The sequence below is a fragment of the Cyprinus carpio genome, chromosome B22, assembly GCF_018340385.1.
Source record: "Cyprinus carpio isolate SPL01 chromosome B22, ASM1834038v1, whole genome shotgun sequence".
In the NCBI taxonomy this organism is placed as follows: Eukaryota; Metazoa; Chordata; class Actinopteri; order Cypriniformes; family Cyprinidae; genus Cyprinus; species Cyprinus carpio.
Window position 1 is genome coordinate 35,955,245 of NC_056618.1, and position 58,289 is coordinate 36,013,533.

Genomic DNA, 58,289 nt, shown 5'->3' on the forward strand with positions numbered 1-58,289 from the left:
ATGACAAATGAACGACTAGTAACTAGAAAAATCTTACGTGGGAGGCAGACCTATTAAATACCCTCTAGACATCTCTGTTAAAGTTTTTAAAGCATTTTATAAGCGTTTGCATAAATTCTTCTTTCAGAACGGCCTGTAACGAGATGCCTTAACACTGATTTTTCCTCTGAAACACAAAAACGAAAGTTGAAATAAAATAAATATTTTAAGTTTTGAGAATGATTGGGCTCAAGCCTCCCCCGCGCGATTGATACACGCTGCCGAGCAGAGTATGAGCGGAGCGGTGTTATTCTGACTGGAGCGAGGAGCGGATTTTTTAAAAGTCGGAGCGTCGTGGTTTTCCAGCACCGCTCCTTCACGAAAACAATTCATGCCAACAGCCCGTACTATAACTGCATATTTAGCAAGAATTCACATGATAAACATATTTAGCTATATCTTGATGCACATAATCTCTCCGATCAGAAGATTATAATGACGGCAATAGTCGGGCGGGATGTTACAGGCTAGTTCTCAAGGAGTTTGTCTTCCTTTTACTGATTATTTTCAGGTTAAAGCATGATTTAAACAGATACAGCACATTCACACGTAATCGCTGTCGCAATAATGCTTCATCTGTATCTGATTTTGAATGAGCAGAAATCTGTAACAAATGCATCGATCTGTAGATAAAATAACTGACGTAAATGTAAACTGTTATTTTCATCACAAACAAAATTTGCCACAGCAGAAAGCAGCAATTATACCTTTTAATGCTGACAATTTTATTAATTTGTCGTTTGGTAGGACAAAAAGTTTGCACACAATAGCCTAATCCCCTTTGAAACTCTCCTGTAATTTAATTAATTAATTTATTTTTATTTGTATAAGCTATTATGAACATAACATTTCAACTTTAGCCACGGAGTTAAGGCGGAGCAGTGTTTCTGGTATCAAAGAACGCGGAGCGGAGTGATTATTATTATTAGCGCGGAGGGAAATTGTTGCTGCTCCACTCTCACATACTCTGCTGCCGAGTGAGAGATGTTTCGCCCTATATGAACAAGGCCGTCAGGTGTAGACACGGTTAGACAGTGTCTGCTATATTTTACAAATAATTGATATAAGAAATAAAAATAAATACACAACCTAAACCAGCGGCATAACGAGATGAAAATATAGACTAGAAAACTGATTTTGGCCTACACTTGGTCTGTCCTCCATCCATGACACTGACTCACTGCGGAGCTGCCAGTTTTAATCTGAACAGCTCTTAACGCCGAGTGGATGGCATGATGGGCTAGTATTAAAAAATAATATATTTTTATATTAAAACTTGTTTTGAACATTTTCTTTGTCATTTGAATATTGATTTTAAGTAGGGAGGCAAAAAAAAATTGATTTAAATTGTAAATCGGATTTTTTTTTGTGTGAAAAAAATCAGGGATTTTTTTTAGGCCATAGGCCTGTCGTCCAGCCCTAATGCAACAGTTTTTTTTTTTTTTTTTTTTTTAAGTTAAAGGCAACTTCCTCTGAAATTAAGTTATAATAACTAATAAACTTTATTGCGCTATACAGTAGTCAACATTTGAAGTGGATCAAACCTTTCTTTAAAGTTGTCCTAAAACCTGTTCTGCAAGTTTGAAACCCTCATAAGACTGTCCATATGAAAGAGCAAGAAATTCACACCTTTATCTCGACCCCCACAAGCTATACAGAACTACCCCCAGCCCCCTCCAGCTGAACTGAACTCGGTCTGTTTTTTGTCTGTGAGGAACGCTGTGTTGTCATGTTACTGGGTTGAAACATTCCTGCACTCACAGCAGCCCTACTCTTTTTATTCATTATTTTCCCGCAGCCCATATTATTATTTCCACTAGACCAAAATAATAACAAATTATCAATTGATAATTAATCATTATTTTTGCCAAAATCATTGTTATTTGTGAACGTAGGCATTTGAGGAAGGTTTTAAGAACAACCCAAGTCCCCCATAAGCCCCTCCAGCCTCCCGCATATTGATAGCGGCTCCCTGATCAGACATCCCAAGTCTCCCGGAAGTCCCGGGAGTCTCCCGCATATTGATAGCGGCTCCCTGATGCCCGCAAATTAGTTAGAATCTCCCGGAATCTAGAGCGAGCGAGCAAGAGCACGCAAAGAAGAGACTGTGTTTCAAATCGTGTAGCGCGCGCACGGCAGAGAGGGAGAGGGAGCGAGAGACCTTGCGTGTGTGTGCTAGTGTGCGTGTGTGCGAAGCGCACGTAAGACAGAGAGCATCCTGATTGGCCTGTTTCGGCAAATCAACCAATCAATTGTCAGTGTGGGCGGGGCTTTTATCTCTTCTCCCGAACCAAATTAATCAGTTATGTCTATCTAGAAACAGGAGCACAATGGCAGAGGGAGAGTGCAATGAAAAATAAATAAAAGCAGTTTACATAAATAGTATAAGCAGCTTATATAAATAGTAAAAGTAATCGACATATTAAACATAATTAACGAATAATTGCACAGGCAGGCCTATAGCTTATAGAAAAATATTTTATGCTTTTATATTTTTTAGTAAAGTCATGTTCTGTGGTGAAATGTCATATCCTTGTCCTCCTTCCCCCCTGGGGGGGGGGGGGGGGTTTGGGGGGGGGGGGGGGGGTTGGCTTCGGGAAACCAACCAGAAAAAACTTTACACATTATGTGAAAACTAGTACCTGACCCAACATTTAGCAAAACAGGAAAACATTCAGTCTGCCTGAAGGAAGACGTATTTCATTGTAAGTTAATGCTGTTAAGTAGAGAGTAAAAACTTAGTGTAGGCTATTCTTAAACTTGGATCTCATTATATTGAAGTACAAATCCAAACACCAGACGCAACCTACACTCTCAGTGTTCTTTCACTGAAAAGTATGCATTTTATTTATTTATTCACAGGCTATATGGTTGAAATAGTAATATTTTAGCTGAAAACTTTAAGTGCCATTGTTTAAAAAAAAATGCATCAAATGTTTCATAGACCTTCAGTTGTCATGCTTTGAAATCCCCATGCCATTTGTAATTTCACTGTATTTTAACCTCCTAAATTACTACCTTAGTTCTATAATGGTAAAATTTATTCAGGCCGATGGCATTTTTTATGACATTATTTATTTTTATTTTTATTTTTAGGATAGGCTAATTGTATCCTACATAAATGGATGAATTAAAACAAATATAACTTTTTAAACTGCAGGCAGATATAGGCCTTTATTATTGTACATTACAAATATTTGGATCGTCCCTTATTTTATTAAAGAATAAATACTTATTTTCTTCAAGAATAAACATTATAAATAAATAATTAAAGAAAGAATCTATATTAGCCCTTATTTGTAGGAGATATGCGAGCGATTCATAGATTTAAAAAAGAAAAAAAAAGGATGCTTGGTTTCAGAAAACAAATACACCTCGTAAAAAATGCTATGATGAAAAAGTCATGCTAACATATTAATTCATATAAATAATTTAAGCAATTAAAACATTTTTTATACTAGATTCTACTTGAATTTCAATACTATTAAACTGACTTTAAAATCTCAAGGAGTTTATAAGTTGAAACGGTAAAATGTCACAGTGCATGTTAAATAGCCTAAATGAATTTGTGTCTGATATAGTATCCGAAGACTTGAGTGCATGTTAGCATAAAACTAACAATATATATATATTTTTTTTTAAATGAACAATTCCTGTATAAAATGTGACAGCAACCTTTATATCAAACATTTTGAAATCGTCCACAGCTGAGCAACGCGAGAGGCAGATCTGAAGTTATATTTGTTTGTTCACGAAGTGAATGTGATGCACAAATTCATTTTTAGATGCAATGGAAAAAAATAAAGCTGGATAAAAACATACACGAAAACACGCTAAAAAATAAATTACATTTGTGAGAGTTGCATTTTATTACATTCAGAAATAATAACGACAGGCCTAATAATACTGTAGGCTAATGTAACAACAGGACATTTTTAGTTCCCTTCACTTTACAACAAATCCTTTAAATTCAACAAATTTATCAGAACAGAACAAGAATTACAAATATATAATTCTAATGGATAAATATAATTGCAGAAGGCTATATAATAATATAGGCTTATAAACAACAACAAAAAATAATAATAATTAAAAATAATTTAAAGCCATACATAAGGTTGGGCATACCTCTCTCATTCCGGACAAATCCAAACATGTTGCCCATTTGAAGCTAAACTCTTATTTATTAGGTAAAATAGGCTTTGGATTTCACACGTGCTTCAGTGTCGACGGGAAAAAAAATAATAATTAGCAAAATTATGCCAAAGTGGCCCGCTGCTCGCGCCGCATTGCTCGGTGAACGACTGCTGTTTCCAGATGTGCGCGTGAGGGTCGGCGGCGATCAAAGTCACAATTCACAATTATTGGTCACACAGTAAAGGCATAATGCAAAAATGCAAAGTGTTAGCAGTTTGAAAAATCAAGAATTATAACAGAGTTAATAAGAACTATTTGTAAATGCTGGACCGTTCTCATTTTCGCTCTGCAAATGGAACCTAAAGATTATTATTATTATTTTTTTAACCAAGAATGAACCGAAATGAAAACATTTTAATCCGTGTATATATATATATATATATATATATCGATATATATATATATATATATATATATATATATATATATATATATAGGACGCGCGCGGTATTACCCATTTTGGATGTCTACTTACTGTATGTATGTATGTATATGTGTGTGTGTGTGTGTGTGTGTGTGTGTTAACATGTGGTGTGTGTTGTAAAACAGTATATCAGTCTGGCGAGTAAACTAAAGAATATACTAGACAGTGGCGATTTTATTGCCAAGGTGCGCATAGAGGGTTGCTATGATTATCTGTAAACATTCGATACTTAAAGCCCTTCCAGATATTGAAAATGCTTTTTGTTTATCAATTTAATTATTTTTTTAAAAAAAATATTAATATTTAACTTTTAATTCTTTACAATAATTAATTATATACATTAATTTATATATTAATTAAGTAATTAACATAATTATTTTTAAAACTAGCCTGATTATATAATTTAATAAAAATGCACAAAATAAATTTGATATAAATGTGATGCATCATGATATCGAATTGAATCGAATCATTGACATGATAATCGTAATCAATTTGAACCGTAAAACCATTGCCGATTCACACCCCTAATAATTAGACAGTATTTTGCTGAGTGTACTTTTGTTCTGGTACCTTGGCTGGTTTAGACCTATAATGGACAACTGACTCATATTCTTCATATTTTGTGTGATAGTCAGTTCACAGTAGTGACAGAAATTAACTTTTAATTTAAGGTTAATATTTACCCCATCATGCTTCATTTGTCAAATTATTAATAAACTCACAAGACATATTTCATTTATATTATTACAAAACATATTTACATACTCCACACAGTAACACCATCAATAAATTAATAAATACCTATCATGACAACAACAACAAAAACAAAATAAAATAAACATAAAATGAATTTAGGTTGTCGTTATGGTTCTGTTCTGGGTAAAAACTCCTCATGCAGCCTGTCATGAATGAGCAGCAATAATAACCCCCCTAGGCTAAACAGAACAGAACAAGGCAGATATCATTAATATTCTAGTGTATTTTATAAAATATATAAAATTCACTAGATTGAGTTGTAGATGATGGGTTTTCATGCTGAAATGTCTGTCAGGCAGTCAGAGATTTGTGTAGTTACTGTGGGATCAGCTGCTTGATGTTAAAAGTAGAGCTGTGTGTCATTAGCATAGCAATGCATAGCCTATCACACACCGCTATCATAAAGCAGTTCAGTCCTAGTATGTCTCAGTATAGCAATGCTATTTATCCTTTGTGATGTTTGTTTGCTTCAAACATTAAAACCACATGAATCCACACTGTAATTTATAAACATGTATATTCGTCATTTCTTAATGGAAGTCTTCTGACTTGTAGCAGATGCTTTGTATGTTTTTCTTATTTTAAACTGTTCAAGTTTCCTTTTTTAAAATAAAGAAACAGTGCCTTTTAAAATATTCTGGAGATGATGCTTTGCTAAAACATTCTTTCAGTGTCACATTAAAAACAAATGAACCATGATCTCTTACTGCAGACAATCAGGTTTTCCATGTCAATTATGAAGTATTTTGCACTTTGGAACAAAGTGCTACTGTAATCTACAAAAATTATTACAATTAATATTTGACTTTTTTATATATTTATTTTGTATCCACAGGCAAAGAATTCACATGTGATTATTTTTACACATCCTGTGGTTCTGACCGGAGTGCCCTTTCAGTCGGTCACTCTCGACGCCACGTCGGTGACCGACGAATTTGGTGACATTGCATTTGTGAATGTTATAGAACATGAACATGATGTTAAATGCTGAATAGATTTGTGAAACACAAAAATAGTGTTTGTATTTGTATGCATTTCGTTTTACTAAGATTTCTCATTCTGCAAGAAGCACTAACAAAACAAGATCTGATATCCACTGATATGAACTTCTCTTCACAATGCATGTGCTTTATTTGGCATCACGGCACCATTAATGGGGGCAGCTGTGGCCTAATGGTTAGAGAATTGGACTTGTAACCCGAAGGTCGCAGGTTTGAGTCTCAGTGCTGGTAGGAGTTGTAGGTGGGTGGGGAGTGAATGAACAGCGCTCTCTTCCACCCTCAATACCCATGACTGAAGAGCCTTGAGCAAGGCATTGAACCAACACCCACTCCCCCCCCACGCGCTGGATATATAGCTGCCCACTGCTCCGGGTGTGTGTTCACGGTGTGTTCACTTCTCACTGCTGTGTGTGTGCACTTGGATGGGTTAAATGCAGAGCACCAATTCCGAGTATGGGTTACCATACTTGGCAAAAATGTCACGACTTTTTTTAACTAGAAATTCTTAGTAATGCGTAAAGTTATGCAAGTTGTTTATTCTTTCTCCTGTACTTCCTCTTTCACATCATTCTCTCAGTACAGTGATACATACAGTGATCAGTGAAGACTGCATTTCTTTCTTTTCAAATTAAGAAGGTGCATTTATTAAGATAAACTGGAATTATAATCATTAAATCTGTTTCAATTCACAGGTACAAATATATCCGTGTCAGACTGAGCACCAACAGTGTGAGAGGCCTGATAGAATAGAAATATATAGATGTAAGATCAAAGTTGTGGTTTCATAGCAGCTGTTCACTTTATTTTCATGTAAATACATAATTATAACTACAGCTAATACCACCATTACAATAAAGAGCCATCAAAATATTACTTCACACCCCTCTTCCACATAAAACACAACAAAACAAAACTTCACAAAATAAAAAAAAAATCCTTTCAAATTAAAAACTAAACGAACAAAAAAACAATTTCTGTAGAAAACTTGCATGTTAGTCAGTGTGACATTTTCTGAAAACATGTTACAAGATTATCAACATTATCAAAAAATCTTCAGTAATACGTGAGGTACATTTGTATGTCTTTAATCTGTTGTGATGTTTCTAAAGATCTGACCGCAGGTTTCAGGAAGTCTTGAGTCTTTAACACCGTCTTTGTCTTTAACTGTCTGTCATCATTCAGTCACTATGGAGCTCAGTCAACTTCCTCTTGTGCTCTGTGAGTATTATTTTCTCTAAATGTATTTCAGTTGAATTGCTATTATATTATGTAAATAATCAAGTGTTTTAGTGTTCTAGATTTATGTCTTTTCTTGCTGCTCTCAGAGTTTCAGATCCAGCTCTAGTCCATGATATATGAGTGAAGGATGAGTTTGAGAGAGGAAGTGTGCAGTTAGTGCTGTTTGTGAAAGAGAAATGCACTCTGTTGTGTTGTAGATCAGTGTTTGTTCACTCATTCAGTTTTGTGATGTAATGCTGTTGAATCAGTTCTGTTGGTTTGTTTTGCAGTTACTGTCACTGTTGTTGTAATATTCACTAGTACACAGTTAGTAAGAGTTTGTCGTTATTCTTATGCTTGTGATCAGACTGTTGTCTTGAAGTTCCCGAAACAGTTCTCTGCTGTGACCAAATCTATAAAATACCAGTCAGATGTTTTCATGTTTATCTAGACACATATACAGTCCCCACACAATATCTTAATATTTGTTCATCTTTATAATTATCAGCTCTATGTTCAGATTATAATGAGTTTTTCTCTTTGTGTTTAAGTGCTGATTTCAAACATCTACTCTCAACATGATGGTGAGTCAATTTGATTCATATATTTTCATCATAAATTTTCATGAGTGGTTCTGCATTAACTGTTATAAACCAACTGAGAGTTGAGAAATTAAATTTTATGAAGATTATAAATGCACCATTTTAATAAGTTGAATTATTCATGTGACAGTTCTGAGGTGTGACAAGAAACATCAGTTTATCAAAAACAGCAGATATATTTTTTCATTCTATGTGAAATCAAAATCGAAACTGAGGGACAAGATCTTGTTATAAAACTTACTGAAAAATTTTCACATCTCATGTCTTCCAAATTCTCAATGATTGTGTATTGACAGATCTTTTATGAATGACTATAACAGCTATAGAACAACACTGCAGTCTCATCTGATTTAGCATCTGTGTTTACAGTCAAGTAACCGTGTTCATACAGTAAAAACAGCACATTATTTTAATTGTGAATTGTTGCTGTTCTTCAGAAACACCAAAACCCACAGTGAGCATCAAACCTGCTCAACATGTATTCAGAGGAGAGAGAGTCACTCTCAGATGTGACATAAATGCTGAAGGAGTCACTAGCTGGCAGTACGGCTGGTATAAAGACGGTTCAGTCAATGCTTTCAGTGATAAACAGGAATACACATTCAGTTCTGTAACTGAGTCTGACGCAGTTAAATACTCCTGTGATGGAGGAGAGAGAGGAGGATCTCACAGCTCACACCGCAGTGATAAAGTTACACTGACAGTATCAGGTGAGTTTGATCATCTCTTCACACACACACACAAGTTTAACATGTTATTAATGAGTGATTTCTCACCTTCAGTTCCCAGAGCAGTTTTAAGTGTTTCTCCACAGACGTGGTTGACTGAAGGAGATCCAGTGACTCTGATCTGTGAGGTTAAAGGCTCCTCTACAGGCTGGACATTCAGCTGGTTCACTGAAACTGTCTCATCAGGTAAGATATTCATTTTGCTTCATGTAGCAACATCTGAATAAACTGTTTTCATTAAAAAAAAAATATATATATATATATATAGAGTATATATATAGAGAGAGATTAAAGATATTTAATCAGTCTGAATACTCTGATTATACCAACAAAATTAATTTATAAGACTCATGTAAAAATGTCTGCTCATTTCTTGAGGTAACTGCACTTTTTCACTTTATACAGACTATGATCTGCTCTCAGACAGCAGCAGAGGAGCTGGAGGAAACTACACTGTCACTTCTGCTGCTCTAAAACACACAGGAGTTTATGTGTGCACAGCAGAGAGAGGAGAACCAGTCGATTACACACAGTACAGCAACACACAGTTAATATGGGTCACTGGTGAGTTCAAACTGAACCACAGAATGAGTGACACTCTGGACATTTTCCTTGATGTTTTTAGAGCTTGATGCGTCTTGAAATATTGTACTGTTATATTATGTACGGCTAAATGGAGAAAATGCTTCTGCTGTCAGTTTGTAACAATGAAGTCCACTGAAAACGAACGTTGGAGAGAGACTTTAGGACTGTTAGGTTCTGATCAGGTAATGGATGAGTAAACCCCCCCTGGGTGCCGGTCAGAGCACCAATAATGAGGAGGCAGGTGAATTAGCTTTCAATGTTGTATTAGTAGAAAAAAGGAAGGCCCACAGATGTACAATCAAAGGCGTAGATAGTCTGCAAAAAATAAATACAATAAAGAAATGAATAAACTAAGGATATATATAAACAATAGTAACATTTACTGTTACATAATGAAAACCGACGCATTCATAATATTCACATAATTGGCATTTCTCTACTGAAAACACAGTTAAATGAAGGGAAACCAGATATTTCACATAAAACTATAAGTCATGAGTGATCATTTGTCCCTATGAACATAAACCTCCCATATATGGATAGAATCATGGTGCATATGAATAACATTTACATAAACAGAACGCTAATCACTTGCTTGGTCTTGTAGCAGATTAACAGAACAACATCACGTTGTTAAGACATCATAACACTGATCTACATCTTTATAAAGAATAATCACACATTAAATAATATTCCCGATTGGAAAACACTAAAGAACAATCGTTACCGAACATGTCTAGGCATGTTTATATGGAAAAAAAACGCATATAACACTATAGCGATCTCTGCTAACACAAATATAAATAAAATAGGCTTACTTTGTGGTCAGTGACTAACACCCTGATATTAAATCTGCAACAATCTCCACAAATAAACTGGAAGCATCATCCTTGCAGCTGATGGCTTGGACAGATCACACGAACACACCAAACAGCGGCAGCTCATCAAACTACACTGCCCCCTAACGTCGTACTATAACAATTCCGGTTTCATAATAAAAGTCCCTCTTACAGGAGCCTTTAATACAGCCGCCCCCAAAGAGGCGGAGCTTCTTTGCTTCCATGAAAGGCGACTTAACTAGTCAGTGTTGGGGCATTAAGTCCATCCTTTGGTAAGGCCGGCAAGATGACCAGGCGAGCTACCAGTCGGGTATAAACTTGACCCTTTATCAACACATCAGCTGATCTGATATGACCATCTGGGCTTTGGTGAGTCTTGATCACTTGTCCTACAGGCCATGAGCTTCGCGGTAGTTGGGGGTCTACAATCACAACAAATGTCTGTTCCTTTAGGCTGGGAGGAGAGGTTTGCCATTTCTGCTGCCGGTTTGGAGGCTAGGGAGGTAGTCCCGTATGAACCTGGACCAGAATCGGTCCGCTAGGACCTGAGAATGTCTCCAGTGCCGGCGACTTAATATCTCTGATTCTGGATAAATGACTTGCGGCAGAGATCCATCAGGCCGCCCCCATGAGGAGACTATTTGGAGTTACTGGGTCAGCATCTGCCACGTCTGACGACACGTATCCTAAGGGTTTTGAATTAAGGATGGCCTCCACTTCCAGCAAGACCGTCATTAAGACTTCCTCTGGTACTGACTGTGCACCCAAAACTGTGTATAAGGCAGATTTTAAAACCGATCTCACTTCCCTCTCCCAAACTCCACCAAAATGAGGGGCCGCTGGAGGATTAAAGCGGAAGTGGATCCTCTGGCGGGCAAGATGACCCTGTACGTCAGGAACCAAAGCAGCATAAGCTTCCCGTAACTCCCTTTCACCCCCGCGGAAGTTTCGTACCTCGATCTGACCATAATTCTGCTGGCGTTCCTCTCCTTGCAACAAACCTTCTTAAAGCCATGAGGAATGAGTCGGTACTCAGGCTAGGGAGTAGGTCTAAATGGACAGCTCTAGTGGTCAGACATTTAAAGAGAATGCCCCAGCGCTTCTCTATACGTCTTCCAATTTTGACTAACAGGGGGCCAAAGCAGTCCATTCCGCAAGAACAGAAGGCCCCTCCAAAAATCACAATCCGCGCAACCACGTTGAAACCGGCGGAGGGATTGTCGGTTGGGCCCTCCAACATTGACATTCTGGGCATTCACGTTGAAACCGGCGGACAGCTTCGCGACCTCGGAGAATCCAATAGTATCTCCGTATTTCCCCGAACAACCGTTCCGATCCAGGATGATGCAACTGGTCATCATAATGTTGAATAATCAAACGAGTGACAGGGTGGTTAGGATCCAGAACCAGAGGATGTAAAATGGAGTCCTCAATGCCTGCAGTTCTCCGCAAACGACCTCCCACCCTTATCAGATCACTGGACGGATCCATTTCAGGGGCTAGGGTAACTAATCGACTCCCCGGACTTAACTGTCTTCCCAGTCTCTAACAGTTTATAATCCTCAGGGAAAGATTCCTGCTGAACCTGTTTGAGGATATGGAACTCAGCCTGGCGGTAATCTTCAGCCTCTGGAGAAGTCCCTGGAGCCAAATTGACCCGAAGTTCTTGAACAGTGACATCCAATAGTTCTTGCCAGGTGTTGTAATTCCATCCATTAATCTTACCAGATGAGAGCGGAACGGTACTGATCCCACAGAAGGTAGATTTCCGTAATTCAACCTGGTCTTCCCTGGTTTCAGTCTTAGGGATTACTGGCCATTCCTTGGGATCTTGGAGGAGGAAAGGGGGTCCTTGAGACCATCGGTTTGGCACAGCAAGGTATCGGAGAGGTCTTCCCTTCGTGAGGTCATCAGCGGGGTTGTCTGCAGAACTTACATGATGCCAGGAACACTTCTCCGTCAGCTCCTGGATCTCAGCGATTCTGTTCCCCACAAAGACTCTATAACGGCAGGAGTCAGAATTCAACCACTGGAGGACCGTAGTAGAGTCTGTCCACAGGGAAATAGATTTGATTGGTAGGGTTAACTCTGTCTCCAGTAGTTTTAGCCAGCTGTGCCGCAACTAGACTACCACAGAGTTCCAGTCTTGGAATGGAGTGAGCTCGTTTAGGAGTGACACGAGAGCGTGCTATAATGAAGGACAGGTAGGTCCGACCATCCTGGTCAGTAGACCGGAGGTAGGCCACCGCTCCATATGCCTGCTCAGAGGCATCCGAGAAGATATGTACCTCATGGGTGACTCCGTCCCTCACAACTTCAGGAGGAACATAAGACCGGGGAAAGGAGATGCAAGGAAGGTATTGGAGTTCGTCCTCCCATGCATTCCAGGACTGGAGGAGCTCAGGTGGTAGGTTGGGTCATCCCATCCTCTCGGCTTGTTCCACAGCTGCTTAATAATGACTTTTTGCCCGAGTGGAATAAGGTAGAAGCCATCCCAGGGGGTCGTACTGGGTAGCTAGGACCTTGTAGAGGTTCCTCAAAGTTGGAGTCTCATAGATCACAGGTCGGTGTTTGTAGGACAAAGTGTCCGTCTGCCAGTTCCAGCTAAGACCCAGTGTCGATTCAGGGATGTCAGACTTCTCCTGCGTCAACCACAACTCCACACTTGCAGCTTGTGCATGGGAAGGTAGGTGACTCAGCACAGTAGGATCATTGCAGGCCCATTGGCGAATTTCGAATCCAGCTCCGGAAAGGATATTCCGTAGTCGATCAATCAAGTCCCGAGCTTCATCTGCAGTAGGCAGGCTCTGCAGGCAGTTATCGACATAGAAACACCTCTCCACTGAGAATCTAATTGCCTCATCCGTCAGGGGGTGTTGCCGCACTTGACGCTGTAGTGCATAGGTAGCACAACAAGGACTGGATGTTGTGCCGAAGGGTAATACCTGCCACTCAAGAATTGTGGGTGCCTCATCCATCTTTAGGTCCCGCCAAAGGAAACGGAGTAGAGGACGGTCCTCAGGTATAAGGCGAACCTGATGGAACATCGCCTTAAATATCCCCACTCACTGCCACAGGATGTTCTCTGAAACGGATAAGGACGCCCAACAGTGAGGCCCCAAGGGTGGGGCCTGGCAGCAGGTACTGATTAAGGCTTTGTCCTTGATACTGATAGGAGCAGTTAAAGACAAGGCGGAACTTCCCATTGTGACTAACGAGATGGTTGGGGATGTACCAGCATTCATCTGAATCAGGTATATTGTCAGTCACCTTCCTAACAGCTCCTGTCTCAATAAGTTTCCTCATCTCCTCTTTATAGACCTCAGCTTTGACAGGCTCCTTCAGCAGACGCCTCTCCACACTGCGAAGGGTAGGTAGGACTGATTCTTTAGGTGCATTCAACAAAGGCATGTCCTTTCGCCGCAGTAGGGGTGTAGCCAACCTGTTGATTCCCTCCATTTCCAGGGTGAGAGTCTTATGGTCAAGCATCTGAAGAGCCTCCTGATCCTGCTTGGATCTGGTTACCTCTTTGCCCTCCCACTGTGGAATCGTATCCAACTGCCACAGTCGTTGAACATTCTGAAGGAGTTCATCCTGAATTGGAGCTACAGAGGTTAGCAGACACTGCTGTGGGGTAGGAGGACAGCCCATGGAAGGTATTGGACCCTGAAGTGTCCAACCTAAGCGTGTGTGAACTGCAGCTGGTGCACCCGGGCCGCCCCATCGAACAGGCTCTGTTGGGGTTATGAGATGGGGCTGATCTGAACCGATGAGAAGTAAAGGTTGGACATCAGTGAGTGGACGGAGGGGAATACCACGCAGATGTCTGTACTTCTGTTTTAGCTGTTCTACTGGGTAAGACTGGCGTGACAGGTTAAGACGATCAGCCGTGAAGGCATGATTGATCCTATAACTGATCTGAGGTTTAAAGAGGGAGAGACTTGAAAGGAAATAGAGCAACCATGAATGACCTGAATATCATCTCTCACTGTCCGCAATGGAAGATTTTCTGGGTTACCCTGAATCCCTAAGGCCTTAACTGCAGTGGAGAGTAGAATGGTTCTCTCTGACCCCATCGTCAAGAAGAGCGAAGGTGTCCAAGGATCGATCTTCATAATGCAGATTCACTGGAACCACTTTGAGCATAACTCGTCCTTTGACAGAGGGTTTATCCAGAAAGAACCTATCTGGGGAGGAATTTGTTAGGCAGCTCTTCTCCATGTTAGCTGGATCCTCCTTTGGGGATGGACTAACATTCACCTCATGGAGAGGGCGGAGATGGGTGCCCTGGCAGATGTTGCAGGGCTTTTTAAGGTCACACTGAGCAGCATGGTGTGCCCTGGCACAGCGCCAACAACGGTTTGTTACTGCGGATCCAAGTCCTGACCTGGTCTGAGGTAAGCTTAGCGAAGGAGGCACACTGGCTCAGGTAATGCTCAGTCTTATCACAGAAAGGACAATAACGTTTCACTTTGGCAGGCTTGGTCTGTGAAACAGGACCTTTATGATGGACGGGAGACTCAACCAGGGATTCTCCAACTCCATGTAGGATGGTCACAGTTCTCTTCCCTGAATCTGATTTTGCATGTGAACCCTTTGGGCATCGGCTCAGTATCATAACTGTGGCACCAAGTTTCGTAACGAAGCCAGTTTGAAAGATCAGTCAGATTAGGGGTTGTGCCAGGTTGGCGGAACATATGTCGACGAAACTCAGCTCTCTGCTCAGGGGGTAGCTTACTCAGGAGGCGTGCGACGTGGGACCCACAACTCAACTCCAGCTTACCATCACGTCCCAGAGTTCTCAATAGGCCCACTAATGACTGCACTTGGAGAGCAAACCTTTGGAAGGCTGATATATCGCCTCTCTTTATGTCAGGACTCTCAAGGACACTAGCAATCTTCCTTAAAGCTAGCTGATGTGGTTGACCAAATTTATCATGAAGTGCTGCCATCGTATCAGTGAATGGAGTTGGTGAGTTAAGATAAGCATCTGCTATCATTCTAGCCTCCTCCAGCTTAAGGTGATCCACTAAGATCTGATATTTGAAAAGTTCAGTCCCATCTGGGGGAAGCAGGTTCTCCAGAGCTATCCGGAGCCGAGCAAACTCGCCAGGATCAGACCGGCTGAACTTAGGAATCGTGGGAAAAGGTCCCCGGTATAAATATTCAGACCTAGAATGAGGTGCTACAGAACATAGGCCGGGCTCTGCCTTTGGTGCAAAGGATGGAGGATTCAAATGAGCAGGTACTGAACTGAATCGTGAAGAAACAGGCACGGTTGTGCGGTTAGCAGGTAAGGGCATGGCCGCAGATGTGAGTAACTCTCGAAGCTCTTTAGGGGTTGGAGGTGGGGGGAACCCGCCAGTGTCAGGAGCATAAGGCTTAGGAGGGCGTGTTTCAGTAGCCGGGAACACAAAGGAATACTTTCTATTCTCTGGCATCACTGGGTGGTAAACAGTGGCGCCCGTGTCGGAGAGTGTAAGGTCACCCCACCTGGTTCATCCAGTCAACGTCAGGCTCAGGCCAGGGGTGGTGGGGGAAGATCCGCAAAATTTTCCCTCATCCGCGAAAGGTGTGGATTCATACCGCCTCACAGGAGGACTGGATAGCTGCAATGCTGGTGGCTGTGCTGATGAGAGATTCTGGCCTCTGGTTAGACTAAGGTCAGCTCGAAGTGACTGAGCAACTTGAACTAATTCTCTGACTTCCGCACGGACTTCTCTCAGCTCCCTCAGGTCTGCTTGGAAAGCCTGATGAGTCTGAATAAGTTTGTGCAATGCTCATGACGCAGGTGCTCTAATTCACTGCCGTGTGCAGAGGAAATCAAACCAGCTGCTTGAGGCGAGGAGAAGGATGACTGATGGAATTCAGCATGCTGTGGAGGCTGATAATTTGAGGCTATGATCTGTGAGCCATCAGAACAGACCAGGTCACCACCAGGGGGAGTTGCCGTAAGTCTGGAAGGATAGGGGGGTAGTCCGGGCGGACAGTTGCCTCCAAAGGATGCGGAACATCATACTCAGCGACAGGTCCTGACTCGGGTATACTGTAACTTCATACTGCTGAAGGTGAGCTGGTGGACGAGTATGACGTTTAGGACGAGCACCACTAAAAACAATCTCCTCATCAGGATTTAGAAATAACTTTAAACTAAACAGACCAAATATTTCCCCGCTTCTGAAGTGTAAATACGATATTTTGCGTACCTGACATTTTATATTCAATTAGAATGTAATTCAATTTAATTTCGATTGTTTTTAAATTATGTCATATGTAATGTAGAATAGTTAATAGGCAAATTACACATTTAGCTTCTATCAGTGGTCAACATGACAACAACAATTTTTTCCTGTGGGCTTTAATTTCATAAGGATGCATTACTTTTATTACAGGAACTGCTCCCTATTTAGGACTCTGCTGATGGATGCAACAAAATAATAAAGACATAAAGCACAGGTAAACGTAATGATGTTACAGAAAGTAATTGTCCCATGTTGATCATTTAATAAAGGTAGTTTTTTTGTTTTCTAAATAACCAAAACCATCTTTGGTCCTTACATTTCACTGATATTTGAAGAGAAAATTCAGTTTAAACACACTTCTTATTCTTTTCTCTGTTATTGATTTGTAGACATTGTAAGTGGAACCAACCTGAAGTCACCTATGGCTGAGATTGAACTCAAACCTACAGAGAAAGAAAGAAGAAAAAAGAAAGAAAACAAAGGTAAAACTCAACAAAAGTTGATGATCGTATGGTTTTATGATCATGACAATAGTGTACAGCAGAGCTAAAGACCTTTGGTGTAAAAAGCCTATTGTTTTAAAATAAATTATTTCTAGAAGCTGTAGAGGTTTTATGAATATAATATGAATATTGGACACACAGTAAGCACTAGTGGTATTAACTTTTGGCATCTTTTAGGGAAAACCAGTGAAAGTTCTGACACTGTTTACTCACTCTAAACTGAAAACCTGGAAAACACCATCAAGGTGAGCGTCAAAGTAAAAAACATCAATCACACATTCACAAGGAGCCACTTAAACTGCATCTACAAGCATTGTTGAGAATCTAAAGAATAAACATGAAACATGCAAAGATTAAAAATGTGGCATGTTTTGTAGCATTTTTAAAATTCATTTACCTCATTTTCAGCTGCTGGATCTAGTGATGTGATGAATGCTCAGATTAAATAAATGGTGGAGGAAGGAGAAACTTTCAGTCCCAGGACGCTGATGAGTTTAGGCTGAGAAGGGCTGGAGGATGACCAGGAAATCATAAGGCCATTATCATCTTTGTGATGCTCTGAACACTTGATGGCAACAGATTTAGCAGTATTTAACATCAGTGATTATCTGACCCTAACCTAACCACTTGGGTGCTGAAGTGTAATTAGCATGTAATTTACGTTCATTGACTGGGAAAGAAAAAAGTTTTGGTGTGTGTGTGTGTTGTGTGTGTGTGTGATTGGAGAAGAGAGAGAGAGAGAGAGAGAGTGGAGGTGAAATTTCAGTTTCTCTTCTGTTCTTCTTGATCTTAAAAAGTATTTTAGCAGAGTTTTCATGGTCATGGAAAAACAATCAGAAATTTTTAAATTGTGATTTCCAAGTGTGGAAAAATCATGGAAATTTTCTAAAATTATGTTATAAATTTATATAGCTGTTTTTTCAACGGTAAAATATTTTAATTTAAGTGCTATAAATACGAGTCTAATCTTTAGATTTTAAAATTGCTTAAAACTGGTCCAAAAATGTGTTTTTTGACTCGTCTTCTTGTTCTTAGTCAGAGATTAGAATAATTGTTCACAATAATAAGTAAAAAAAACTGAATTTTATGTACATGTAAACACATAAATGTTTTCAGTGCCTCCAATAATTAGATTTTTCCTAAGATAATTAACTATTACCCAGGGATCCTCACTCGCTTAATCATTCTTAATTACTTTTAGCTTCATTTTTAAATTTTGCTGCAAGAGAAACAAATCACAACAACGTTTCGGCGGTAAATCATTTCTTCAGTGAATCATACAGTGACATTCTCTACAAAAGGACTGTTCTTAAAAAAACAACAGAACCACCTGGGTGAAAAGTCATCATAACAGGGATGCGTTCAGCCCCCGACAAACAATGGTGGTGCGTTGAAAAGAAAAAAAAAAAAAAAAAACTGTTTCTGATGACTGCAAGAGTTGCAACTATGGCAGCTGAGAAGGCCATTCTTTGTGTTTTCTTTTTGAAGAATTTTTTCGGCACCTGAATTGAAATCGGTATAAATATTTGTTTTTTTAATGCTGCAAAATAATTTTGCTGATTTTACAATTACTGCCCTGCTGTCCAGAATAAAAAGAGAACATCTGAATCCAGTGAAGGGATTTTTGTGGAAACTGTGGTTCCTAATTATTGTTATCCAAAAAATTTTGCCACCCCACTTTCCAGATGAAAAGACAAACATTTCAAGTGAAGGACAATCAACTTCTTACCACCGAGACTGTGTTATGGAAAAAATCTATATGACCTTATTATTTTTTATTGTATTAGGCTTTCACATTATTTTTGCTGATCACTGTAGTTGTGCTATGATATTGTAATATTTACCATTATATAATCGGAGGAGTATAGAAAATGTTTTTGAAAAGTGTCACTCCACAATACAAAAATATGTACAGTATTTTTGTTACATTAATCAGTTCTGTCTAGCACACCTTCCTAAGGATAGGATTTATGGACCAGAAGACATTGCAATTACTAAATGATATTTAGACAGACTTAAAGAAGTTCAGATCTATACTTGTGCTCTTTATTAATTTCAGTTATTTTGCCTTTAATGTAAATAAACATGTGCAAGCAATATACTTGCTCTTCAAAAAGTCTATTTAAAACTTAATTACATTGTGCAAGCTGTCTCTTTAATACCGCGCGTGGGTTTATATACATGTTGCTGCTGATTGGACTGACATGTTTGACATACCCACCAAACAAGAGAAAACGCATCTCAAACTCCCTGGCAAACCGTTTCCAGGAAACATGTCGTTCAAACTGAAAACCGTAGCAAAACGTTGTGCACCGCTTTTGAGCTTGAAACTTGCCCCTGGTGAAAAGTCACATAACAGATGTTACTGATCATATACAGGTGTACAGGTGCTTCTCAATAAATTAGAATGTCACGGAAAAGTTTTTAATTTATTTCAGTAATTCAACTCAAATTGTGAAACTCGTGTATTAAATAAATTTCAGTGCACACAGACTGAAGTAGTTTAAGTCTTTGGTTCTTTTTTTTTATTGTGAAGAGATTTTGGCTCACATTTAACAAAAACCCAACAATTCACCATCTCAACAAATTAGAATATGGTGACATGCCAATCAGCTACTCAACTCAAAACACCTGCAAAGGTTTCCTGAGCCTTCAAAAAGGTCTCTCAGTTTGGTTCACTAGGCTACACAATCATGGGGAAGACTGCTGATCTAACAGTTATCCAGAAGACAATCATTGACACCCTTCACAAGGAGGGTAAGCCACAAACATTCATTGCCAAAGAAGTTGGCTGTTCACAGAGTGCTGTATCCAAGCATGTTTAACAGAAAGTTGAGTGGAAGGAAAAAGTGTGGAAGAAAAAGATGCACCAACCAACCAAGAGAAAAACCACAGCCTCATGAGGATTGTCAAGCAAAATCGATTCAAGAATTTGAGTGAACTTAACAAGGAATGGACTGAGACTGAGGTCAAGGCACCAAGAGGCACCACACACAGACGTGTCAAGGAATTTGGCTACAGTTGTCGTAATCCTCTTGTTAAACTACTCCTGAACCACAGACAGCATCAGATGCATCTTACCTGGGCTAAGGAGAAGAAGAACTGAACTGTTGCCCAGTGATCCAAAGTCCTCTTTTCAGATGAGAGCAAGTTTTGTATTTCATTTGGAAACCAAGGTCATAGAGTCTGGAGGAAGGGTGGAGAAGCTCATAGCCCAAGTTGCTTGAAGTCCAGTGTTAAGTTTCCCACAGTCTGTGATGATTTGGGGTGCAATGTCATCTGCTGGTGTGGGTCCACTGTGTTTTTTGAAAAACCAACGTCACTGCACCCATTTACCAAGAAATTTTTGGAGCAACTTCATGCTTCCTTCTGCTGACCAGCTTTTTGAAGATGCTGATTTCATTTTCCAGCAGGATTTGGCACCTGCCCGCACTGCCAAAAGCACCAAAAGTTGGTTAAATGACTATGGTGTTGGTGTGCTTGATTGGCCAGCAAACTCACCATACCTGAACCCCATACAGAATCTATGGGGTATTATCAAGAGGAAAATGAGAAACAAGAGACCAAAAAAAAAATGCAGATGAGCTGAAGGCCACTGTCAGAGAAAACCTGGGCTTCCATACCACCTCAGCAGTGCCACAAAACTGATCCCCGTCTAATATGGTTTTATTTAAGCAATTAACTAAAACAAAAAGACCACCCAACAAGAACCAACCAAATATACAATAAAATAACAATTTACATAAATCAAAAAAATCACTAAAATTATTATTTATTTTTATTATTATTATTATTTTTATTATTGTGGTCTTATGAAGTTTTTTTTTTCTAATTTTTTTGAGATAGTGAATTAGTGGGTTTTTGTTAAATGTGAGCCAAAATCATCACAATTAAAAGAACCAAAGACTTAAACTTCTTCAGTCTGTGTGCACTGAATTTATTTAATACTTGAGTTTCACAATTTGAGTAAAATTACTGAAATGAACTTTTCCACGACATTCTAATTTATTATTGAGAAGCACCTGTATATAAATGCATGGGACATTTCAACATATAAATCACATAAGATGTAGAACAAGTAATTAAAGATTTAATGAAAAACATCACTGAATTGATTGGTTTTAGTTATATATTATATAGTCTTTGGTGTTATATATTAATTTTACACAACAGTTCAATAAACAATTATTTAACATTTAGTTACTTATGTTTCAAACAAATATATGTGTATTTGTATGTTTCCCTTTGTGTCAATGATATTTGTTTCAAAAAGAAGTAATACTTACTAACAACAACAATAAATAATTTTCTAATGGATAATAAAAATTATGGTTGATAAAAATCGTTTTGTTTGCTTTGAACCTTTACTTTGAACCGAAACAGAGAGCATTTCCTTATCCTTCTTTTTCCAAAATAAAAGTCCCAGCGAGCGCTCTCTCTTACAGGCGTCTCTTCCCGCAGACTCTACAGCCGGGACTCTTATTTTGAAATGCGTTATATGTCTCACAGCTCAGAGGATCTTTGGACGCACTGTTAAACGCAAGTAGTTTATATTTTCTTTCATCAATAATTAGTTCCCTTTCAAGGGAACTTTGAACTACGTCCTCTAGGGATCGCTATGGGGAACACCTCGTCGTGACCCCGTGTCCTGAAGCATACATTGAAAAAAAAACACAACGTGTTGGCCGGCGACAGCCTCTGACGTCACTACCGGCCCGACCATAAACAGGCACTGGGAGAACACGTCATCCTCTTCTTCATCTTCACTGACTGTTTTGTTTGAAGCGTGCATCTTAAAGAACCGGTAAAGAGCGCTCTTTCTCTGTCTATCATGGCGACTACTAGCAAGCGTTTAGACAATGTGTGCATCCGTGTTGGCGTTATTTGACACCCGATGACACACTTGATCTTTGCGTCATTTGTTTGGGTGAAGAGCACGCACCGTCGGTCTTTGAGGAGGCAATCTGCATGCATTGTGAGCATTTTTCAATGAAAAAGCTCCGCTCTCGTTCGTCTCTCTTTCCGAGGAAAAGAAAAAGAAAAAAGGCAACCATCTGCTTCCCGCGGTTCAGGACCTGCCGCTGCTGAGGCACGGAGGAGAATGAGCTCATGAGAATTTCAGGTGGATCTGTCTGAATGATTTAGAGAGGGACTTTCCCTTTCGTGCTCATCGGCGGCGGACGAGAGAGAGCCTCAGGAGGATGATGTTATATCTTTAACACTTTCTGATACTGAGGTTAGGGCTCTGCTGGGTTTTTTACCCAGGAAAAGCAGGAGATATTTGAGGATGGTGAAGAAGCTGAGGCTGAGCCTTCTCAATTCTCCTGCCCTGCGTATGTAGAGCTGTTGGAGGTTATGGATCGCGGCGCGGCAAGGTTGGACTTGCCATGAAAGTACACTAACAAGGTGATGCCGTGAGGCCGCCTCAATGAGCGTTATCTTTCCGACCATAGCCCTCCAGCTCAGGTGAGCCTTTCATTTCTGCCTGATCTCCATACGGAGATCGAAAAGAAATGAAAGAGGCCGTTTTCTTCTCGCATCCATCGGTTTCAGCATAAGAGTTTTTGCCGACATCGAGGTGGTGTGCGCGAAAACGGCTATGAGAGGGTGCCCCCTGTAGAAAGAGCTTTCTTTCTGCGGGGGAGACATCCTCTCTTAATCTCCCTCCTTGCCATCTAAGCCCCTTCAAGAAATAAATCTCGCTTAAATGGCAAGGCATATGCAGCAGCAGGTCAGGCTGTGGCTTTATTACACACGATGGTGGTGCTTTAAGCATATCAGACTGATCTGCTAAGAGACCTGGATAGAGGCGAAGGCCTTTTTCCTGATCAGGTAGCCGAGCTGCGCCGCACCACAGGCCTCTCTCCAGGCTACCAAGCAGGCCGCCTCTGCCAGGGGCAGGACTATGGCGGCCATGGTGGTAGTGGAGAGACTTCTGTGGATGAACCTGGCAGCCTTCGTTCCACGAATGTCCAGGTCTGAGCCCGAACAACATAGGGGTCCTGGCCTGTCTCGATCTGAGGATCAAAGACAGGCACCGAAGTGTCGTGACTCACGCTCCTCCCCCACCTGCTGGCAGGGGTAAGAGGAATCGTGGGTCACAAGGAGGTAAGCAGAACCTAAGGGATGTGATCCAGACGAGCGTAAGCGTTCTCATCTGAATCAGAGCGATACCGAGGTATCTACTCGTTCCCTTTAGGGATTTTTAACTTCTGCTTTTATCCTCCCCTTCCTAATTCCCCTGTAACCACCAGCTCTCCACCTGATCGAGGTTAGGTGGAAACCTTCTCGCATAACAGTCTCCTATGCTGGACCTATAATGTTTTTTGGCTGGTTCTATGTTCATAGCAACCACCTTACTGATGGTCCGGGAACTAAAGGAGGCACCCATTGAGCGGGGCTCCAGCGCAGGAGGGTGGGAGTATGATAACCCTTTCTGTATATACTTATGTGTATTAAATTGCTGGTGGTTATGTGATCTACTAATAAACTCTGTGAGTTTCCTTTTGCAGTGCTCAGTTACAGTGTTTACTAAAACACTCGTCAGCACCAGCCATCCGGCTTCAAGTTCCGGTTTTAGGCGGCTGAGGTCACAGGTTTCTGCGGAGCCTTCTTGATCATCAGGCCTGGCACAGCACTGCAGGGAATTTCATGGATGTCTGGCCAGGTCACCCTGAGGGTTCTCCTGGCCGCTTAGTTGTGCTGTTGCATCCAGCGGGAAGTGAAGGTGGCAGTTACAGAAGTCTTCTTGTATATGCTGCCTCAGGTGATGTTCCCCTCGCTAGAGGTTTGTAAAATTTGAGCTTGCCTCTCCCCCGTGCGGTTCAGCGCCCCTCTGCGATGCTTAGGAACCTTTAGGTACACACACTAAGCTATGTGTACTTTCTGAAAACCACAAGGTGGTCAGTGTGCACGTGAACACTTTGCGCACTTTCTAAATCCACGTAAGTGGTAAGTGTGCATGCAAGACTCTGCACACTTTCTAAAAATCCTGTACGGTAAGGGTTACGCGCTCCGCCTCGTTCCCTTTCTTGAGATGATTAGACCTTGGTTCCTTGGGCTCCATTCAGCCAGTATGTATTTGTTTATACACTTCAAGCATCGCGCTTCCCTCAACATGAGGGGCTATTTGGGCAATTCTCGTGGTAGTTTAGCAGTGCTCCCCTTTTCCAAGAAGGGTCGCCTATGAGCGTGCTACTCTGAATTCGGAGTTCTCCTCTCATATGAGACCGAGTTCGCTGTTTTTCCCCAGAGCGCTCCAGCATTATTTCCACAGATCGAGTTGATGATGACTCTTAAACATACTTTTTTGAGATGCATTATTCCATCTATGAGCTGCTCTATCAGAGTGCCACGAGAGCCCTTCCTAAGAACAGTATTTGAAAATCCATGCTATGGTAAGTGTGCACCTGAAGTCTTTGCACACTTTCTGAAATCCACACTGTGGTAAGTTCGCACGCTAGTACTCTGCATTCTTTCTAAAATCCTATATGGTGAGGGCTTCCCGCGGTTGCTTCGTGCCCTTTCCTCTTGAGTTGGTTAAAAGCCCCGTTCATCTTGGGCGCCACTCCACCTATGTATCCTCAGATACCTATCTAAACAGGGTGTTGCTACTGGAGATCTGTTGAGACAGCTCCTTCAGCAAGCTTATGCGAAAGCAACCAGTAGCCCCTGTGTGACAGGCAAGACTTAGTATAAAATGCTAGGTTCTTAGCCGTATCCCTTTAAAGGAATCTTTCCTGATTCCAAGCCTTCAGCTCTTCCCCCGGGCCGAGGCCCTTACAGTCAAGTTGGGTATGTAGCTTAGGCCTTTGGCCATAAGGGGTACTGTCACAGACAGCCATCCAAACGTCCCAGGGGCAACTCCCATGGAAATGGTAGAGTTGGTACTTAGTGTTCGCCATGATTCTGGCCTGCACTCCCCTCAGCATGGCGGCATGGGTATACTGTTCCCCTTAGCGACCCCTTGAAAGGGAACGTCTCAGGTTGCGAATGTAACCATGGTTCCCTGAGTAGGGAATGAGACACTGCGTCCTCTAGCTCCCTGCCATGCTTCGGACGCAAGCTTCAGACAAAGAAGTGAATGACATGTTCTCCCGGTGCCTGTTTATAGTCGCGCCAGTAGTGACGTCAGAGGCTGTCGCCGGCCAACTCGTTGGTGTTTTTTCAATGTATGCTAAAGACACGGGTCACGACGAGGTGTTCCCCATTGTAGGAGCCATACATTTGAGTTTGATTAGTTTTTATGATATTTCCTCCTTTTCTTTCTACACTGCTGTTTATGTGCACGCGCATAGTGACGTCATTGGTTACTGTGGGTGTCACCGGGGGTGTGGTGTCTGTATTAATGCATGTGTGCTCACCTGTGTGGGGCGGGTGTTTGGATTATGGCTGCAGGGTGAGTGTGTGGAGAAACTTTCTGTCGACCGTCGCCATCATCATCTTCTGTTTCTGCACTGTCTGAGGTATCTTTGCACAGCTTATGAAATGCATCAATTCAAGTAAGTGTTGGTTCTTGCTAAGCTTGTGAAATGGAACAATAAAGACGTCCCATCATGTGCAATGGTTCAGCGTGACGCGTCTTCAGTGTAAACCCACGTCTTAGCCTGCTGCGGCTTTTGATTAGTTTTAAATTTTATATGCCGCAATACCCATAGTAGATTCGCAAGGGCAAATAAAACTGAGAACACCAAGTTATGGTTATAGTTATTACATTTTACTTCATTCAAAATTAATGTGTTTACCCACATGAAAAAAATACTGTAGTAATTTATAGTACTGTTAAATACTATAGTGTTTTTGAACCATACTATAGTAAAGTACTTTAATTCATTTTTTGTGGTAATATAACAATTATTTTAATATAAACAAATTACTTTACCCAATACTGAACCACATTTTCTAACTATAGGCATATTATACTTCAACACATTACAGTTTACTGTAATAAAAAATAAAGTAAACTACAGTATTTATTACAGTTTATCAGTTCACTGTAGTTAATACTACAGTATGCTGTAGCATTCATTAACAAAGTGTTGTAAATACCAGAACATACAGTATAATACACTTTACTATAGTATGGCTCAAAACACTAATATTTACTATAAATTACTATAGTATTTTTCACGTTTTTAAATAAGTGTAATGTCGGATAGTAAAGACAACGAGCAAATGAATTATGTAATAATTTAGTAATGTTAGAATAAGCGGTTTGCAAAGATCTATCTATCTATCTATCTATCTATCTATCTATCTATCTATCTATCTATCCGTGATCCATCAACATGTCAACCAGTAATCTTCACAATACCATATAGTCCTAATTTTGAATTGTGCATCTATTGTTTTATCATTTCAAACCAAACTAACGTCTTTTTAAAGCTTTGATATGACATCAGCTTTCTTATTTACCCCCCAGATAACCTTCACCATGTCAAAGAAGGGAAAGGAGGAGGTCTCTGACATTTCTCCTGTCTTATTCCTGGACAAAATTGGACAATCAATGCGCTTCTATGGGAGACCAGGCCCAACTAAAACACAACTTTATCCACTGGTAAATAATGGAGGAGGCACTTTGTGTCGCAGTCAAGAGCCCGGAGCCATTTTGCAGATGAGGTTATGCATAATAAAACAAGGCGTTGTAAGCTCCATATATGGTTATTTCAGGGAGGAGACGAGGTGGAGATGCACGTACGCAAAATCTTCCCCTGACTGGGATTTATAAAGGGATTTTTGCGCAGGTTCTGGCATACACATGGTTTTATAAATCTGAAAACTTTTGTGCATAATCAAAATCTAGCATTTTTTTAGCCTGCATACTCTTTTAGGATGAAATCTACGGAGGGTTTTATAAATGAGACCCCTGGTGACTTAGAATGTGACAAGGTGTAAAAAGTACTCAAAAATTTTACTCAAGTGAAAGTACAAGTATCTGGCCAAAAACATACTTGAGTAAAAGTAAAAAAAAGTAAAACTTTAAATTGTACTCAAGTATTAAAAAAGTACTTTTTTTCCCTAATAGATATGTTTTGTTGAAGAAAAAAAAATGCACAGGCCAAACACATACACATACTAGTGCAACAACATTTAAAATGCAGATACAGGGAAAGGGATTAAAAGGAAAATAAAACACACACACACACACACACACACACACACACACACACACAAATACAGGGAAAGGGATTAAAAGGAAAATATATCCTTTCCACCTTCATGCCATCCAATAAATACATGACTTTCATTTATCAGATGAACACAAACTAAGGGTTTAAGAAAAACATCATCTCTCATTAGTTTAATGTAAAGATTTAAGTGAATGGGACGTCCAAAAATGAATACGACAGACAGTAACTCACACAACCGCTGTTAATAAATCAGTGTATTCTTAAGTGAAAGGATAAATACAAAAAATACAAATACCAATATTTTTAACTTGACTGTTGTGTTCATTTTGTGTGGTTTCTGAAGTGGTCCTGTCCCCTTGCATTATTCAGACTAAAAACCTTTTCCTCTGTTCATCTGAAGAAAGAAAGTCATAAACATCTGGGACGACACGAGGGTGAGTAAATGATGAGAGAATTTTCATTTTTGGGTGAACTATTCCTTTGAAGAGCAAGATGTGATGCAGAGCATAAAACATATTCCAGACAGAACACAAGAATGTGTTGCATTCATGAGGAGAGTCATAGAATTAAAACACACTGTACAACATTAACAGTTTGAAAGGCCACTTTTTTGTGTTGTCTATTCAACATCTCTGTCTAAGGATAATTCAACTTTTAATTGTTTGAGGTATTTAGAGTTTTTTTCTCCGCAAATATTGAGAAATAATTATTTGTAACTAATTAGATTAATAAGTAAATCATATAATTATGAAGATAAAATAAAAAAAAAAAAAAACTTACAAGTCTTAATTGTTACTCAATAATATCCACTACCTGGTAAGAACATCACTAAACATAAATGACAATCTATTTAACATAAAATTTTCATTCAAGCACTTTTTTTTTTTTTTTTAGATTTGTAACATTTAATATATATATATATATATTATATATTATATAATATAACCCTCTGCGTCTGTGTGCTCCCCCAAATGTCTCTGCGTTGTGTTTGGGTGATGGTTGAATGAGGAGGACACAAAGATCGTTTTCGTCACAGCAGTGAAGCTTATTTATTGGGCTCTTTATCTGCATCATCCACTTTTCACAAGGAAAATAGAACTGTTAGTTACTAATATAAAAAATAAAAATGCATATAAAATCATAAAATGAAACAATATAGTTTTAGCTGCCGTTATATTCAACCTTAAATCAGGGGGGTTCTCAAAGACTGGAAAAATAACTTTCCACGTATGACAATTAATGTTAAATGCCACATGCATCCCAAATACAAAGAATAAAACCCAAAATACTCAGATAAACGTTAAACACAAAAATAAAAAATATACCCCACCACATGGAAGGTACAACCCATATCAGAAATACAAAACCATCCTTCGCAAATAACTGCACATATATGTTAGTTAACATCTTTAACAGCAGTATATTTCTTCAAATAACATGGATGGCCAATATAATTAAAGAAATGCAATAGATGTAACAGAGAACAGTGAAAACCATCCTTACCTTTTCACAAGGAAAATAGAACTGAATTAAACAACAGCTCCACCCATGTGAAGAAGGGCTCACTCATAGATACTATATAGATACTAAATACTCATAGAACACAGCTCCCCCCTTACATTTTCCCTACACACACACACACACATATATATATATATATAATATATATATATATATATATATATATATATATATATATATATATATATATATATATATATATATATAGTATATAAAAAACATTCCCACAAAAATATAAATTGTATGTAAATTCTCATCACTGATTTATTTTCACTCAATCTTGTGCATTCAGCTAATATATTACAGAGCTAAAGGCTCTATCAAAACAGAAAGAATAATGAATAAACTGTTTTGGGGGGTGTGACGACCTCTGCTGTTGGTCTTTGATATTGCCTTGGTACCTGTTTCCACAAATTAGCAGTCTATTGGATACACCTGTGACCAGTGCTTCAGGTGCTCCTTTAAAAAGAGATCTCCAGTTGAGCCAAGGAGGAACTTTGGACTTTGTTTGGTTTGATTTGTTTTTTGCACTGATTTGTTTTTTGCACTTATGCCTCAACATTCGATTACATTTCCAACCATGCACTCTTCCTTACACACCCTTTAATTGTTTTCATTTTATTACTTAATGTTATTGTAATGATCCAGAACTCGACATGGGATCCATATGCAGGCTCTATTGCAGAAACTCGTAGTTGTACACGCAATGGTCAATACCAGCAATATCAGCAACGTAGGGAGAACAGAGAATCAAAATCCAGTAAACAAGCAAGGGTCGGTAGGTAGACAGCAAAGGTACGTAAAGGAGATCAAACAGGGTCGGTAACAGGAAAACAAACACGGGTAGTAACGCTCAGAAATGACAGACACAGCAAATCAAGACTTTACGTTGAACTCCTGTGATAGTCCAGCTTTTATACCCAAGTCCTGATGAAGAGCACCTGTGACGGTGATTAGAGTCCAAGGACGGGGCTTGTGGGAAATGTAGTGTAGTCAGTGTAAATGAATGGATGGATGCGTGTGTGTCAGTATTCTGCTGGCCAGCAGAGGGAATCACGGGGTTCGTCTCCGTGACAGAGCACCCCCCCCCCCCCCCCCCCGCGAGCGACTCCTGGCGCGAGAAGGCAAACGACGTCGGGGTCTACCACGGGGTTGAGGAGCCGGTCTTTCTGGATGTAAACGATGAAATTCATTGATGAGATTGGGGTCTAGAATATCCTCAGAATTTACCCAAGAGTGTTCCTCTGGACCGTACACCTCCCAGTCGACCAGATACTGTAGGATTCTTCCCCGACGTCTGAAATCGAGTAACTCCTGGACTTGGTAAGCCTCCTCGCCCTCTATGGTGATGGGTTGAGGGGCCTGTGCATGGGACCTCCCCTCTCCCTCGTCTCTGGGACCAGCAGCGGGCTTGAGCAGGGATACATGAAAGGTAGGAGAAATACGATGTGTGTTAGGAAGTGAGAGCCAGAAGGAAACTGGGGTTATCTGTCTAGTGATTTGGAATGGACCCACGTACCTTGTACTCAGTTTGCGGCAAGGAAGCCGGAGACGGAGATCCCGTGTTGATAGCCACACCCATTGACCCGGCTGGTAGTTGGGACCTGGGCGCCTTCTGCGGTCCGCTTGCTCCTTTTGCCTTCGAACAGCGTGTTGAAGGTGAACATGAGCCCGATTCAAAACCTCTTCACTGCGTGCCATCCAATCATTCACAGCCGGTACGTCCGTTGGATCCCCTGACCATGGGAACAATCGGTGGTTGGAACCCCAGTACACATGTAAAGGGAGTCAGACCAGTTGAGGGTTTGAGAAGGGAGTTTTGCGGATATTCTGCCCATAGTAAGTATCGAGCCCAATCGTCCTGATTCTGATTGCAGTAGGTTCTGAGGAAGCGGTTCAGTTCTTGGTTGAGCCTCTCCACTTGTCCTTTTGCCTGGGGATGATAACCATAGGTGAGGCTGACATTGACGTTCAGGGCTTGGAAGAAGGCTGACCATAATTGAGAGGTGAATTGAGGTCCTCGGTCTGACACAATGTCTTCGGGTAGTCCATATAATCGAAAGACCCAATTGCAGAGATGTTCTGCAGTCTGGAGAGCTGTAGGTAGTTTGGGTAGTAGAATGAATCTACAAGCCTTGGAGAATCGATCTATGATGGTAAGTATGGTAGTGTGGCCTTGGGAATTGGGAAGATCCGTAATAAAGTCTATGGCAATGTGAGACCAGGGTCGTTGTGGAATGGGGAGTGGTTGAAGGAGACCAGCGGGAGATTGCTTGGATGATTTGTTAATGATACAGTTATTGCATTGCTTTATGTAGTTGGCTGTGTCCTTGTGCAGTGATTCCCACCAGAAGCGGTTCTCCAGCTGATTAATGGTGGCTGTGATACCTGGGTGACCAGATGATGGATGGCAGTGAACTTGACTGATGACCTGATCACGAAGATGTTCAGGGACGAAGATTCTGTCAAATGGGCAGGCCACTGGGGTCTCGTTCTGCTCCCTGTATTGTTGAAGCAGAGTCATGATGTCCCATTGAATGGGGGCAACTACTACATGAAACAGCAGAATGGGTTCTGGATCTATGGGAATATCCTCCTCCTCGAATTGACGGGAGAGAGCATCCGCCTTAGTGTTCTTGGAGCCGGGTCGATAAGTTACTGAGAAGTCGAATCGAGTGAAGAACAAGAACCATCTCGCTTGGCGAGGATTAAGGCGTTTGGCGGTGCGTAAGTATTCCAGGTTCTTGTGATCTGTTAGTAGTGTAAACGGGTGCGTAGCTCCCTCTAGCCAGTGCCTCCACTCCTCGAAGGCTGCCTTCATGGCAAGGAGTTCCCGGTCCCCGACACTGTAATTGCGTTCCGCTGAGTTGAGTTTCCTTGAATAAAAGGCACAGGGATGAAGTTTAGCGGCGGGGTCTGGACGTTGGGACAGGATAGCACCGATACCAGTGTTGGATGCGTCAACCTCGACAATGAAAGGTAATGAGGGGTCAGGGTGGCAGAGGATGGGCGCGTTGCTGAATCGTTGCTTCAGGGTCTGAAACGCGCTGTGTGAGTAGGTTCTGACCATTGTAGTCGGTGAGTTCCTCTCTTGACCATCGAGGTAAGTGGGGCGACAACCGTACTGAAGTTCCTAAATGAATCTCCTGTAGAAATTAGCGAATCCTAGAAATCGCTGCAATTCCTTGAGGGTTGTGGGTTCAGGCCAGTTAAGAACGGCGTTGACCTTTTCGTCCATGGCCACCCCTCCGGGACTGATTATGTACCCTAAGAATGTGGTGGAAGTCGTGTGGAATTCGCATTTCTCAGCCTTGGCGTATAACTGGTATCTGATGAGGCGGTGAAGAACTGCTCAGACGTGTTGTACATGTTCAGGAAGTGTGTTGGAGTAGATCAGTATGTCATCAATATACACGATCACAGATATGTTAAGCATGTCTCGGAAGACCTCGTTAATAAATGACTGAAACACAGATGGACTATTGACCAGTCCGAACGGCATCACAAGATATTCATAGTGTCCAGTGGTTGTGGAGAAGGCGGTCTTCCATTAATCTCCCTCTCTAATGCGAATGAGATTGTATGCGCACCTTATATCCAGCTTAGTGTAGTACTGGGCAGTGCGAAGCTGTTCGAGGGCTGAAGGAACCAATGGAAGAGGGTATCTGAATTTCACAGTCATTTCATTTAGTCCACGATAATCAATGCATGGACAAAGACCACCATCCTTCTTCTTCAAGAAAAAGAACCCGGATGAAGCAGGAGATGTGGACGGTCTGATGAAACCCTTCCGGAAGTTCTTCATTGATGTAATCCTTCATGGCTTCGGACTCAGGCTGAGACAAGGGGAAGATGCGACCCTTTGGGGGAGAATGCCCTGGCAGAAGATTGATTGCACAGTCATATTTACGGTGAGGAGGTAAGGTGTTAGCTTGCTCCTTACTGAAAGCCTCCGTAAGATCAGCATATTCCTCTGGAAGATCGAGAATGGACTCTCGTGCTGGAGAGTGTGACACGGAACAGACAGGAATGGGTTTGACCAGAGAAAGACAGTTCTGTTGACAATGAGTGCTCCATTTCACAACTTGGCCCTCTCTCCAGGAAATCTGTAGATTATGCAGACGCAGCCAGGGTAATCCAAGAATCACGGGAGTGTGGGGAGAATGTAGAATTGAATCCTCTCCTTGTGAAGTAATCCAGACGCCATCACTAGTTTGCGAGTGAGGTGAGTGATGGATCCAGAACCCAGTGGTCGACCATCTATTGTTTCCACTGAGAGAGAGGTAGAGCATGAAATCAGTCGAATGTCATATTTCCCCAGAATCGAGTAAAGCAGAGGTAATGATCTGTTTGTCGTTTATCCACAATTCAACTGGAATGCTTACACACTGTGTATCACACAGGGAAGTGAGAGGAGTACTCACCGAGCATTGTGAGGAGGTAGATGCACGAGTAGGGCAGTTGCTACGTTGATGGCCAGGTAAGCCACAGTACATGCATAGTCTATTTGAGATGCGTCGATCTCTCTCCTCAACAGACAGATGGTAAGTATTAACCCTCTGGAGTCTAAGGGTATTTTTGGGGCCTGGAGAAGTTTTGTCATGCCCTGACATTTGTGCTTTTTTCAGTTTCTTATAAATATCTAAATGGCTAAAGTCTAATCTCACTGTAATCAGCACAAAACTGGGCTATAATAATATGTGAGCAGCATGTATGTACATGATTGTGTTTTTGAGAAAAAAAAAATGTTATGCGTGGTCAGTGAAAAACTAAAAATGTTAAATCACTTGAATAAGGCAATAAAACACATACAGAAAATTGGTTTCCAGGAATTTTGAGAACTGGAGCTTGTAGATTAGAATTTTTTTTCTAAATGATGTGAAAATCATCTTGTTTACTCACTTACAGAAAACAATATATTGATTTAAATTTTCTAAGACACTTTTTGTTGGTAAAAGTCATATGCGAGTAGGCGTCAACTATCATGAATTCACACCTGAGAAGACAAAGGCCTGCATAATGAGCTGCATAATGAGCCATTCAGTCAGCTGTGTCACTAAGAGGGATGAGTTACAAGAAAGAATGTGAGGACAAATAAAATAAATGTATATAATTTTATGTTTGTAGTTTATTTAGAATATATTTAAATTATCCCACAACATAATTTAATATTCACTTGTGAGTGCAGTTAAACAGTTTATTAGGAAAAATCAAAGCTGACTTTCAAACTGAATTTTTTGCATCATTACTCCAGTCACACAATCCTTCAGAAACCCTTTTAACAATCTTATTTTCTACAAAAAACATCTATTGTTATTATTATCATTATTATTATTATTATTATTATTATTATTAATGTTGAAAAGAGCTGAGAATATTTTTTTAAGGTTTTTTAGGGGGGATAAATTGAAAGAACAGCAATGATTGTTACATTTGTTACAGTTACATTTATTGTTAAATTTATATTATTTACATCAAGCTTTTGAATGGTATAGTAGTGTATATTGTTATTGAAACTTCATAATATTTCACTTAATTATACATTTAGTCAGGAATTATAGTTCGGAAAAAGTCTAACTAGTAAAATGTTTACACGTTATGTGAAAACTAGTACAAGTATATAAATAAATAAAAAGAGACTTACTCATGTTTATGATCTCTGCTGAATAAAGTGCTTCATTCTTTTTTCTGAGGAAATCCAAATCTCAAATCCTCAACCACATCACATCTTTTTGGGGTGAATTATGTCTTATTCCTCTCATCGCGAAGCAAACAGTAAAAAAAAAAACAAACTTGAAGAACAATCTCGCTGCGTTGTCTTCTGTTGTGTGGGCGTATTCAAAAGCCGCGCGCTTCAGTGAAACATTTTGAATCTCAAAAGCGCGCTCGGCGCGGGGACGTGGTCGCATTAGAAGATAATGAAGGGAGACGTGAAAAACGGACATCACGTTGTTTTTTATATATGGATTACTTTATCACAGAATATTTGTTTTCGGCAGCACTTGTTTAGTTTAAAAGTAGACATGTCAGGCTTTCTATAGATATCTCTCTCATGTATCTTCGTTGAGTATTCACTGAGTTACAGTTCATTTTTAATGACGCATTTGTAACTGAAGATCAGCGCAGACAAAGGCTGCAGACACCACTCCTTGTTTTTTATCTTTATTTTATAAGAGCACAAAGTTTTGTTGTTATTATGTCTGTATACAAAAAAAAGTAGACCCTTTACAGATTCGATTGATGTATTGCTCTTATATGTACAATCAAAACTGAAAGTGTAATTTAAGTTCTTTTCGGGGTTATCAGGAGAAAATACCCCAAAACGCGTATACGCGTTAATCGACTCCAGAGGGTTAACCTGCATGGGTTCAATAGATTCATGAGACGGCCTGAAACCTGGGTGGTCAGTGCGGCGAGGACTGGATCGCCGGGCACGTTGCAGATTGTCAATGGTAATTGTAAGTTCAATGAAGCTATTAAGATCTCTGCCCTCGTCTCTGCATGCTAGCTCAGCTTGAAGATCATAGTTCAGACCCTTGCGAAAGAGTACCTTTAGTGTGTCGTTCACCCAGTTGGTTTGTGCCACCAGTGTGCGAAATCATAGAGCATACTCAGCCGCCGTCATTCTGCCTTGAGATAGTTCCAATAAGCGATCTCCAGCTCCTCTACCCTCCTTAGGGTGATCAAATACTGCTCTGAACTGTTGTAGGAAGTCCTGAAAGGAAGAGAATGCAGAACCATCAGAGCCCCATACAGCAGTAATCCATTCCAGTGCTTTCTCAGTCAGCAGTGAACAAACAAAGGCGATCTTCCCAGTATCAGTAGTATACAGCGTGGGTTGCTGTTCAACAAACAATGAACATTGTAATAGAAATCCCTTACACTTGCTGGCATCACCATTGAATTTCTCCGGGAAAGCGAGACGAGGATTAACCTGGGACGGCCTCCCTGCAGCGTGGGTAATGGCGGACGCTTCCGGCGTTGGTGTGGCCGCGGGAGCTGTATGGAGACTCTGAATGGCTTTGACAAGTCCCTCTGTGATAGACGTCAGTCGATTCAGCTGAAACTGGTTAGCAGCGATCTGACTGGCTTGGGCCGCCATGGTGGTATGAAGACCTTCATAAGCCGCTGGATCTCGTGTTGGCGAAGTCTTCTGTAATGATCCAGAACTCGACATGGGATCCATATGCAGGCTTTATTGCAGAAACTCGTAGTTGTACAGGCAATGGTCAATACCAGCAATATCAGCAACGTAGGGAGAACAGAGAATCAAAATCCAGTAAACAAGCAAGGGTCGGTAGGTAGGCAGCAAAGGTACGTAAAGGAGATCAAACAGGGTCGGTAACAGGAAAACAAACACGGGTAGTAACGCTCAGAAATGACAGACACAGCAAATCAAGACTTCACGTTGAACTCTTCTTCTTCTTCTTCTTCTTTTGTTTTTTATGGCGGTTGGCAAACCAACTTAACGGTGCATTACCGCCACCGACTGGGCTGGAGTGTGAATCAGGAGATATTGGATCTTTAAAAAAAAAAAAAAATTAAATCCTACTGGCTAAGTCTGTGTCTCTAAGAAACTTAATAACAAATTGATGAATGTTACTGGATGCTTTCCCTAATAAACCTTGCATTGTAAAGTTATTCTGATTGACACTTCTGAGAGACTGAAAAAGCTGGTTTCTTTCTTGGCTGTACTTTGTGCACTGAAATAAAATATGCTCTACAGTTTCTAAATGACTGCAATATTGGCAGTTCCCTGTTGGATGTTTCCCTATTATCTTCAATGAAGAATTGAGCCCAGTGTGTCCTATTCTTAACCGTGTAATTATACTTTCTTCTCTTCTACTCCCTACACTCTGTCCTTCCTATACCCACTTCTGGTTGTATATTATATAAATGCCTCCCTTTATCTTGATCCACCCAATACTCCTGCCATTTTGATCTTGCATATGCTTTAATGAATGTTTTAGCTTCAGATTTACTATATGGAACTTGTAATATTCTATTGTGTTTCAGTGTTTGTTTTGCAAGTTTATCAACCTCCTCATTCCCTTTCACTCCAACATGTTCAGGTACCCAGAGAAACCTGATTTTTAAATCCTTTGCATTTAACTTATGCAAAACCATACAAATTTTATGAATTATATCATTTCTTATAGATTTCCCAGTTTTTATGCTTTCTAAAGCTGAATAACTATCAGATATAATCACTGAGTTATTTAACTCATTTCCCTCTACCCATTCCAAGGCCAACAAAATTGCAACCAGCTCTGTTGTGTATACTGATAAATTATCTGTTATTCTTTCCTGACATATTACCCCATTCTTTGGAATATATACTGCTGACCCAGCGTGTCCTGTCTTTGGATCCTTAGAACCATCTGTAAATATGAATGTATAGTCAGAGAAATGCATATCCAGATAATATTTAACAATATCCCTCACTGCTACTTCCTTTGACTTACTTTTTTTATTTCATTATGAATGCCTAAATCTACATCTGGTATAGGGAAAAACCATGGTGGAATAGGAGGGACTGAAACCGTTGAACAGTACTGTAATTTATGTAACCCAATATTCTCAGCTTTCGCATCGCCAATCCACCCAAAACTTTTGTCACGTTGAACTCCTGTGATAGTCCAGCTTTTATACCCAAGTCCTGATGAAGAGCACCTGTGACGGTGATTAGAGTCCAAGGACGGGGCTTGTGGGAAATGTAGTGTAGTCAGTGTAAATGAATGGATGGATGCGTGTGTGTCAGTATTCAGGTGAGGGTGCCCTCTGCTGGCCAGCAGATATCTTCTTGAGCATAAAAAAATGTACTAGTGTTTCTTAATTGTTTTCATTTTATTACTTAATGTTACCTTAATTTAGTAGTAAATATCTTCTCGAGCTTAATATTTGGTTTGCGTGTTTCCCTTGTCTTTGTAACTTCCCTTGAGCCAGGGGTCGTAACAGGGGGGAAACGTGACTTTGCTACCTCAATATACTTCCTTAGATTTGATAGTGAACTTTTGAAGCCAGACATTTACCTGGTGAAAGTCACAACTGAAGTAGAAATGTGTGTGCTTGATGCGTGAAAACACTGATCATTGGTTCTCACATCAAGCACACACATTTCAACTTCTGTTTACCGTATTTATTGTGCATGAGATAAAGTAAAATCTAATGTACTTTTTAAGATTAAATAAAATTGTAAGGAGTGAAAAGTAGTTTTTTTTTCTCGAGAAATGTAATCAAGTAAAAGTACAAGTAACCACTTTAAATTGTACTTGAATAAAGTACAAATCCCCCAAAATAATACTTAAGTAAAGTAATTAAAATTATCAAGTATTTTACTCCTCTGACTGAAGCACTGACAAAACAAGATCTGAAGACCACTGATACGAGCTTCTCTTCACACTGCATGTGGTTTATTTGACATCACGGCACTATTAATAGAAATTCTTAGTAATGTTAATGCAAGCTGTTTTTTTTTTCTCTTATACTTCCTCTTTCCTATCATTCTCTCAGTTAAATATTGATGATGTCTGATCTTGGCTATATCTTTCTAAAAAAATATATATCTATATACAGTGTCAGAGCCCTGAAAGAATATAAATATATAGATGTGAGATCATAGTTGTGGTTTGGTTTGTTCTCTTTCAGCTTAAATACATGAACCAGTGAGAGAAGAGCAGCAGTTGTTCACTTTATTACCATGTAAATACATAATTATAACTACAGCTAATACCACTATTACAATAAAGAACCATCAAAATATTGCTTCTACCACCCACTGCCACTTATACACTGTAAGGGAGGTTTCCCTACAAGAGGTTTAGGCTGTAGGATTGCCGAATGACTAAAGAAACGTTATCAGCACGATGATATAAAACTGTACATTTCTAGTCTGTTACCACCCACTGCTACTTATACCAACAATGGAAATAAGTGCAGTTAGAATAACCAAATATGTGGGAGAGCGTTGCTATTATGTGACTATATTGTATTGCAATAGGTATAATTTTAATGTTAAAATGTTGAATTGAGAGTAGTTAGCACATAATTTATAATCGAAGTGGTTTAATAACAGTATTTTGTTATGGTTACACTTGAATTGGTTATAAAAATAGATGAAGGATGGTAAAACATATACAGTTAAAGGTACCCAGGATGTGTGCAAAATATAACCTGAGAGAAAGTAAGAAACAAAGAAAAGAACCAACAAAAAAAAAAAAACAAAGAAAAGAAGTAGCAAAGAAAAAAAAAGCCAGCAAAGAGAAAGAGACAGAGCAACAGTTACAGTCTTCTTTTATCCCTTCCTTGACCATGTGACTAAAATCCAAATGTGAGACATTCAAACTGACCAATCAGCAGATTACAGCTATAATAATTACAATAAACCGCCATCGAAATATTGCTTTATTTCTCTCGTTCATTGAACACACCAGAATATTACTTTTCATAAGATCAAATAAATCCCAAAAAAAAATACACTGAATGGGTCACGACAATATTTCTGTAGAAAACTTGCATATTAGTGTGTGTGATGTTTTCTGAAAACATGTTATAAGACAATCAACAGTATCAAAAAATCTTCAGTAATACGTGAGGTACATTTGTATGTCTTTAATCTGTCCTAATGTTTCTAAAGATCTGACCGCAGGTTTCAGGAAATCTTGAGTCTTTAACACAGTCTGTGTCTTTAACCGTCTGTCATCATTCAGTCAGTATGGAGCTCAGTCAACTTCCTCTTGTGCTCTGTAAGTGTTATTTTCTCTAAATGTATTTCAGTGAAATTGCTATTATATTATGTAAATAATCAAGTGTTTTAGTTTTCCTAGATTTGTCTTTTCTTGCTGCTCTCAGAGTTTCAGATCCAGCTCTAGTCCTTGATATATGAGTGAAGGATGAGTTTGAGAGAGGAAGTGTGCAGTTAGTGCTGTTTGTGAAAGAGAAATGCACTCTGTTGTGTTGTAGATCAGTGTTTGTTCAATCATTCAGTTTTGTGATGTGTAATGCTGTTGAATCAGTTCTGTTGGTTTGTTCTGCAGTTATTGTGACTGTTGTTGTAATATTCACTAGTACACAGTTAGTAAGAGTTTGTCTTTATTCTTCTGCTCAAGACTGTTGTCTTGAAGTCCCCGAAACAGTTCTCAAATCCATAAAATACCAGTCAGATGTTTTCATGTTTATCTAGACACATAAACAGTCCCCACACAATATCTTAATATTTTTTCATCTTTATTATTATTATTATATTATTATTATCATTATATATATATCATTCTCTGTGAAATCGAAACCGAGGGACAAGATCTTGTTATAATACTTACTGAAAAATTTTCACATCTTATTTCCAAATTCTCAATGATTGTTTATTGACAGATCTTTTATGAATGACTATAACAGCTATAGAGAGCAACACTTCAGTCTCATCTGATTCAGCATGTGTGTTTTACAGTCAAGTAACTGTGTTCATACAGTAAAAACAGAGCATTATTTTTATTGTGAATTGTTGTCATTGTACAGAAACACCAAAAGCCATAGTGAGCATCAAACCTGCTCAACATGTGTTCAGAGGAGAGAGAGTCACTCTCAGATGTGACATAAATGCTGAAGGAGTCACTAGCTGGCAGTACAGCTGGTATAAGGACGGTTCAGTCAATGCTTTCAGTGAACTACAGGAACACACATTCAGTTCTGTTACAGAGTCTAACGCAGGTAAATACTCCTGTGATGGAGGAGAGCCAGAAGAATCTCACAGCTCACACCGCAGTGATGAAGTTACACTGACAGTATCAGGTGAGTTTGATCATCTACACACATACACACACACGTTTAATATGTTATTAATGAGAGATTTCTCACCTTCAGATCCCAGAGCAGTTTTAAGTGTTTCTCCACAGACGTGGTTGACTGAAGGAGATCCAGTGACTCTGATCTGTGAGGTTAACAGCTCCTCTACAGGCTGGACATTCAGCTGGTTCACTCTAACTCTCTCATCAGGTAAGATATAATGTGTTTCATGAAGCAACATCTGAATAAACTGTTTTCATAAAAATATTATAGAGATTAAAGATATTTAATCAGTCTGAATACTCTAATTATACCAACAAAGGTAATTTATAAGGTTCATGTAAAAATGTCTGCTCATTTCTTGAGGTAACTGCACTTTTACACTTTATACAGACTATGATCTGCTCTCAGACAGCAGCAGAGGAGCTGGAGGAAACTACACTGTCAGTTCTGCTGCTCTAAAACACACAGGAGTTTATGTGTGCAGAGCAGAAAGAGGAGAACCAGTCTATTACACACAGTACAGCAACACACAGTTAATATGGGTCACTGGTGAGTTCAAACTGAACCACAGAATGAGTGACGCTCTGGAAATTTGTGTTGATCTTTTTAGAGCTTGATGTGTCTTGAAATGTTGTCCTGTCATAATATATATGGCTACTTTTGAATGGTGTGAATGGAGAAAGCTGTCAGGTGTAGTTACTGCATCTACTAGCAGGGTCTAAATAAACCAAACTAACCAGAAAACCTTGATTCCTGGGTTAGCAGCAAACATGTCAAACCTTTAATTCTAATGATGGAAAATTATCAGGAAAAACTAAAATATAACTACTGTGGCACAAAAGTATTACTTACATAAGTGGACTTGAGGGAAAATAATCAGATAGGTGTAATAAAAAATGATAATTTGACCTATTTATTAAATAGTGTTTTAATTATTACAGTTATTTTTAATTTTTATGTTACTGAACACACATTGATTCTAGGAGGCACTTTACCAACAACACAGAACTCTCAATGTGCACATCAACACATTTTATAGAATGAACCATATAAACACTTTATCAATCATTTTACAGTTTGATTAATATCTGCCTACTAATAATATCTTAGTAAATTAATATACAGCAAACTCAGTTAACTATAAACACTGCTAGGTTCACACTGTACAGACAAAGAAGAACTGATCCTCGAGTTGAGTCTGGTTTCTCCCAGGGTTTTTTCTCCAATAATAACAGCTTATGGAGGTTTTTGTTGGTTGTCACAGTTGTCTTTGGTTTGCTGTTGATGGCATAATGACAAATATATTAAAGTGTTATTTTGTTTATGAAGTTTTAAATATAAATTTAGGAATTTCTTTTTTTTATTATTATTAATTATTATTTATTTTTTTCTCTGAAATGCTGCTTTGAAACAATTTAAGTTGTGTAAAGTGTTATATCAATAAAACTGTCTTGACTTGATTTGTGAATTGTAGCTGTGATTGTCTTCTCAGGTGTTTCTCCTCCAGTCTCTCTGATCGTCAGTCCCAACAGAACTCAACACTTCACATCTGTCTCTCTCTCTCAGCTGTGAGGACCAGAGTAACTCTACTGGATGGACAGTGAGAAGATACAGTGACAGATGGGGGCTGAAAGATTGTTCATCATTACGTCGAGGATCACAAACAGGATCTACATGTACAATCAGAGACACCAGCACATATGACACTGGAGTGTACTGGTGTGAGTCTGAATCTGGAGAGAAACATCATCCTGTTAATATCACTGTACACTGTGAGTCTGTGTTTATGTATTTATTCATTTCACAAAGCCCTATTTTATGTTTTGGATATAAATACTGTAGCTGGATTGTGATCTCAATTCAATCACCCACACAATCTTATTCCTAAATGTAGCGGGTCCCGGCTAGGTCTCCGCTGGCAGATATATAGATAATCCCCTGACAGGAGTGCTCTGGAAATATTAGAATTATTATAGAGAAATCAGTGACGCAGGACAACAGTTGCTCATTCTCCATTCACTCGGATTATATTTATTTTCAACTTCATTTTAACTTTGTATCTGCAATCATGAATTATTTTCTGTTATTTTTGTCTGCTTTGCATTGAAACACAGTTTATATCCACATTTGGATTACATGAAGTCATATAATCTTCAATTGTCTGTTTTCACATAAATGTATCCTTACATATTTTTTCAAACATAAACTTAAAGTTTGTATGAAACCAAAAAACAAACACTTTTCCTTTAAATCCCATGTTTGGTCTATCATCAATCATGTCTGCACTTCTTCATTTAAACACCTGTCATCTTTGTCCTCTTATCAAAAGAGCATTTTTGTAATAACTGTACATTTTATAAGTGTTCACTTTATACAACAGAATAATTCTCATTTGCAGTTAAGCTGTATTACATTTACACTATAAGAACACAGACTTCAATAATAAACATATCTGCCTCATAACTTGGCACTCAGTTAAATCTGTATCATTGTAATATTACCCTGCATGTGCCCTTAAACAATGCCGCAGCCATAACTGGTCTTATGCTGTACATTCACATTAACTTTTTTACCTTTTAACATTGTACTACACACATAGCTGTTTTCCACACACACTGAAATAACTCACAAATGCCCCGGAGCTGTAAGGTACAAATAAAATAATTTGCGGATGTCGGCCTGCATTTTCTCAACTGCGTACTGTCAAACTTAACTGTTTACACATTTGACATACTTTTAGCTTACAGAGCACACATCACCGGGAATTCCTATTAGCTTATGAACCTCTGTAGTCACATACAAGGTGTGTAACTAACCTGGAAATATTAGAAATATTACAGGGAAATCAGTGACGCAGGACAACAGTTGCTCATTCTCCATTCACTCGGATTATGAGCTCATCTTGCTCTATTTTGTATTCACTCGGATTATGAGCTCATAGAATAGCCCTACATAGAAGGATAACTCAGTCTTTCCTCCTGTACTTGTTCAGCATGTTCCTTTTGCTCGTCCTCTCCAGGCTGAGGTAGGTAAGTGACATCAGGTTGTTCACTCGTCTGTAAATCCTCTCCCACTAATTCCACTTCTCTATCTGTTGAGCTTTGTTTATCCTCTTTTTCAGGTGTGTTTTGTTCGTGCTCACTTTCAGGTAGGTTTGTCTCACCCGTGTGTGTAAAGTCTCTTTCAGGTGTCCCTCCATCCATTGGTTCGGTCGCGGGTTTCTTTGGAGTTTCCCTCATCAGTAATGTACCTGGACATTCTTTGTGGGTCATGGTCGGTTTCTTTGGAGTCAGACCAGGCACTGTTGTAGGAGATGACTTTGACACCGGACTTTGCTCTCTCCATGAGGTCGCTGATCTGTCATGTCCAACTTGATCATTTTCCATCCTGACTACAGGTGTTCTCAGCCAATAACCTCCTGTCCACTCATCCTCATCATCAGTGTCTGATATTCCATCCTTGTCAGCAGAGTTTACCCTCTGTTGAGGCTTCTTTTGTCTCTGATGGGGGATTGCAACAGAGTCAGCTGGCTGTGCTGGGTTCTCAACAGGAAAGTCATTCACTAACAGCAGCAAGTTTCTGTGTATGGTTCTGTTCCTTGCATTTTGGTCTCCCTCAGGATGAATGACATATACCGGATTATCTGAGATTTGCTCCTTCACCACATAGATCCTCTTCTCCCAGTATGAGCATAGTTTACCGGGTCTACCTCGCTCACCCATGTTTCGAACCAGTACTCAATCTCCTGGTTAGAGGACCAAGCCCCTCGCCTTTTGATCATAGTAGGACTTGTTCTTTGCACTTGATGACAGGCTGGATTTGTTTGCAATCTTGTATGCTTCCATCATCCTTTTTGACCATTTATCCACATATTCTTTGTGTGTCACTGATTCTGTGTCTCTCAATAATCCAAACAAGAGATCCACGGGGAGATGGGGGTGTTGCCCATACAGCAGGTAATGAGGTGAGTATCCGGTGGACTCCTTTTCTCTGTCTGTCAGTGTCCGTAACATTTGCAGCAGTGTGCGCTTTCCATCTCTCCTTTTCTCTGTCTGTCAGTGTCCGTAACATTTGCAGCAGTGTGCGGTTGAACCGCTCAGTGGGATTATATTGTGGGTGGTATGGGGATGTTCGTGAGTGTCCGACCCTTGACAGGCATCCAAGGGTGCGGAAAAGGTTGTTCTCAAACTTGCGTCCTTGATCATGGTGGAGACAATTTGGATAACCCAGACGAGGTATGTAGTCGTTGTATATCCGTTCAGCTACAGTTTGTCCCGATTTATTTCTGGTTGGGTAAGCCTGAGCAAATCTGGTAAAATGGTCTATTACTACCAGAATGTACTCATAGCCTCCTTTGCTTTTCTCTCCAGATGTAAGTAGTCTATGCAAACCAGATCGAGAGGGGAAGCAGAAGTCAGGCCACCCATTGGCGCGCATACATGTGTGGTGGGGTTTTTTTGTTTTATGCAACTGCATTTTCTTGTGACATACTCCTCTATGCATCTCTTCATCTGTGGCCAATAGAAACGTTCTCTGGTGAGATGGAGCACACGTTCTGTGCCAACATGCCCCATGTTGTCATGGAGATGTTTTAGGGCAACTGACCGGTAATTGGTGGGTAGGACTAACTGTTTTCTCTCAGGTGTTTGGCGGTACAAGACTCCATTCTCCAAATGTAGTTGATTCCACTCATGAAGGAGTTTGTGAGTGAGCCCACTCACTGACCTTCTGACCTCATCAGTAAGAACATTATTTGCCTCTTTCAATGTAATTATTTCCCCTATTCCAGGGTCCTCTCGTTGGGCTTTTGCCAGCTCTTTGTGGCTTATTTCGGGCAAGAGTGAATGAGGCTGTGGTATCACATCAGCAGAGGAGGTGTAAAGTGCCGCTATCCATGCTACATCTTTCTTCTGGGCTGCTCTACCCCCCTCCCAAGTCGCATGCAGCACATCCTGAGACAGCTCCTCCGTGCATTTTACCACATAGTTGTCAATATCGTGTGGGATGCGTGAGAGTGTGTCAGCATCTATATTGTTTTTTCCAGGTCAGTATTTAATATTGAAGTGGAACTCTGACAATTCTCCAACCCAATGATGTCCAACTGCATTGAGTTTTGCAGTGCTCATGACATAAGTCAACGGATTGTTATCAGTGTAGATGGTGAAATGTGGAGCATAGAAGAGATAGTCTCTAAATTTCTCACACACTGCCCACTTCAGAGCAAGGAACTCGAGTTTTCCGCTGTGGAGTTGGTAGTTCCTTTCAGCAGGTGTCAGAGTTCATGATCCATAGATGATGACTCGCATTTTTCCACACTGTCGCTGATAGAGGATTGCGCCGAGCCCTTTCTCCGATGTATCCGTGTGTAGGACGAATGGCTCCTCGAAGTTGGGGTATGCGAGGACTGGGGGGTTGGTCAACATACTGACAAGCCTTTCCAAGGTGCCTTGGTGATCAACCTTCCATATGATGGGTGTTTTGGATGGGAGTTGTGGACCCTTGGACTTGCAGTGACGTGGAAGGGGTTTTGGCATGGAGGACTTATCTTGGAGCAGCTCATATAATGGCTTTGCTATTTTGGCAAAATCCTGTATGTAGGAGCGGTAATAACTCAGGAAGTCAAGAACCCGTCGGAGGTCACCAACTGTTTGGGGCATTTTGGTTTTTAAAGCCATCACTGCCTCTAGCTCTTTGGGGTCAATTCGAACTCCTTCGGCCGACACCAAGCGTCCAACATAGCGAACCTCCTTCTGAAACATCTCACACTTTTCTGCCCGTAGCTTTACCCCATGCTGCTGCAGTGCTTGGAGGACCTTGCGAATCACCTCCACATGGTCACTGAAAGATCTGGAGTAGCACAGTAGGTCATCTAGGTACGGTATAAAGTACTCGTCTCTCATAGAGCCTAACATCTCCTCCATGCTCCTTTGAAAAGCAGCAGGTGTATTCGAAAGTCCAAACGGGATCCTTACCCATTCATAAAGCCCCCAGGGAGTGATGAAGGCAGTGAGATGGCGTGACCCTTCTGCCACAAACCCCTGATGGTAAGCTTTACCTTGGTCCAGTATGCTGAACATTGAGTACCCACCTAGTGTGTCTATCAGATCCTGTATTCACGGCAGTGGATGTCTGTCCGGTATGGTTTTTGATTTAGGAGACGATAATCTATGCAGAGACGAAGGGTGCCATCCTTCTTCCGCACACATACAACTGGGGCGGAATAGGCAGACTTAGATTTCACTATCCAACCTTGAATGTAATCTTTCACTTCTTTAACCCTCTGAAGTCGATTAACGCGTATACGCGTTTTGGGGTATTTTCTCCTGATAACCCCGAAAAGAACTTAAATTACACTTTCAGTTTTGATCGTACAGATAAGAGCAATACATCAATCGGATCTGTAAAGGGTCTACTATTTTTTTTTTACAGACATAATAACAACAAAACTTTGTGCACTTATAAAATAAAGATAACAAACAAGGAGTGCTGTCTGCAGCCTTTGTCTGCGCTTATCTTCAATTACAAACGCATCATTAAAATGAACTGTAACTCAGTGAATACTCAACACAGAGACATGAGAGAGATATCTATAGAAAGCCTGATATGTCTACTTTTTAAACTAAACAAGTGCTGCCGAAAACAAATATTCTGTGATAAAGTAATCCATATGAAAACAAACGCAATGTCCGTTTTTCACGTCTCCCTTCATTATCTTCTAACGCGACCACGCCCCCGCACACTGAACGCGCTTTTGAGATTCTAATGTTTCACTGAAGCGCGTGGCTTGAATACGCCCACACAACAGAAGACAACGCAGCGAGACTGTTCTTCAAGTTTTTTTTATTTTATCACCCCAACCAAGGTGAGAGGAATAAGACATAATTCACCCCAAAAAAAAAAAATAAACCCCTTAATCATTGAGATTTGGATTTCCTCAGAAAAAAAAGAATGAAGAGCTTTATTCAGCAGAGATCATAAACATGAGTAAGTCTCTTATTTATTTATATACTTGTGCTAGTTTTCACATAACGAGTAAACATTTTACTAGTTAGACTTTTTCCAAAGACTTTTTTCCAAACTATAATTCCTGACTAAATGTATAATCAAGTGAAATATTATGAAATTTCAATAACAATATACACCACTATACCATTCAAAAGTTTGATGTAAATAATATAAATGTACCAATAAATGTAACCGTAACAAATGTAATAAACAATGCTGTTCTTTCAATTTATCTCCCCTAAAAAACCTGAAAAAAATATTCTCAGCTCTTTTCAACATTAATAATAATAATAATAATAATAATAATAATAATAATGATAATAATAACAATAAATGTTTTTTTGTAGAAAATATGATTGTTTTAAAGGATTTCTGAAGGATTGTGTGACTGGAGTAATGATGCAAAAAATTCAGTTTGAAAGTCAGCTTTGATTGTTCCTAATAAACTGTTTAACTGCACTCACAAGTGAATATTAAATTATGTTGTGGGATAATTAAATATATTCTAAATAAACTACAAACATAAAATTATATACATTTATTTTGTCCTCACATTCTTCTTGTAACTCATCCCTCTCAGTGACACAGCTGACTGAATGGCTCATTATGCAGCTCATTATGCAGGCCTTTGTCTTCTCAGGTGTGAATTCATGATAGTTGACGCCTACTCGCATATGACTTTTACCAACAAAAAGTGTCTTAGAAAATCTAAATCAATATATTGTTTTCTGTAAGTGAGTAAACAAGATGATTTTCACATCATTTAGAAAAAAAAAAATCTAGGCTACAAGCTCCAGTTCTCAAAAGTCCCGGGAACCAATTTTCTGTATGTGTTTTATTGCCTTATTCAAGTGATTTAACATTTTTAGTTTTTCACTAACCACGCATAACATTTTTTTTCTCAAAAACACAATCATGTACATACATGCTGCTCACATATTATTATAGCCCAGTTTGTGCTGATTACAGTGAGATTAGACTTTAGCCATTTAGATATTTATAAAAAAACTGAAAAAGCACAAATGTCAGGGCATGACAAAACTTCTCCAGGCCCCAAAAATACCCTTAGACTCCAGAGGGTTAAACAGTGGTTTGGGAATGGATGTGTACACTCTCTCCACAGGAACATCGTCGTCGAGGTTGATCACCATTTGCAGATTTGGGATACAGCCGAGGTCGTTTCCATCCCTTGCAAAGGCGTTTGACTCTTCCTGAAGCATCTTTCTAGCAACCTCTTGCTGTTCTTCCTCCAGATGGTTGAGGTTTACAGGTGGGTCCCACAGAGGTGGATCTGAGTTGCTAAACTGAGTGGTGGTTACCTGACTGACAGTTGCTGCAGGCTGTGATTTGTCCAGGATATCTGCCTCCACAACATTTTCAACATGCTGCAGGATCCCTAAAGCTGTTTTATGTGATATTATGATGTCACGATTGGTGTTATAACCAATTGGAATGGTGACATAGGGCTTTATTGGGTTCTGGATTTCAAACAAACCTGGCCCTGCATCCCACTATCCAGACGGTAGGCTGTTTTCATCCGTCTCGAACAACACTAATCGGGTAGAGGCATCCATGTTTGACAGAACCCGACACTTCACCCACAACACTTGACCAGCTGGGAGCACGATATACTTGGCACCTGTTCTTAAGCGTCCCTGCTGCATAACTAGCTTTGCTGTCTGAATAAAGCTGCTTCTTTGGGAACAGATATGGCATTGCTAAGAAGGCTAGCAAGTACTGGCACCAGTCAAATTAGCACTTCCAAAACATTAAAGCCAATCAATGGTTTATCCATGGGGTAGCTGCTGATGAGGAATGGAACACTAATGGACAGGTTTGGGTCCAAATTCCCTGGCAAGTTCACTGTAATAGCTACCCACCCATCATAGGGAATGAGACTACCATTTGAAGCAATAACCTTCAGTTCCGCCTCTCCTAAGATCTCAGAAACTGAGTGAATACTGAGGTCAGGTAGGTACTTTTCTTTCCAAGCACAACTGTCTATACTGACTTGGGACCCCGAGTCGAGCAAAGAAGTGACTGCTAAGCCATTTAGATAGCTTTGAACTAGGGCCTTTTTCCCAATCAGGCTAGCAACCGCTCTAGCTTTAGCTACACGTGGTGACTGGGGAGGGAGCTGAGCTACTTGGTTACAGTGACTTAATGTGCTTGTCGTTATTGGGGTTAAGGGTGAGGAGGGGAGTGTTTTGTCATTAATGACCTCACTTTCTGGTTGGGACTTATTTCCAGACCTGGCCACTAGATGTCCCTCTCTAGTGCCCGATTGGAGTTTCCCTGTCTCTTTGGTCGCTTTAGACAGCCTGCTGCATGGTGTCCTTCCTCCCCACATGTGAAACAGTGTTTACAGTCTTGTCTGTCTTGTTCCACGCAGCTTGGACAACCATAGGGTTTTCCACGTTTAGATTGTTTCCTATTTTGACTGTACTGGTGCCCCTTGTGAGTCAGCTGTTGTTGGTTTTGTTTTTGCATGGTCTCAACCAGTCTAGTGAGCTCCTCTACTTTGGAGGTGAGGTCTCTCAGAGGATCGGGTTTTGTTTGTTTTGCCCCTACACTCTCTGACTTTGTGCTAGGTGTCTTTACCACATCCGACTCGAGCTGTGCGCTGTGCGCATTCATTACAGTCTGTCGACGGGCCGAACCAAGTCTTTTCATTCTCTCGTTTTCTTCACTAGTGATTTTTCATCACATGACGCAGAATGATCTCATCAGTGACCCCACTGTTTGTCAACAAAGGTTTGAGCTCTCTGCGTATGTCAGTGTGTTTGTGTCCAAAGGCCTTGGTACACGGTATGTAGGAAAACATCTTGCACTGTAGCTGTAGAATATTTAATGTTAGTGTCAGCCAGTCTTGAAGTCAATAGGATGCGTAGTTTTAAGCCAATTAAACGATAGAGAAACTGCTGTGGTGTCTCGTTCTCATCCTGTTTCGTACACATCAACTCTTGGAATAGCTCTGTGCTGTTTTTTTTCTCTTAGGTGAGTTTGGAGAAATCCCTTGAGTTCAGCCACTGCCATGTCATCTTTGTTTATCAACATCTCTTTGAATATGCCTGGTCTTATGATTTTGAGCACACCATGAACAATCTCTGAGTCGGAGAATCCTTCTTTGATTCCATCATCAATTTGCCTACAGACATTATTGTAGCAGATATCTGAGGATTGATCACCGATCTGCCCGCCTTGCACTTTGAACTCTCTCCGTGAAAGGTAACTGAGTTCCCTTAAGGACACCATCCCCTCGCGAGCCGAACCCCCCTGTGCATCACCTGGTGGGTTTCTGTCTGGCTGCCTTACAGGGCTGAGGATGAGGGCATGTGTGTCTGTGATGGTGACGCATGTGCTGGTATACACTGTATGAGTTTCTTGCTAAGCTCCTCGTAGCTAGCGAGCGCTTTAAGCAAATCAGCGTTCGATGTGTCAGGTACATTTAACATTGTAACCGAGCCTGAATCTGGTTCGGCAATACCACTAGGCAATGTAGTACTGACTAAAGTAGGTGTGTGTCGACTCTGCAGGTGAGTGTCTGTGGGGATTTCAGGGTGTGTTTGGGTAGTAACAGAACCCTCAGAAAAATCAACAAGATCATCAAGCTTATCACCACTCTGCCCAGTATGTAACTCAGAATCACCCTTTACATTTAGAAACGACATAACATCACGACATTTTACTATCTCATCAATAGTATCTTTTAACATCAGCAATTGAACCATTCCCTTATCCACTGTTTCAAGTAACTGCTTACTGTACATGAACGAGTTGATGTGATCGTAGCATTCCACCTGATCTCTCTCCACAAGCTCTGACTGGTCCATGTCCGACACTGGATTCACCGCTCTGGCGACCCGAAGAAGCTCTTCAGCTGTCAAGGTGAGTAGGCTCTTCCTAATGTCCCACACTAGGCTCTTCCTCCCACGACTCGACATGATGGCTCTTCGTCTCCCTCACAGCTGGCAACACAGTTCGGTGATGGTGCAGTCGGACAGACAGGGCAGACCTCCACTCATCCACGTTTGCAGTCCCCAAGGCTGGACAGGGCTAGTTGTTGGTCAGCGTTGTCATCACTCTGCTCCCTCTCCAATAGATGGCGCCGAAGTATCCCGGATGAGCCCCCAAGAATCTGTAGCGGGTCCCGGCTAGGTCTCCGCTGGCAGATATATAGATAATCCACTGACAGGAGTGCTCTGGAAATATTAAAAAATATTACAGAGAAATCAGTGACGCAGGACAACAGTTGCTCATTCTCCATTCACTCGGATTAATAATTATTTTCAACTTCATTTTAACTTTGTATCTGCAATCATGAATTATTTTCTGTTATTTTTGGCTGCCTTGCATTGAAGCACAGTTTATATCCACATTTGGATTACATGAAGTCATATAATCTTCAATTGTCTGTTTTCACATAAATGTATCCTTACATATTTTTTCAAACATAAACTTAAAGTTTGTATGAAACCAAAAACAAACACTTTTCCTTTAAATCCCATGTTTGGTCTATCATCAATCATGTCTGCACTTCTTCATTTAAGGCGAGACACTGCAGGTGAATAGGGAAAAAAAAAAACGAATAGATATCACCTTACTTACCAAGTTGATTGATTACATTGATAATTGCAAACATTTTTTTGTATTACAAGTTTTCTAAAATGTTATATTTATTTAATGAAATATGCGCTAATTTGCACACATTTCTAGTACAAAAAGTCAGTTTCAAAATTCTTGTTTAATTTTTTTTGACATATTAGAGTCAAATTTTTTACAGAGGGAATTCTGGGTATCTCTTTTTGTCACTCCATAATTCAGAAAATACTTTGAACAGCTAGAAAACAATATATTTTCACCATTTTTGGGGGAATAAAATGTTGTATATAATCAAGAAAATTATATATGAACAAATCCCTCTGTAAAAAACCTTCAGAATATAGACAGGAATACAAATGTAAAAGTTAGTGTATGTAAGTGCCACTGAAGTGGAGATATATGGCTCAGAGTTGAGAGAAAAAACTCATTTTGAGAAAACGGCCTTTAAAAATATGTAGGTGTAAATGAAATCTGTTGACACAAATAGATAAAAGTGCTATAAAAGAAACACTAAACAGAGTCTTTTGGATGTTTTCTTTCCTTGAGTCTGAAAAAAAAACATTTATGAAAAGCCAAAAAAGCCCAAAATCTAAATTAAAAATCAAGCCGAATCTCAAATAACTTAAAAAATTATGTTGAAATTGGTTAAACACCTGTCATTCTTTGTCCTTCTTATCAAAAGAGCATTTTGTTAATAACTGTACATTTTATAAGTGTTCACTTTATACAAACAGAATAATTCTCATTTGCAGTTAAGCTGTATTAACATTTACACTATAAGAACACAGACTTCAATAATAAACATATCTGCCCTAATTAACTTGGCACTCAGTTTTACAATCTGTATCATTGTAATATTAACCCTGCATGTGCCCTTAAACAATGCCGCAGCCATAACTGGCGTATGCTGTACATTCACATTAACTTTTTACCTTTTAACATTGTAACTACAGCACATAGCTGTTTTCCACACACACTGAAATAAAAAAAAATCACAAATGCCCCGGAGCTGGAAGGTACAAATAAAATAAATTTGCGGATGTCGGCCGGGCATTTTCTCAAACTTGCGTACTGTCCGTCAAACTTAACTGTTTACACATTTGACATACTTTTTACAGAGCTTACAGAGCACACCCATCACCGGGAATTCCTATTAGCTTATAAACATCTGTAGTCACATACAAGGTGTGTGTAACTAACCTGGAAATATTAGAAATATTACAGAGAAATCAGTGACGCAGGGCAACAGTGCTCATTCTCCATTCACTCGGATTATGAGCTCATCTTGCTCTGCGCATCGCTAAATGACCCCAGTTGTGACGTGTCTCATGGTTTACTGCCACCCAGTGTCCATTTATGAAACTACAGGTTTTCTTCTCAAAAAATTAGCCATCATTGTGATAAAAGTTCATTATTTTCCATAATGTGAATGATAAAAATTAAACTTTCATATATTTTAGATTCATGCACACCAAACTTAAATATTTCAGGTCTTTTATTCGTTTTAATACTGATGGATTTTGGCATACAGCTCATGAAAACCCCAAAATTCGCCTATCTCAAAAAAAATAGCATATTGCATTCCGACCAATAAAAAGAAAAGGGTTTTTAATACAAAAAAAAAAGTCAACCTTCAATAATTATGTTCAGTTATGCACTCCAATACTTGGTCGGGAATCCTTTTGCAGAAATGACGCTTCAATGCGGCGGAGGCATCAGCCTGTGGCATATGACTGCTGAGGTGTTATGGAGGCCCGGAATGACTGCTTCGATAGCGGGCCTTAAGCTCATCCAGAGTGTTGGGTCTTGCGTCTCTCAACTTTCTCTTCACAATATCCCACAGATTCTCTATGGGGTTAAGGTCAGGAGAGTTGGCAGGCCAATTGAGAACAGTAATACCATTGTCAGGTAACCATTTACCAGTGGTTTTGGCACTGTTTAGCAGGTGCCAGGTCCGTTGCTGAAAAAAACGAAATCTTCATCTCCATAAAGATTTCTCAGCAGATGGAAGCATGTGAAGTGCTCCAAAATTCCTATGATAGCTACTGCATTTGACCCTGCCCTTGATTTAAAACACAGTGGACCAACACCCAGCAGCTGATCATGGCAACCCCCCGACCTCACTGACTGTGGGTACTGACACTGGACCTTCAGGCCCATTTTGGCATTTCCTTCTCCCAGGGTCTCCTCCAGACTCTGGCACCTTGAGTTTCCGACATGACCATGCAAAATTTGCTTTCAATCCGAAAAAAAGTACTTTTGGACCACTGTAGCAACAGTCCAGTGCTGCTTCTCTGTAGCCCGGTCAGGCGCCTTCTTTCTGCCGCTTGTTTCTGGTTCAAAAGCACACCGCTGTGCACGGGGCTCTGGATATTTTCTACTCCAGACTCAGTCCACTGCTTCCGCAGGTCCCCAAGGTCTGGAAATCGGTCCTTTCTCCACAATCTTCCTCAGGGGCTACGGTCACTTTTCTTCTCGTGTGTTGCCAGGCGTTTTTTGCCACAACTTTTTTTCCTTCCCACAGACTTCCCAATGAGGTGCCTGATTGATACAAGCAATATGGGAACAGCTCATTCGTTCAGAAATTTCTTTTCTGTGTCTTACCCTCGCGCTTGAGGGTCGTCAATAGGCTTTTGTGGTTTGGTCTGGACAGCAGTTCAGGTCGGCCAGTCTTACCGTCATTGACTTGCCGTTTTGAGTCAAATGAAACCAGGCTGGGCGATTTTAAAAGCCTCAGGAATCTTTTGCAGGGGGTTAGAGGTAAATTTAGTTGATGCAGATGATTAGGTTAATAGCTCGTTTTTGAGAACCTGTTCATAGATGCTAATTTTTGAGGATGATAGGAATTTTGGGTTTTCGTGAGATGGTATGCCAAATTCCTCAGTATTAAAACAATATAAAAGACCTGAACTATTTCAGGTGGTGTGCACAGGACTCTTAAATATATGACAAGTTTAATTTGTATCCTTACCTTATGGAAAATAATGGACCTTTTATCACAATATGCTCATTTTGTTGAGAAGGACCTTACATGTCATTAATGTGCTTTTTCCGTAAATTTCATTAATATTAATTCTATAAAATCAGAACTAAAATTAAAATTATTTCAATAAAAGGTAAAGGAAAACAAAAAGTTAAAATCTCAACAAAAATTATTTTGTGAGTGTCCACATTGATTGTATTGCGGTCATGTATTTTAGATTGTTATTTATTTGTTCTTGAGTGTTTTTGAAAGGCACCTCTAAATAAAAACACATATTAGTATTATTATTAATTATTATTCTTATTATTTAGTGTTGTCTGGTGTTTGTTGTTGTTGTTGTTATTACAGTATGGACTATATTCTGACTTATTTCATCAGTTGATTGTTTGCTGTGGTTATCGTAAGCTGGTGTGATTTGGAGAGGTAACTGTTCATACTGGTGACTGAAGGAGAAACTATGACTCGACGCTGTTTATCGTAAACCTACAAACCTCACCAAACCTCAGAGCCTGATTTCTGTTAAAGCTGGCCGGTCAATAATCCAGAGTTCAAACTACAGAGTATGATTACTGTCTATCTGTCTCAACGTCACGACGAGGGTTTCTACGCCTGCACAAAAACAAACACCCAGAGAGAGAAGAGTCACCCAATGGCTGGACTCAGTCCACCAGGGAGAGATGTCAATCAAACTGTGAGCTGGTTACTATTTTCTTCTTATGTTCTTGTTCTAGGTATGGGGCTTCGATAAAAGTGCTGTTGTGTCTCTTCTTCCAGTGTCTCATTCAGGAGCTCAAGATCTCTGTACTCACACACAATCAGTTCTGTACTGGCAGTGTGCCCATATCTGATCCGTGACTAGTCGTGCTGATTTCAAATGCTCTGCAGGATGAAAGAGTAACTAAAATCTTGTTTGATGTTATTAACCCTATATTCAGTTACAGTAAACACCAAATTGGTCATCATTAGGTTGGTTTGAGAAAGTCAACTTTCTGTTATGTTAGGCTTCGTAATTATTCTGCTTAGACTAAATTTCTGAACACTTCCTCCTCCTAGAGTGTCAAGCTAGAAACACAAAAACTCAGCCGCCCTGCTCTTCAGGATGATTGACTTCCAGTTGCTTTATCTTTCACCCCCCCCCCCCCCCCGAACTGATCTAAGGAAGCAACAAAATGAAATTATAACGTTCATTAAAAACCCATAAACATATCATCGAAGGAATGTCACATGAGCCAAGACTATTCTATTTAAAACTCCAATTGTAAATTCAAACTTAAACTTCCAGAAATCCATTGAGGACTCAAAAAAGCTCACGTCGACTATTTCTACTCAATCAGTAGCCTTCAACTCTATTCTTATAGTTTCTATCTATTATGTATCTATATATCTATTATCATCGATTCTATCTGTCTGTCTGTCTGTTGTCATCTCTGTTATGGAAAAACGCTAATCATTGGTATCAATTGCTTTAAAACACATTTTAGCAGTGTGTTAAGTCATGCTAACAACATGTTAAAACATGCTAGCAATGTGTAAAATTATGCTAACACTATGCTAGCAACATGCTAACAACATTCTATTCATGCTATCAAAATCTATCTAAATCAGAGAATCCCCAACCACCGGGTTGGCGACCCACTACCGGGCCTTGGGAAGAATTGTTACCGGGTCCTTAAGAACGTTCTGGGAGAAAAATGTTATGTGTATAGATATGACCAATCTGTAAATTTATTGCATCTTAATGATCTTATTATTCAGTTTTTTTGTTGTATTTGATTGATATGGAGCAGCAATTTGTTGATTCATGTTAAGAAGTAAATGAAAGAATTTTTTTTGCTCTGATCTGCACATATGTGGCGCGTTGGGTTAAACAGATCCAGTTGACCGTGTGATACTTACGCCACAAAAGGACCCTATAAGTGTCGACACGAAGGACGATTCACAGATTAATTTGCTAATTTACCCGTTTTAAAAGCAATTGTATAATCCATCAAGAATAAGAAACGAAAGAGAGCTCAATTCGATACTCATGCGCTGTTCTTGCATACAGAGTGCGCACAAGCATATAGAAAAAAACTACATAAATTACAAAAAAAATGATTTTTTTTTTTTTGTAAATAAAATTAGCTTATGTCAAAAATGCTTCATGGCATTGTCATTGTGCTTTAAATATTAAAAAAAAAAAAAAAACTATATCTGTGACTTAAAAAAACACATTATAATGCATTGAACCACTATAGGCCATTGAATTATTCAATAATGCACACCCGAGGTTACATATTTTTCTAATAATTCAACGGCCCGTCGTCAATTATTCTGCTTATACTACGGTTAGCACACCTCAAGACATCGATCCGATGATTTATATAAAGGGATTCATCAGGTTTTTGTATTAACATCGCTATTGTGAGTAGGATTATTTCTTCCGCATCTCATCCAACGCCTCTTTTGCTAGTTCCAAAACGTCCTTTTAAACTGGTAACGGAGGCTTGAGGTGTTGATAGCATTCTAATGCAGTTAATTATGAAGGTATCAGAAAGAGAGCTGAGAACAGCAGAGACCACACCCAAGACAGAGAGAGAGCGACTTGTGTGGAGTGGGCCTAATGTACCTCTGTGCGTCTCTGTAAAACAGCGCTGTTGCTTATTACATCGCTAGTGAGAGATGTCGTAATGGGGCCTTTCAGTTGATACACGTTATGGGCTAACTGATAAAATCGTCAGGGTAGCGCTGACACACCTTTTTGATACCAAAACTGCGTGACTGTTAATTACGGGGTTACTCTGCGAACGGTGATCTGAACTGTAAGCAGTTCAGGAGAAGAGCTGCTGGACTCCGTCGCCGAATTTCTCAGAAAATAATTGCCACACCGCAGAACGTTCGTCAGCCAATGCAGATTCAAGCATTCAACGGGCCCCGTAGTATAAAAAATATATATAGTATTTAGTGTTGTCAAAGACCCGGTACTTCTGGTACGCAAGTCGGTAACTAAAAAAAATGAAAATGCAAGGGGACCAGGTTTCTATTAGTACCGGTGGTACCGAGTACCCGGTCAACCCGGTTCTTGACGCATACAGCGCTATGATTTCCACGAAGCAGAAAACGTGGATGGAATCTCAAAATTCAGTCA

The 58,289-nt window shown here is 40.0% G+C and overlaps 1 pseudogene; it reads left to right on the plus strand.

The window, feature by feature from the left end:
* The first annotated feature begins 7,607 nt into the window (after nucleotides 1-7,607).
* Nucleotides 7,608-55,910, plus strand: LOC122141655 (annotated as a pseudogene).
* The last annotated feature ends 2,379 nt before the right edge of the window (nucleotides 55,911-58,289 follow it).